At 38.6% G+C, this 72,089-nt stretch overlaps 1 protein-coding gene and 1 non-coding gene across 2 annotated transcripts; both read right to left on the bottom strand.

Annotated features, from left to right (window-relative positions):
* Positions 1 to 32,143: 32,143 nt before the first annotated feature.
* On the bottom strand, positions 32,144 to 34,370 carry LOC125369922. The gene is made up of 7 exons (XM_048373335.1): positions 34,215 to 34,370; positions 33,753 to 33,786; positions 33,535 to 33,655; positions 33,115 to 33,250; positions 32,766 to 32,872; positions 32,667 to 32,674; positions 32,144 to 32,511 (listed from the first exon to the last, which is right to left on the bottom strand). Exons 1-7 carry the CDS (start codon positions 34,368 to 34,370, stop codon positions 32,144 to 32,146), a joined length of 930 nt encoding a protein of 309 aa, XP_048229292.1.
* A 35,310-nt stretch (positions 34,371 to 69,680) lies between these two features.
* LOC112534177 lies at positions 69,681 to 69,787 on the bottom strand. The gene has a single exon (XR_003078482.1). It is a non-coding gene; the product is annotated as a small nucleolar RNA R71 (small nucleolar RNA).
* Positions 69,788 to 72,089: the final 2,302 nt, after the last annotated feature.

The raw sequence follows: 72,089 nt of genomic DNA, 5'->3' as shown, positions 1-72,089 counted from the left end.
AAGAGGTGGACACCCCTATTAGATTCCAAGTGGCACTCATGTATGAGGATTACATAGATCCTAAAGTAACTAGTATGCTTAAGAAAATGAACTTCATGCCTGAATAGGGCTGGGAAAGAATTAGCAGGTTGTTGTGCACCTGCTAGACTCCAAGTTAGAAGACTTAATGAGGTTTGGGGTATTCTGAAGAAGAAGACCAGGGCATGACTCTAAAAGACATGTTTGTCCAAGAGTACAAGCCCTACTTTAGGGAGCCCAAACCTATTTGTGCAGCTGGGACTGAGGTATTGGGATTCTAGATCTTCAAGAATCTAATTATTAACATGATGGTCAAGCTGAGTATTAAGGAAGTCTGAAAGAAGGTCACCACCAAGATAGAAGAGCTGAAGCTAGAAGAGCCTGCCACTCAGTCGAAAAAGATAAGCCAAGAGGAACTAGCTGTAATCATTGAAAATAATATCATTGATGTATTCTAGACGATGTAATAACGTCCGACATTTATGAGGATGATGTTTCTTTTCTTTTTAAGATTAATGATATGAATGATTTTGCTTACTTGTATGATGTTTTTCTTGATGGTAGTGTGCATTTTCATAATCATGACATGTGCATGTTTGACATCAATTTCATACAAATTAATTCATTTAATTTAGGCATAGATGTAATAGAAAAATGAAAAGCAGTATATGTTTGGTCCTATGACGACTTGCCAGGTCTAGACAGGAAAATAACAGAGCACCATATTCCAACTCATTCGCATATCAAGCCGATCAAGCAGCAGATGAAAAGACCGAGGCCAAAATGGGTAGAGAAGATACGAGAAGAGGTAGCTAAGCAGGTTAAGGCTAATTTCCTCGATGTGGTTGATTACCCCAAATGGTTGGCCAGCATTGTTCCAGTCCCGAAGAAGGATGGTAAGGTTCTAATGTGTGTAGATTACCGGGACTTGAACAAGGCATGCCCAAAGGATGATTTTCCTCTGCACCATATAGATGTAATGGTCGACAGTCTTGCTTCGAATGCGATGTACTCCTTCACAGATGGGTTCTTCGGGTACAACCAAACCATGATGGCAGTAGTTGACAAGCTGAAGACTTCATTCATCACCGAGCTAGGGACATACTACTATAAGGTTATGCCTTTCGGACTAAAGAACGCTAAGGCAACTTATCAGAGAGCAGCCACTACCTTGTTTCACAACATGATGCACAAGAAGGTGGAGGTGTATGTTGATGATATGATGGTTAAGTCTGAAATAAGGGAAGGGCACTTTCAAGCTCTTAATAAGTTCTTAGGACGAGTGGAAAGGTATAACTTGAGACTCAGCCCGAAGAAAAGTGTGTTCAAAGTTACATCAGGGAAGCTATTAGGGCATATAGTGAGTCAGCGAGGTATTGAGATCAATCAAGACAAGGTTAAAGCCATTCAAGAGATGCTGGCGCCGAAGACGGAGAAAGAAGTTAGAGGTTTCCTAGGACGTTTGTAATACATCAGCAGGTTCATTTCGAAGCTCACGATGGTCTGTGATCCAATCTTTAAACTTTTAAGGAAACATCAGCCCGCTATATGGGATAAACACTGTCAGAAGGCCTTCGACAGAATCAAGGAATATCTGATGAAGCCACCGATACTTAAGCCGCCGAAGGATGACAAACGCGAATCCTATACTTAGCCTTGGAGGAGGAAGCTATAGGAGCAATGGTAGCATGTGCGGACCTAACTGCGTGGAGTATGCGGTCTGTTATCTTAGTAAGAAGTTGCTGCCTTACAAGTCGAAGTATAACCTTGTAGAAAATACATGCCTAGCCATGATATGGGCTATAAGAAAGTTGAGGCACTACTTTCAGTGTTATAAGGTGCAAGAAATTTCAAAAATAGACCCTCTAAAGTACTTATTTGAGACTCCATCTCTTATAGGAAAGCTGGCTAGATGGTTGGTGCTCTTAACAGAGTTCGACATAAAATACATCACTAGAAAGGTAGTCAAGGGTAGGGCTAGAGCTGAGTTCTAGCCCAGAACGCGATTGATGGGTGCTACTCGTGTTAGCTACAATCTAAGGCAGTGTACCTATCGATGCAGTCTAGCACTAATGGCGAGTATCAAGGTCGTATTCCTCGGGAAAGCGAAAGCCCAGAGTTACTCCTTTGTTCTTTGTTATATTAACCTAAAATGGATGATGAATTAATTCTAAACTAACTATTAACTACAAGCTAAGTCCTAAGGGAGATGCAGGAGTAATTGATAAGTGAAATAATCAAGACAAGAAGACAAACCCAAAAGGAATCTAAACTAGTTGGCAATCAAACAAAAGATAAAGGATCGGTGAGTCTAATTATGCTACCCGTGGATGAATTCTTAACCGAATTCGGTTTCTCTCTCTCGATAACCGAATTCCTAAACCTAATAACCTAAAGTTGGAATCTCTTCCTAACGATTGATTCTTAAATTAGCATTAAGCTTTAATCCGCCTCTATTAAGCTTTGTTAATTCTTAATCCGGCTAGTTAATTATCCTTATCTCTAAGCGATTATTAACCAGTTCTTGTTATTCAAAATTTCAATTGCCAAACGGATTTTTCAATCTCATAAAGCAATCTAAACATCACAATTCACAACGTCTCATGAATAATGCATAATCTTATTCATACTGAAAACAAGAAGAATACAAAACCAACTCGAACAATCCAACAATATAATATCAAGCCAACATAGTAAAGAAATTCCAATGGATTAAATCAATCTAGCTAATCATGTTCATTCTCAAAATAAACAAGAATTCAATTACAACAATAAGTAAAAAGGTAGAGAAAACCCGATTACTCCCTTAGATGAGAGTAAACAGCCCCAAATCCTTTTTGCTCCAATTGAATCGATTCTTGTTCCTCTTGCTCGATTTGAAAATCAATCAACGAACCTTGCCCAATCTTCGATCCTTCAAGGAAATCTGATTGAAACCTTGATCCAAGTCTCCTTTTCCCTTGGTTTCAGCTCAGAAAACCCTTAGAGAAAGAAAAATTAGGGTTTGGGACGTTCTAACCCTAGCCTCCTCTTGCTCTCTTCTTTTCGTTCTTTTAATTAATACCCCCTGTCGCCTCCAACACGGCCGTGTCCCTGGCCGTGTTCTCAATACGGGATGGTGTTCCTGGCCGTGTTACTCTCTGTGGTCATGCTCCCTGAAATCTACTTCTTCTTTTGATGTCCAACACGTCCGTGTTTGTCCCCGTTTTGGTAACACGGCCCATGTTTGTGACCGTGTTGAGAACACGGCCAGTGTTGAAATCAACACGGCCGTGTTCAGCTTCCTCATGCTCGTACTTAGCTCGTTTCGGCAGCTTTGACGTCCAATTATGCTCCAATTCTTTCCTTTTTCATCCTTTGACCTCTTTTGGACCTAATGCACACAAACATATGTATAAGGTGAGTGTTGAGACCAATTCACATCCAAATGTCCATAAAATCAATCTTAAAAATCCCATTTAGATGTGTGTATTTTACGCACATCAAATAACCCCACACTTAGCTCATTGCTTGTCCTCAAGCAATCAAAAGTAAAATAAGGAAAATAAACCACTAAGGAACAATACTTAAACTGACAAACAAGCTAGAGAATTCCTGCACATATCCTTAACAAGCACAAGTCAAACAAAAAGAAACGAAGCAATCAATTCAAGTATCACAACCAAGATGCCAATAATTCACAAAATACTGTCTCAAGGAAATTATTCAGAACCATCTCCTCACCAGATTCACTCTAAATCACTCAAAGTGTTTAAAGGGTAGTGTTTAATCGCTCAATGCATCAACTACTGCCTTACTTACTATATGCTTGCTCTTAAATCCTACTCCTACCACTTATGGAGAGTCAACAACCATGTCAAGAGGTCTTTATAAGGGTTGTAATAGGGATTAGGTAAGGGTAGGTAAATTTGGTCAGAGTTGAACCTATGGTGTTCTGCAATGAAATACATGACATGCACACAAGTCATAATGATCACAAGGGGTAAATAATGGATAGTAGTCCAAGGTGGGAAATAGGAATCAAGTCAAAATGTTTAGCTCACTTACTTTCTTTCTTTTCATCACCTTTCCCTCTTATTCTTTTTTTTTTTCATAAGGGAAGAACATTCACATAATAGAGTGAATTTCTTTTTGGATTGAAGTAAGCTGCTACAAGATTCTAAAGCTATTCCCAAGACAAAAGTTTCCAATAAAAACAACTCATGTGCAAAATCATAACCCAAAGCAGAATAAAACTAAGTGGTAATAGAATATGATAAAAAAAATGGTGAAAGAAAGGGTTATCTACATAATCAATAAACGAATGAAGGCTATTTGGCTAGAATGAAAAACCTAAGTGCCTCTATCATACCAAAGTGTTAAACTCTCCTTGTGGCCCTCATAAGCATTACCGAGCAAGTTCTAAAAGTAAAAACAGTAATTGGCACTCTCAACAAGAAATAAATAAAAGCATATAACGTGTATGCTTACAATTTAGGCTCAATTTCTCACAAGTGTGCTTTTTGAGTAGGTTCCAAATAAAAATCATCAAAACAAAATTAAATAGACCAAAGCAACTCAGTGCAAAACTCAAACTAATTATCTTACATTCTTCCGCAAGACTCAACACTATCGGTTTTACCCGATCACATGGACATAAATAGGATTTCAAAAGCAAGTCAACAGTAAGAGCATCGAAACAAAGTGAAATTTTTTCAAAATTTTACAAAAAATTGCAAAAAGAATAAACAAATAACTAAGATGGGATAAATATCACCCACCCCACACTTGAAGGACACACTGTCCTCAGTGTACAAAATATATGAAATGAAAAAGGAAAAAGAAACTAATCATACGATTATGGCTCCAGGAGTGAAAAGAGGTGCATCGCAGTATATCGTGGTTGGTGCATGGTGGAGGAGTGGGCCGCTCTCCGAGGATCGGAAGTAGTGTCACATGCGAGCCGGTGGATCGGCCAGGAGCGTCAATAGGAGGCTCGTTAGGCTGCTGTGTTGAAGGGTGCTCAGTTGGAGAGGGAGGGCCAACTGGATCATCCGCTAGAGGGATGTCAAAATGGCTCTGCTCTGGAACCCGGCTCTGTGGACAGGCAGGTGCAAAGTCTGTAGCAAAAATATCATCGAACATGTCATTGGCCATAGAGGCCTCTAACCTACCTCCCTACTCAATCAGGGCTTGAAGCATAGCCCTCTACCTCTCAAACTGAGCCATCATCGGCTCTGAAACTCAGCGACCGTAAAGGTCCCTGTTGAAAAGCCTCTTGTCGAATGAAATGCTGCTGCTGCTCCTCTGCCAACCTCTGCACTCTAAGCTACAGCTCTCTAAACTCAATTGGGGAGACTCCTAAAACAGCTGAAGAAGACCCAAAAGGAGCTGAAGTAGACGGTATGGAGGAAGACTCTGGAATATCAGAAGAAGGTGGGACATCCTGTACCATGGGCTCGTGAGGCGGTCGCTCCTCTCGAAAGTCGCCAAGAGAGCATTCCTCAGTCTATACTCTGGTCCTAGCGGACCCTGCCTACGAGTCACCATCCCCATACTAACCATCTGGGGAAGTCCCAATGTTTCCATCACCCCCAGCTCTGTCAAATGTGGTATCGCTTCATCCAAAACTCCTAAGCTCCTAGCCAGTCGAGTAATGTAAGTCCCAAAACAGAAAAATACCTTCTTTGAGTTGTTGCGGAAGGCATGATCCGTCTGGCCAATAAGTACCCCATGTCGATGATCGGTGCTGTGCATCTTGTAAAGTATAAACAGTCCGGGTAACTACACCACCACTATCTCCCTTGCCGTTGATGGTCCTAGCCAATGCATGCAAGTACCGCAGTCCCTCGTGCAAGTTAGACGCTTCACCGTAACCCTCAGTGTCATCGGAAATCTCGGCCCACATGCGGATATGACACACCGGGCGTGTGTATACAACGACTATAAACCTCTCCGGTGCATCCTCCTCGGTCCACAAGCCTAAGTGTACCCCAAACTGTTGTACACTCATCATGAAAGTCTGCCTTGCTAGTCAGGCCCGATCGCATCCGGTTGTTGGAAGTCCATGGCAGCTGCGGAAAGAAAGTACGGCAAACTCCACAATCAACTCCCTATATGTTGGTTCAACAATGTCAAAGAAATGTTGAAATGGGGTGTCTCGAGATATCGGTGATCGCACTGCAAGTCCGACGGTCTCCGTCTTGGCCGATCTATCCTACGCCCCTTTCCCAAATCTTTGTGCCTCATCGATTGATATCTACCGCTCAAAGGTGGGCTGCCCTTGGAAAAGTAGGAATCGATGGCGCTGCGGTGGTCTAATTTGGCTGAACTAGTCGCTGATGATCGAGAGGAAGAGGAACCATCGGTCCGCCTCCTCTTGTAAACTCCCGATCCTCGTCCGGTGGACATGGTACCTGAAAGGAAACTTTTAGTACTAAGGATCAACAAAATTCGGCGATAACGGCATAAAATGGATAAACCAAATGATTTAACTCGATAAAATTAAACTGCTCAATGTCCTACAAAGAAAATTTAATCCACAACACTGCCAACCGATGCTAACCAATTAAATTTGCAATTCATCCATATGGAGTTTACTTCGCCATAATCCATCACAAGGAAAACCAACATGCTAATGTAAAACAGACACAAACAGAGTTGACTATCTATGACAGAGCCTATTGTTTAGCGACCGACAATAATAATAAAGAGAAAAATAAGGAATTAATCACAATCATAAATAATGGTAGAAAAGAAAAACGGAAAATATGAGCAAGTTAAGTATATAAACTATATTAAAGAAAATAAAAGAAAATTAAGCACAAACATGAATGTAAATGCATACACCAAATAATAAAATAAGGAAATAAAAAAAAAATAAAAAAAATTGAAACACAAAATTTCAACACAAAGAAAATATAAATTCGAACTAATATCAAAACAAAATAATGAAAATGAAGTTGGAGGTACTTACTTGACAAATGCAATATCCAAAGCCTTGAAATGAGAAATAAGATGTGAGAGAGTAAGAGATGGGGAGAGCAAAATTTTTTTGAATGAAGTGGTATATATAGGCAAGTGTCGGAACACGCGTGTTAAGCAGGGCCGTGTTCATGAGCACGGTATGGATATCCGGCCGTGTTAAGCGAATAAAAATGTACGACTTACCACTTCTCGAACACGTGTTATGGACACGGTCTTTGACAGGAGCGTGTTGTGGACACGGCAGGCATAAATGCCCGTGTTAGCTTCCCCGTGAACGTGTTCAGCTTAGTTTGATTTTTTTTCAATCAGAACACGGGCCGTGTTCACGAACACGGTATTGAACACGCTCGTGTTGATCTCCAGATAATGCAAAAGTTGCGATTCTCAGCACTTTCTCACTCTTTCTCACCTGCAAAACCAATAAATCCTCAACTCATACAGTCAACATAAATAAAACTTAACAAAAACCAACTATAAAACCTAATAAACTAAGTTCACAATGCAAGGGTAAAGTATTCAAATTGAAAAATAGAATTTGGGGTGCCTCCCAAAAGCGCTTCTTGATGGGTGCTACTCGTGTTAGCTACAATCTAAGGCAGTGTACCTATCGATGCAGTTTAGCACTAATGGCGAGTATCAAGGTCGTATTCCTCGGGAAAGCGAAAGCCCAGAGTTACTCCTTTGTTCTTTGTTATATTAACCTAAAATGGATGATGAATAAATTCTAAACTAACTATTAACTACGAGCTAAGTCCTAAGGGAGATACAGGAGTAATTGATAAGTGAAATAATCAAGACAAGAAGACAAACCCAAAGGGAATCTAAACTAGTTGGCAATCAAACAAAAGATAAAGGATCGGTGAATCTAATTATGCTACCCGTGGATGAATTCTTAACCGAATTCGGTTTCTCTCTCTCGATAACCGAATTCCTAAACCTAATAACCTAAAGTTGGAATCTCTTCCTAACGATTGATTCTTAGATTAGCATTAAGCTTTAATCCGCCTCTATTAAGCTTTGTTAATTCTTAATCCGGCTAGTTAATTATCCTTATCTCTAAGCGATTATTAACCAGTTCTTGTTATTCAAAATTCCAATTGCCAAACGGATTTCTCAATCTCATAAAGCAATCTAAACATCACAATTCACAACGTCTCATGAATAATGCATAATCTTATTAATACTGAAAACAAGAAGAATACAAAACCAACTCGAACAATCCAACAATATAATATCAAGCCAACATAGTAAAGAAATCCCAATGGATTAAATCAGTCTAGCTAAACATGCTCATGTTTAAAACAATCTAGGAAATCAATTACAATGAAAGAATAATGAAAATAAAACATGTACACCCTTTTCTCTCGGAATTGGATGAGCGACTTCAAATCTGGATCTACACTTTGATTAATCTCCTAAAGCGCATCTTGAATTGCTCCCACTGTTTTTCACTCGGAACCTTGCGATTCAGGGATTCTTACTCACTGCAACTCTCTCTTGCACTCAATCGTGCAAAATTGAACCCTTGAGGGCTCTATGTCACTTCTTCCCTCTCCCCTTTCTAAGAAAAATTCATTTTTCTTATATATTTAACTCGTACGGCCGGAAGTCCGGGCCGTCTGTGGATCTCACCAAGTAGGGTTTCACCACGGCCGTGTTTATACCCGTGTTGGCGACCACGGGCCGTGTTGCTCCCCGTGTTATCCACCACGGGCCGTGCTGAAGGCCGTGGTGGCTACGGAAACCGTGCCCAAAGTGCCAATTTCAAGAATCAAAGCCAATGGTTGAGCACGGCCAGAGTCCAGGCCGTGCTCAATGTATGCATTGCGGGCTCTTGTCCGATCTTGGTGAATTCTCGTCCGTTTCTTCACGTATTGATCTATAATTGCTTAAACACCGATGATGGTCCTATAAATGTTCCTGAAATGCAAAAGAACATAAAACACAGGTGATCTGGGAATAAAAGCACAATAATTGCTAAGAACATACGCAATAATATGCAAAAAGAATATGTGTAAAACTATGCTCATCAGCGATCGAAGGGGATGGCCCTTGGGATATGGACTTTTCTAATGAGAATCTAGGGGCAATTGAAATCCAAGAACGAAAGAAATATTTCAATAGAGTCGTGAACACAAGAGGGGCATGATTAGGGGTAGTTTTGATCATGCTAAAAGGGGAGATGCTAGCAATGGCCAAGAGATTAGACTTTAAAGTGACCTATAACATGGCGGAGTATGAAGCATGTTTATTTGGATTAAAAATGACTGTGGTAGCAAGGGCTAAGCATTTGATGGTCTATGGAGACTCTATACTGGTAATCCAACAAGCCCTTTAAGAATGGTAGGTAAAAGAAGAGAGATTGAAACCATACGTCAACTATCTCAAGACATTAATGTGGAACTTCTCTAACTGTTCCTTTGTACACTTGCCTCAGAATGAGAATAAGATGGCAAATGCGCTAGCTACTCTGTCGTCTCTGTGGGTCAAACCCTCTTAGCTATCAATGAAGCCTTTAGTGATTATGAAATCAGGTGCGCCTTGTTATCAAAGAGATCGGATAATTAAGTTTAGATTGGACCAGAAGAGAAGCTATGGTTCTACGATCTGAAGAAGTTCATAGAAAGCAGGGAGTATCTAAAAGAAGCGACAACCAAAGAAAGGTACGCGCTGCAAATTCAAGCTAGGAACTACATCAGCCACGAGGTAGTCCTGTATAAAAGAATGGTGTCTGGTGTACAACTCTGATGTGTGACTAATTTAGAAGCTTAGGTAGTGATGGAGGAAATACATAAAGGAGTATGCGGGCCTCATGTGAGCAGCATTGTGTTAACTAGAGAGATCGTGCGGCAAGGTTATTACTGGTTAATGATGGAGAAGGATTGCATAGCGCTAGTGAGGAAATGTTGAAAGTGCCAGCTATATAGTGACTTGAGTCACGTCCCTCCAAACGAGCTGCACAACTTGACGTCTCCTTGGCCTTTTGCAGCTTGGGGGATTGGCATCATTGAAGAAATAAAGTCTCCTTCGAATGGTCACAAGTTCATAGTCATAGCGATCGACTACTTCTCTAAATGGGTCAAAGCTGAGTCATTCACCATCGTGGGGGCAAGGCAGACGTCCAGATTTATCAAAAAAAACATAATCTATAGATACGGGGTCCTGCATCACATCGTAATAGATAACGGGGTACAATTCATGAGTGAGACAGCAGACCTGCTAGCATAGTACAAGATCAAGCATCACATGTCTTCTCTGTATAGACCCCAAGCGAACGAAGTGGTAGAAGCAGCCAACAAGAATCTAAAGAAAATACTTTCGAAGATGGTGTGGAGTCACAAGGACTACTCATTTCGATTACCCTTTGCGCTTTGGAGATATGGAACAACTAACGGAACATCAATTGGGAAAACGCCATACTCTATGGTTTACGGGACTAAAGTGGTTTTGCCAATTGAGCTAGAGTTAAAATCTTTGAGAGTTGTATTGGAGGCTGAAATACTGGAATACCAATGGGTTGAGCAAAGATATCATCAATTAGTTTTGGTTGACGAGAAAAGGATTAAAGCCCTATACCATATGCAGTTGTATCAGAAAAGGATAGCCAGGCATTCAACAAGAAGGTAAAGCTAGGAAAGATTAGAGGTGGTAATCTAGTATTGAAGCATACAAGGCCTACTTTATTCGACCCAAGAGGAAAGTTTAGGCTGAACTGGGAAGGCCCGTACTTGGTCAAGAAGATTCTGTCTAGAGGTGCTGCTAAGATCTCAATCTTGGAAGGGAATGAGTTCACCGAGCCAATTAACATAGATTATCTCAAGAAATACCATTTATAAAAAATAAAAAGTAATAGAAGAAATAGCTTGCTGATAAAAAAACTCAAAAAGGCTGGTTAGGCAAAATTCAAGGTAGAAAAGAAAAAATAATCAACTAGAGAATCTGAAAAGACTGGCTGATGACAGGAGTTGTATTGTGAGAAATCAAAATATACCCCTCTAGGCTTTTACTAAATGAATAAAATTGTTTAGAATTGTTATCAAACATATTCATGTCTGTTTACCAATTTATGCACTAATTGAAAGAGAAACAAAACTAAAAGTTCTAAGCAAAATAAATGAGATCTGAAAAGAAGCATAATTTTCATTTTTCTTTGCATTTGCATTTGCATCCTTAGATAGAACAACTAGTTCTAGAGTCCTCTTGAATTTGGTAAGGCTAGAGAAGGTCCATATCTGAAGCTTCTCTAACAACCAAATACGCAAAAAGTGGAAAATAAAGAGAAACAAAAGAAGAAAAGAAAAAGAAGAAAAAAAAGAAAGGCTAAGTTGAAAACTCGAAAGAGCAGCTTAGACAAAAAGTATCTACTAAGTTGAAAACCTGAGAGGGCGGCTTAGGCAAAAGTTAAGACAAGAGTCTACTAAGTTGAAAATCCGAAAGAGCAGCTTAGGAAAAAGTTAAGGCAAAATCAAAAAATAAAAGAAAAGAGATTTAGCTGTGTGGTCTCCCAATGCGATTTCTAGACCATTTTGGCAGTTTCTTGGGTCCTTGATTTTCAGCACACATAGCTCAAGCTTTAAAAGTATACACAAAGGTCTCAGGTTTTACATGTAATCAAAAAAAGAAAAGTACAAAGGAAAATAAGAAGCCGGAGTTCCCTCTCGAGCTATCCATCTCATCATAGCATCCATCCTCTAGGTCTGCAAGGCCGATAGCTGAAGGGCCAGTGTATCGATTCGCCGCTGCTGAGCATCAAGTTGAAGCTGTCAGTCGTCTAGCTGCCCTTGTAGTCCCTCGTGGTCCCTCTAATGAAAACCCCAAAAGGAGAATTAGTTAGCACATTTCATGCATACATGCATACATTTTGCATCTCATAACTTATAATTTATTTTAGTTCATACCCGCTAATCCTTGCTGAGGACGAAGAATTATCTCCTTGCAGCCCCGACCAGTTGATGTACGTGCTTGAACTGATCCCTCTAAAATTGTATCTATATATAGTCACTAACCTTTTCATAAAAACCAAGAGGTGAAAACACGGAACCAAAGAATAAGCTTATGTGGGTGCAATTGCTCAGAATGAACTTTAGAGGAAAATACTGATTCATAGCGAGTCAGTGCTCAATCATACAAAGTGGGCTCTAGTATAAAATCATCGGATCAGGAGGGAATGAGATTGATGCTGGCTAAACACGACTAGCAATCTACAGGCAACTGAACCTATCGAATGTAATCTAGCTATGGCAAGTATCAATGTCCTATCCCATGGAAACTGAGAAGCTACTGCTACTATACTATTCCTATTATCTAACCGATCAAAAGGTTGTGAAGATCATTAACTAAAACTGATTGAGAATGCAAATGAAAACTAAATTTTAACAAAGAGAATGAAAGTTTGAAAAAGACAATGAGATGAGTTAACCGAATTGGGGATCACTTTAGCTAGCTGGCTTAAAAATAATAAATTATGAATTGATTGATTAAGAATTACGATATGTGGATAATTTCTTAAATGAACTGGCCTCTCTCTCGACTTAACCAATTCCTTATCCTAAAGATCTAAAGTTGGAATCTCTTCCTAACAATGGATTTTAGAATAGCATTAATCTCTAAATTACCGCTAATAGCATTAATGTCTAGTTTTTTTTCCAATAAGTTATTACACTTATCTCTAAGATGCAAATCACTTAATCACAAAAGCAGTTGTCTAAACTCAATTGAATTTCTCAATTATAAAGGAGTTCTCAAATTGATTCAACAATGAAGAAGAAACAATTGATTTTATTATACTTGAATGAAAACTACAATCTTAAATAATTCAATCAATTAAGCATGAAACAAGCCTAGCATAGCTAAAGATTACCCCAAATGGGTCTAATAAGATTAGTTACATATGTTCATGATTAAACTAATATAAGAATCAAATACAAAGTAAACAAGAATGAAAAACAACATGAACACCCTTTTCTCAAATGGTGGAAATGTTATCCCCTCTTGAATTACTCTAAATCCAACCTCTGCAGCTCAAGATCTCCTTCTTCTTTCCTTTGAATCTTCAATCCAATCCTCAAAACAACTATCTGGATGATGTTGAAGTGGAATTCATCTTTGTTTTTCTCTTCTTGATCGTTTGGAAGGTTGCTCTCAAAGTCTATCTTGACTACCCCGAAATTATCTCTCTCTAGGATCCCTTCGAGTCCTGTTCTCTTTCTTTCTCTTTTCTTTTAAATTAGGTTTTGGGATCCAATACGGCTTGGATTTGGGCTGTGCTGGATCCATGCCATGTTGATCTAAAATTATACATCTGGCCTTCTTCTACACGACTTGGATTTGGGCCGTGCTGCTGAGCACGAGCATGCTCCTAGGCCGTATCACTCTCGGAAACCATGTTGCAAATCGCTTCTTCTCGCCATGGGTAAGGAATTTTAGCACGCCCTTTGACCCTAACCACACTCCTCAGTATGAGCGTGTTGGCAAGGCGTGTTGAACAGTCTAATGCGCGCGATTCATCCGTTTCTTCCTGATTTTGGTCTGATTTCTCTCTAACTTTGATGATGTTCCTAGAAAAACACCTGAGACACAAAGAAAACTAAAATAGGGTGATTCTAATAGAAAAACATATAATTTACCCTAAAAATAACTCAAAATCAAGCATTCAAACATGTGTAATATAAAGGATACCAAATCACCCAACATTTAAGCTTTTGCTTAGTTTAGATTATAAATATGCAATCAACCCTCCTTAAAATTCATGCATTGGATTACAAGTATGCAACATTCAATCTATCCCAAACTAAAACTCAACCAAAAGCTAAACTAGCAATCTAAACAAGAGTTAATTATCATGTTAGTATATGAAGAAATTAAATAATATATTCAACATTAAATATTCAAGAAACCATATGTCTCATAAGGGATCACTCTATGCATCGTGTTTAAAGGTAAGCATCAATCCCTCAAAGCAATTATATTCAACTTACTTACCATAGGCTTGCTCATAAATCCCATTTCCGCTACTGCAAACAATTAAATATCACAATCAAGTCTTCATAAGGGTTGTAATGGGGCTTAGGTTTAGGTATGAAAATTTGGAAGTGAGATGTAAATAATTCTAGACTTCTGCAATGCCTTACCCACAATTTCAGCTAAAAAAGGACTAAATGCCAAACAAAAATAATTAAATTTACTATAGTTCTCAATTCTCTAAAACAAGATGCTTAAAAAGTGAAAAATGAATGAATACTCAATAAACAACTATTTTTTTTGAAGAAGAAACAATATAATAGAATTATTTTGGATTGAAGGAAGCATTTAAACCAAATTTTTAAAGGACTTAGTGAATTCAAAGTACAAATAAAACTGGTATTTTATCCAACAACTTAATAAACACATTGCAAAAATTTCAGAAATAGGGTAGGGATCAACAAATGAAAGGCTTAACAAAGTGTGATGATAAAGCAAAATGGTAAACAATGAAGAAAGTAAATAAGCTCAAATTTGGCTAATTAATGGAAAACATTCACATGTTGGCTTTTGGTTGCATTAGTGAATCCTAATTGCCCTTACCATTTCATAACATTTGATTGTTCATGTGACCTTAACAAGCATTACCGAGCAAGTTCTAGAAATAAGAAGAATACAACGCACACTCAAACAAGAATAAAAGGAGCATTTATGATGTATGCTCAATTAGGTTCAAAAACTCACAATTTAAGTGTGTACATTTGCATAAGGTGTCCAAATACCATCAATCAAATCATCCTTTAATCAATTTATACATAAAATACAACAACTAATCAAATTCAAATTAACTAACTTAAGGAATGGTCAAGTAACATTGGTTTAATCCAACCATTATGATAAACTAAAAATTGCTCAATAATATTTCAGAAGTAATAAACAATAAGGAGGAAAAATCACATGCTCATAATCATAACTATCAATCTTTCTAAGATAAAGAAAAAGCTAATAAACATCCTAAGTATCATAAAAATATACATCATCAATAATACAATAAACAACAATCGGAAAATATAAGAAAATGAAAAGCCAAAACTATGGTATATCCACCCCATACTTGAAGGTCACACTGTGAATAGTGTGTAAAGGAGTTAGGAAGCAACATAATAAGTATAAAAAGGAAAAGAGACAAATCTGAAGAAATACTGCCCTAATCATCATGTTGAGTTGGTAGCGGTGGTGGAGGTGGTGGTTCCTCGGCTGTGGTGGTTGTATTGGAGGAGGTGCATCATCGGTTGCTAGAGGTGGAAAATACTTGCTAAAGTCAGTAAAGTCAAAATCATCCATCCTATTTGATGTGCATTATTTTATACATGTTTATATGCCTAATTAGTTACATTTTTGTGCAAAGTTATCTTGTTTTATGCCAGAATCACTTGTGTTTTGGCTCCTTTCATGTTTCAGGTCATTATCGATGGACATTATCAATAATCAAGGGAAATACGCGCAATTATGGACCAGAACCCATAAAAATTAAGCAAGGACTAGCATTCTAAGGTTGAGCACGGCTGGACTCTGGCCGTGCCGAACCATCAACACTTGACCCTTAAGAGTGCCATTTTGGCACGATTTCTGAAGCCACCACGGCCTCTACCACAGCACTGTTGAGGGCACAATCGTGGTTAAGCAAGTTTTCCTATATCAATCGAGCTTTATCATCCTGAGAAGGGTGATTTCAAGGTCAATGGACATAGGCTCAAAGTGTTTCAAGGAAACTCGTTAGAGATTGAGTAGCGGGCTAACATGATTCTGTATCTGCAAGGATGATCCATGTCGAGTCTAGCTAAATGATTCAAGAACCAAAAAGAAGCACCATTGGGAGGCATTCCTATTTTAGCTTTATATTTTTAAGTTTAGTTTTATGTTATTAGTTGTTTGCATGCTTGATGGTTTTTAAAACACTTACTTAGTAACTAAACATAGTTGTATTAACCAAGGGTTTGAGTAACTTAAGTTGGATTTTTGGTAATTGGTGAAGACGAACTTCCCTATTTAATACATTTTACTTGAATTATAGCCTAAATGTGCGCGTATATGTGTTGAACGCAGGTAGGGAGTTTGGCGACTCGAGATGGCAAAGAAAAGCTTCGACTTCACCCATCCACCACGGTTTCCGTGGTCATCACGGGTTGGATCCCCAGCACGGCTGGAGTCATACCCGTGATGAATATACATATGAAGAGATTGGGAAATTAAGCCGTCCACCGTAGTTTTTGAGGCCACCATAGGCTGCAACACCAAGCCGTGCTGGTCACCACACCCATGCCCCCGCCCGTGGTGGATATGTACGTAGAGCACAAAATAAAATCAACCTTCCACCACAACTTCCGAAGGCACCACAGGCAGCAACACCAGGCTATGCTGACCAGCACGGCCATGCCCTCGCCCGTGGTGAATTGGCATGTGGATGAAGCTTTAGGGTTCAGCACGAGCCGAATCCAGCACGGCCTAGCCCTCGCCCGTGCTGACCCCCGTTACTATATAAGCATGCCATTTCAAAAAATTTCCAACTTTTCCCCCTCTAAGCTCTAAGGTGTTGTTTCTCCTTTTTCTTGATTTTTCTTATCTGTCACGGCAATTTCAAGTAAGTCTTTTCGCCTTTTGCTTTTATTTGGTTAAATTTAATTTTTCTTTTATGTAATTTTTATTATTTAGGACATTTTGATATGCTCTAGTAGTTGTCAATATTTATTGCTTTGGTTGGGTTATTGTTTTGTTTTTTTTACACTACTTCAGTTTGATTTGGATTAGATTTAGTTTAGATTAGTTGCTATGTTTGTGTGATTTTGAATAATGAAATGTTAAGTGTGGGGTTCGGCAACAACAAAGTTTATTTATGGCATTTTATTTTGAAAAATTAATAGCATAAATTTTCTTTATTTGGTGCCCAATAATGTGGGCTGGAATGCCATTGTGAATTGGTTTTCTATAGGACATTGAGGCTTTAGTCTTAGCTTTAAGTCTAAAGTTTTTTATTAGTTAAATTATAGCCGTTATACTGTTAAATTTTTAATATATTTTATGTTAACTTGATTTCTTGTTTGAATACTAATGATTAACTGTATTAGGCAATATGAGGGACCGCGATCAATCTCGTCGAAAGCAACCGCAACGCCTCACTACCAGCAAGCGCCAGCGTGGCGAAGGAATCTCTTCCTCCACTTCACCTTCATCAGCACCAGCACCAACACTAATACCCCCACCACAACAGTAACTAGTCCGAGCACGAAGAACACCAGCTGCAAATCCACTTGCACCTATTCAACATCCCTTATGGACATTTCAGAATGCTGATAACGAGAGCCGCTTCCAAGTCGTGAGATGGAAGTAAGTAATGGCTGGACGTTGCATCGACTTTGTATCCCTGGTAAGAGTAGGATTGGCTCAGGATGTGCGTGTATTGTTCGACACTTTGCCTTACTCACGGTTCTTCAACATCATTGAGCCAACCTACCACGAGCGCACAATTGAATTCCTCAGCACCTTCTTCCTGCAACAACAGATCACAAACTGGCATCAGCTTGATGCAGTTTACTTCAGACTTGGAGGAAGGGAGTTTTCAATGTCAGTTCCACAACTCAGCATGCATTTGGTTTATAGATTGAGCAGGAGACCTCAGGCGAGGAGTATCAGGGATGCATCTACATCAATCCAATCTCGTACGACACCATGTGGGATTCATTAGTACTCAGGCCAGAATTATACTACCCTAGCAGGTCTAAGGCGTCTAGCCTTCTGGATCATCTCTGCTATCCATACATTGTTAGCTTATATGATTACAGGTATGGGAAATAGTTTTGGAGCAGTCACGCAGACCGATGTATTCATCCTCTAGGCTATAGGGGAGATAGTTTTAGAGCGGTCACATAGACTGATGTATTCATACTCTGGGCTATGCAACATTATAAGAAGGTTGACATGGGATATCTATTGGCTCATCAAGTCTATTCATTCATAGTCGACGCCCAGAAGAAGATGCACTACTGTTTTGGCCCATATGCAACTAGGTTGGCCAAGAGACTGGATGTATTGGACGACTGTCTGTCCGAGCTTTCTCAGATTGGTGATATGACACCGTTAGGGATTAGACAAATGATCAACATGCAGATGATCATGGCCACTCGACACCCACATGGCATTGAGTACAGGCTTGTCAGTGTAATAGTAAGGGAGGCTAGAGAGGCAGCAGCTCGAGGAGCCCAAGACCCTAAGGCTGAGATTCTAGATGTTAGAATTCCTAACCCAGCCAAAGTATTTATGCCTACATCTGGAGCATCCTCTTCTTATTCTGCAGGGACATCGAGTGCTTAGATTAGTGCTTTGGCTGATCGACTAGATCGAGTTTGTGATTTACAGCAGCAACACTATACTGAGTTTGTGCAGCATAGAAAGGAGTTTGGGCAGTATCAAGAGGAGACTAGGGCACAGTCTCAGGGTTTAAACGATATGCTCCAGCAGCTTATGCATGGGCTGTATAGGCAGGTCACTAAACAGACCTAATGGCGCAGCAGATACAAAAGATGGCAGAGATCGGAGCATAAAATCAGCGATTCATTGATGATATGGAGTTCGATTTAGCAGGTTGCTTCACGGACCCTGTGCCACCACCACCGCCCCCTCCTTCAGTGCCTTCCCCTACTCCTCACCCTCAAGCCAATCCAGCCAGTGAGGATGCGCCTTCGGCAGACTACCAATAGTGACAAAAATTTATGCTCTATTTATTTTTCCTTTTACTTTTGCATTTTCTTTCTTTATTTTTATTTTTATTTTATTTTACTTTATTTTTGTTTCTTTTTGCATTTTCATTTTATTTTATTTCATTTTGCTTTCATGTTATGTTGTTTTAGTGGAACACTTTGCTTTGCCTTCTTGATATATACATTTAATATGATCTTCACTTTTCTGATGTGCTAGTTATGTACTATACCTGATTTTATTTTTCTAACACTGTGGGCAGTGTTATACTCAAGTGTGGCGTAGGTATCTGTGGTTCTATCCCTTGATTGTTTAGGCAATAATAATGGACTATTCTTAGGATGTTAGGACCTAGGTTTTTCATGACATTTAAGCTTAGTTTATTCTTTCGTAATTAATGACTTAATTTACACACTAGTAATTGATTGTCCCTCTCGATTTTTGTTCTTAGAAAGCAATTTCATTGTATTCAATATGTCAATTTGGCCAGGTTAAACTGGTGTTACTTGAGTTCCTTGCAAATTTACAACCTTTGACTTTGAACTTTGATTATGCCAATCTCTTATACAATTTATGTGATGATTCAATTGATAAGTTTGGGAACCAATTGCAAATTTTAGCCACTTCACATGTGAGTTTTTGAACCAAAATTTGAGCATCCATTGCATATTATGCTCATAATTTTTCTTGCTTGAGTGTGCGCTGTACTTAATTGTGTTTCTAGAACTTGCTCTGTAATGCTTGTTGAGGTTATATGAATTTTTGAATACTATTAGATGATTTGGGCAACTTAGGAATTCACCATATCTGGCCAAAAGCCTACCTTTTATTTCCATTAGTCAGCCAGTTTTGAGCCTTAACCTTTTCTTCATGATTTACACCTATACATTACACATACACCATTCTATACATTTATCTTTCATTTCACCCTGTATACTGAATAATTATGTGTTATGCTTCTTCTTTTATGGAATCATAGTGCCTAATTTTGTCATAAATTCACTCAGTCATTTTACTCATTCTTTGATGCTCCCTTCAATCCAAATTGGATAATTATTCTCATTGTTTATGTCATTAATCATGCAGCCCCTATGTAAGTGATGTGTGCTACTTGTGTTAGCTACAATCTAAGGCAGTGTACCTATCGATGCAGTCTAGCACTAATGGCGAGTATCAAGGTCGTATTCCTCGGGAAAGCGAAAGCCCAGAGTTACTCCTTTGTTCTTTGTTATATTAACCTAAAATGGATGATGAATAAATTCTAAACTAACTATTAACTACGAGCTAAGTTCCGAGGGAGATGCAGGAGTAATTGATAAGTGAAATAATCAAGACAAGAAGATAAACCCAAAGAGAATCTAAATTAGTTGGCAATCAAACAAAAGATAAAGGATCGGTGAGTCTAATTATGCTACCAGTGGACGAATTCTTAACCGAATTCGGTTTCTCTCTCGAGATAACCGAATTCCTAAACCTAATAACCTAAAGTTGGAATCTCTTCCTAACGATTGATTCTTAAATTAGCATTAAGCTTTAATCCACCTCTATTAAGCTTTGTTAATTCTTAATCCGGCTAGTTAATTATCCTTATCTCTAAGCGATTATTAACCAGTTCTTGTTATTCAAAATTCCAATTGCCAAACGGATTTCTCAATCTCATAAAGCAATCTAAACATCACAATTCACAACGTCTCATGAATAATGCATAATCTTATTAATACTGAAAACAAGAAGAATACAAAACCAACTCAAACAATCCAACAATATAATATCAAGCCAACATAGTAAAGAAATCCCAATGGATTAAATCAATCTAGCTAAACATGTTCATATTTAAAACAATCTAGGAAATCAATTACAATGAAAGAATAATGAAAATAAAACATGTACACCCTTTTCTCTCGAATTGGATGAACAGCTCCAAATCTGGATCTACACTTTGATTAATCTCCCAAACTGCCTCTTGAATTGCTCCACTAATGTTTTGCACTCGGAATCTTACGATTCCGGGATTCTTACTCACTGCAACTCTCTCTCGCACTCAGTATTGTGCAGAAACCGAACCAGCCACTAGGGCTCAATGTCACTCTTTTCTTTCCCCTCCTTCTTAAGAAAAACTCATTTTTTCTTATATATTTAACTCAGCACGGCCGTGTTCAAGGCCGTGCTAGTCAGCACGGCCGAAGTCCAGGCCGTGCTGAAACTGTGGATCACACCAAGTAAGGTTTCACTACGGCCGTGTTCCTCCCCGTGTTGGCCACCACGGGCCGTGTTGCTCCCCGTGTTGGCCACCACGGGCCGTGCTAAAGACCGTGGTGGCTACGGAAACCGTGCCCAAAGTACCAATTTCAAGAATCAAAGCCAATGGTTGAGCACGGCCAGAGTCCAGGCCGTGCTCAATGTATGCATTGCGGGCTCTTGTCCGATCTTGATCAATTCTCGTCCGTTTCCGCACGTATTGATCTATAATTGCTTAAACAACGATGATGGTCCTATAAATGTTCCTGAAATGCAAAAGAACATAAAACACGGGTGATCTGGGAATAAAAGCACAATAATTGCTAAGAACATACGCAATAATATGCAAGCAAATATGTGTAAAACTATGCTTATCAAATTACCCCACACTTAAGCTATTGCTTGTCCTCAAGCAATTAATAACTCAACCCATAAAACTACTGTTAGCAATTCATTTCAGTTTATGCCCCTAGTCCACAACAGAGAGTATTCAACACATCTCAAAGGATACTCAATCATAAATCAAATTACAAATCATTAACAAAGAATGGAAATAATATTAATGCATGAGTAACTTAAATGATAACTCAACACCAACATCATGAACCAATGCCTCACAGGGATCACTCAAGTCGCTCAAAGTGTATATTAGGTAAATAACAAATCCCTCAAAGCAAATGCACAAGCCCCGCTCACCATAAGCTTGCTCATAAATCATATCTTCGCTACTGTGAATAAGTAAATACCAAAATCAAAGGGTCTTTACCAAGGTTGAAATGGGGCTAAGGTAAAGGTACGGAGATTTGGATAGAAGTGTGAAAGTGCTGGAATTCGTGCGATAAACAATAGTATATGCTCAAAGGATTAAATGCCTAAGATCACAAAAAGAATCATTCACTAAAATCCCTACTTCATAGAATAACGCTCGCAAATGCTCTAAATCCAATAAAAAGATAAATAATTAAAGAGATTTGTTTATTATATATTCTTTTTTTTTCTTCTTCTTCTTTTTTTCTCCTTTTTTTTTTTTTTATAATAATGAACTAGCAGCTTATTAGCGACCGCTGCATACAACTCGAATAAACATAAAGAATAACAAATACAAATTGGATCAAAGGGAGCATTTAAAATATCAAAAAGATTTAGTGAATTTACCAACATAGCAACTAGCATTTTAATCCCACATATAGTCGAACATATCACAAAAAGAAATTCCAGCATAAGGGTAAAGGAAAGATAAATGTAAAGAATGGTATAATTGAAGTGTATAGGTGTAGATTATGAAGAAAAGGTTAAGGCTCAAAAATTGGCTAACTAATGGAAACATAAGGTGGTAGGCTTTTGGTCAAATGTGGGGAATCCTAAATCGCCCAAATCATCTCATGGTATTCACAATATTCATGTAACTTCAACATGCATTACAAAGCAAGTTCTAGGAGCAAAGTTAAGTACAATGCACACTCAAACAAGAAATATAAAGAGCATAAGCATAATGAATGCTCAACTGGCTTAAAATCTCACTTTCAGGTGTGGTATTAGGTGCAGTTGGTTCGAAACATCATTAATTGAATCATTATTTAAGAAACACATGCATATGATATTATCAACGTTCTAAGTTAAGATTCGACAATTCGAAAAACAATTAAATAACACCGGTTTAACCCGTGAAGTTAATGTGTAAAACACCATAAATTGTTTTCCAAGGACAATGAACAACAAAGAAAAGTAACTACAATTCTATAAATCAAGTCATCAATCAGCTCAAAATTAGCATACTCAAGTGCATAAAAACACAATGTCCTAACATCTCCTAAAAATACACAACACCTAGCCATAGCAATTAAAAATCCATATGAGAGATTAGGGTTTACCCATAAGCACCCCACACTTAAAGAACACACTGTCCTCAGTGTAAAATGTTATGGATACCCCGCATGGAATGCTCAACTAAGAGAACAAAAGCAATACAATCCAAGTGCATGACATGTATGAAAAATAAAGTAAATAAATACGGAAAAATAAAAGATCTAGGGGATCGCCTACGATCATCCATCGAGGCTGATGTTGTGGAAATTCAGTGCCTCCTCGGTAGAATCTGAAAATAATAAAATAAAGAAATAAAATCAAAACTGAAAATATGAAAACTAAAACTAATAAAATGTTTTAAAACAAAAAGGTTAAAAAAAAAATTAGAAATTAAAGATAAAAATTGGGGTGCCTCCCAAAAGCGCTTCTTTTTTATGTGATGAGTCTTCTTAGCTGGACTCATGGTGAAAGGCAAATGGGCGTGATCGACGACCATCCATCCTTCTTCCAAGCAAATGGCTTCAAGTATCCGCTTAGAGGGATAATCGTCAATGTCCTCTTCCGACTATCAAGCAAGGCCGCCGATTATGATGGGCAAGACTAGCTCCTCGTATAATTGCATGTAGTCATGATTCTCTAGGGGCTCTTCCAATTTGAAAGTCAAGTTTCACCAATTGGAAGGATTGTGATTGGGCAATTTCTTCAGAACGTCAATGGTTTCCTCTAGTCCTTGTCTTGGTTCACTTGCTAGAATAAACTCGAGCTCCTCCAAGACTTCTTCATTGGATAACTCATGCTCATCTTCCATCATCGAACGGACTTGTGGAAAATCCACCAAAAATTCCTCTAGCGCAACTCGGCATCATCAACTGTACATTCCAGTTGGTAGTCTTTCAGAGGGATTATGTTTGCCTCTTCCTTTTATGGTTCCATCTCCATGTTCAAGAAATCGTCCTGCACATAAGCATCATCGTCAAACATAATAGATAAACCAGAAAAATTCTCACCTGAGCATAAAGTGACGGCGCTCAAATGTTCCTCGGATTCGGTGGCGTTTGATAGAGTTCTCGATTGCTCTTCAGCTAGTAACTTGAAGATTAAGCCTACTTGATGCTCTATGTTATTAATCGAGGCTTGTTGATCTTCAAGTATCCTCTCTATTTGTTGGAATCTATCATCAAGACTTGTAATGAACCTCATCATCAGCTCCTCTGACACTAACTCTTCATCTTGAGTTGAAGGTGCAAGAGTAAATTTCTTGATGTAGTTCTTCGAGATTCGGTGGTTCTGGGCCATCTAAGCTCCATCCATAGGGTGAATGAGTACTCCACTCTTGATTATAGGTGCTTCCATACGAGTCACTTGGCCAATTGCCCGTATAATTCATCTGTTCACAGTTATAAGAATAAGGAGTAAAATCAGTGCACAATGGACAATCATTACTCAAATGTAAACCACAACAAAATTCATAAAAGACTTGAGATGAAAGGATAGGAGAAGAGAGTTGATCGGTAGCCCTGCAAAACGATTCCACTCGAGCTTCTAAAGATGCACGGGCATCCCAATTTTTAGCACTCTCTTGGTTCCTATTCTCATTTTCCAATGCGTCATACAAAGATTTTGAGTTTAGCATTGAACCTCCTTATCATTCACTATCTGAATTATAAACTTAAGCTAAATAAATATGTACAAATAAAATAAAATAGATAAACAAATAAAAATAAAAATCATAAAATAATAAGAAAGAAAAAGAAAATGGCTAAATTAACAAATAGCAAATTTCACTCTAGTTTTCAAACAGATCCCCGGCAACGGCGCCAAAAACTTGATGTGTGCTACTTGTGTTAGCTACAATCTAAGGTAGTGTACCTATCGATGCAGTCTAGCACTAATGGCGAGTATCAAGGTAATTTTTCTTGCTTGAGTGTGCGCTGTACTTAATTGTGTTTCTAGAACTTGCTCTGTAATGCTTGTTGAGGTTATATGAATTTTTGAATACTATTAGATGATTTGGGCAACTTAGGAATTCACCATATCTGGCCAAAAGCCTACCTTTTATTTCCATTAGTCAGCCAGTTTTGAGCCTTAACCTTTTCTTCATGATTTACACCTATACATTACACATACACCATTCTATACATTTATCTTTCATTTCACCCTCAGATATCTTGAATAATTATGTGTTATGCTTCTTCTTTTATGGAATCATAGTGCCTAATTTTGTCATAAATTCACTCAGTCATTTTACTCATTCTTTGATGCTCCCTTCAATCCAAATTGGATAATTATTCTCATTGTTTATGTCATTAATCATGCAGCCCCTATGTAAGTGATGTGTGCTACTTGTGTTAGCTACAATCTAAGGCAGTGTACCTATCGATGCAGTCTAGCACTAATGGCGAGTATCAAGGTCGTATTCCTCGGGAAAGCGAAAGCCCAGAGTTACTCCTTTGTTCTTTGTTATATTAACCTAAAATGGATGATGAATAAATTCTAAACTAACTATTAACTACGAGCTAAGTTCCGAGGGAGATGCAGGAGTAATTGATAAGTGAAATAATCAAGACAAGAAGATAAACCCAAAGAGAATCTAAATTAGTTGGCAATCAAACAAAAGATAAAGGATCGGTGAGTCTAATTATGCTACCGGTGGGCAGATTCTTAGCGAATTCGGTTTCTCTCTCGAGATAACCGAATTCCTAAACCTAATAACCTAAAGTTGGAATCTCTTCCTAACGATTGATTCTTAAATTAGCATTAAGCTTTAATCCACCTCTATTAAGCTTTGTTAATTCTTAATCCGGCTAGTTAATTATCCTTATCTCTAAGCGATTATTAACTGAGTTCTTGTTATTCAAAATTCCAATTGCCAAACGGATTTCTCAATCTCATAAAGCAATCTAAACATCACAATTCACAACGTCTCATGAATAATGCATAATCTTATTAATCACGAAAACAAGAAGAATACAAAACCAACTCAAACAATCCAACAATATAATATCAAGCCAACATAGTAAAGAAATCCCAATGGATTAAATCAATCTAGCTAAACATGTTCATATTTAAAACAATCTAGGAAATCAATTACAATGAAAGAATAATGAAAATAAAACATGTACACCCTTTTCTCTCGAATTGGATGAACAGCTCCAAATCCGGATCTACACTTTGATTAATCTCCCAAACGCCTCTTGAATTGCTCCACTAATGTTTTGCACTCGGAATCTTACGATTCGGATTCTTACTCGACTCTCACTTTCGGTGTTGTGCGAAACCGAACCGACCACTAGGGCTCAATGTCACTCTTTTCTTTCCCCTCCTTCTTAAGAAAAACTCATTTTTTCTTATATATTTAACTCGACGGCCGTGTTCAAGGCCGTGCTAGTCAGCTACCAAGTCCAGGCCGTCGAAACCGTGGATCACACTGGTAAGGTTTCACCACGGCCGTGTTCCTCCCCGTGTTGGCCACCACGGGCCGTGTTGCTCCCCGTGTTGGCCACCACGGGCCGTGCTGAAGACCGTGGTGGCTACGGAAACCGTGCCCAAAGTGCCAATTTCAAGAATCAAAGCCATTGGTTGAGCACGGCCAGAGTCCAGGCCGTGCTCAATGTATGCATTGCGGGCTCTTGTCCGATCTTGATGAATTCTCATCCGTTTCCGCACGTATTGATCTATAATTGCTTAAACAACGATGATGGTCCTATAAATGTTCCTGAAATGCAAAAGAACATAAAACACGGGTGATCTGGGAATAAAAGCACAATAATTGCTAAGAACATACACAATAATATGCAAGCAAATATGTGTAAAACTATGCTTATCAGTAAGCTACTGTGTCATATATATATGTTAAAAAAAAAACAAAAAGAAGAAAAAGAAAAAGAAAAAAATTTTCTAACTTATTTCTTAGCTCTTAGCTCTTTTGAATTTAATTCTTATGAGCATCCTTTACTTCAAATAAGGCTTAGTGAGTATTTTTATTATTTTGGCATTCAGCTCTTGAAGCATTCATTCTAAATAATTGCATGATTTTTCACTATACTTTACACTTCTATCCAAATATTCTTACCTTTATCTTAGCCACATTTCAACCCTTGAAAAGACCCTTTGATTTTGGTATTCATTTATTCGCAGTAGCAAAGATGAGATTAATGAGCAAGCTTATGGTAAACAGGTTGTGTGCATCTACATTGAGGGAATCTTCTTGTTTACCAGTAAACACTGTGAGTGATTTGAGAGATTTCTATGAGGCAATGGTTCCTAGTCTTTAATGCTGAATTGTTATATAAGTTGTACTTCGAGATGGTATTATTATAGTTTTTCTTTGAAGGTGTATAATTTGTTAGTTATTTGAGTTTCATTCTTAATATGTTGAATAAGGTTGCGTTGTGAACTTTAGCATGGATTTTGAGGGTGATTGTTACTTGTATATATATTGAGTTATTGATTGCTTGAGGACAAGCAAAAGCTTAAGTGTAGGGTGATTTGATATGCATTATTTTATACATGTTTATATGCCCAATTAGTTACATTTTTGTGCATAGTTATCTTGTTTTATGCTAGAATCAACTGTGTCTTGGTTCCTTTCATGTTTCAGGTCATTATCGATGGACATTATCAGTAATAAAGGGAAATACGTGCAATTACAGACCAGAATCCATCAAAATTGAGCAAGGACTAGTATTCCAAGGTTGAGCACAGCCTGGACTTTGGCCGTGCTGAACCATCAACACTTGACCCTTAAGAGTGCCATTTTGGCACGGTTTTCAAAGCCACCACGACCTTCATCATGGCCCGTGGTTGCTCAGCACCGGCGATGGCACATCTAGGAAGAAGCTTTAAGTTGCGGGACGCGGAGGTCCAGCACGGCCTGGACTCCGCCTGTGTTGATCAGCACGGGCTTGACCGCGACTGTATTGAGATATTTATATAGGCAAATGCGATTTATTGAGTTAGGGTTCGATTTTTTGACTTGATTTTACATATACATGCATAAGCCATCTTTTCCCAGACTTCAATATTCGACTGTAGGAGACTATTTCATCTATTGTAGGAAGGATTACATTGGTTTTAACATCCAATTGAAGATCAAGAGGGGATTTGGAGGCATTCAAGAGGCAATTTAGTTCATAATTCGGAATTAGGAATTTAAGGGTTTTTATCCAACTTGAAGAAGAAGGGTGTACATGCTTTTAATTTACTTTTCTGAATTTGTTCCTTACTTTGTGTTGCTTATTAGTAAGAGTAACTAAATTGTGAAACCCATTGGGGTTCCTATGTTGTTGGATTGTTCTTAATGTCTATGAGACTTTGATTATCAATGCTTGTCTTTTCTTGCTTTCATTATTAATGAGAAATCACATTATTCATGAGACGTTGTGAGTTGTGGTGTTTAGATTGCTTTATGTAATTGAGAAATTCATTTAGTAATTGGAAATTTGAATAGCAAGAACTGGTTAATGATCACTTAAAGATAAGGGTAATTGACTAGCGGGAATAAGAATTAACAAAGGTTAATAGAGGCGGATTAAAGCTTAATGCTAATTTAATAATCAATCGTTAGGAAGAAATTCCAACTTTAGGTTCTTAGGTTTAGGAATTCAGTTATCTCAAGAGGGAAACCGAATTCAGTTAAGAATTCATCCACCGGTAATTGCAACTGGTAATCAATATAATCTCTATCTTCACTAAGATCCAACTAGCTTAGGTCCCATTGGGTTTGCTTTTTCCTTTGATTGTTTCACGAAATCCTTTCAGTCTGTCTGACACTCAGTTAGTCATTTGCTTACATTTAATCATAGAATAGCAACTTCATTGATTTTGTTAGGGTGAGATATCATAAGATGCTGTAGTAGTTCTAGGATCACCCTTACCCGAGAATATGACCTTGATACTCACCGTTAATGCTAGTCTGCATCCATAGTGTGAGCTCTCTATAAGTGGGCTCCACAATGCTGAAGAAGGCCTCAAAAGGTGGAGTCTGAAGTAACTCTCGAACCTCAGCAGCTAAGCCAACTGTCTCCAATGCCTGCCAGTCTATACATCTCTAGTAACCTAACTGTTTGTACCGCAGCTGCTGGAAATGAGCCTCATAAGTGGGGCTTTGAAACTGTAAAAGTCTGTGTCATACGGAAGCTGGAGCTCTAGGGACAGGTAGGGCAGGTGCTCGAGGTGCAGGTGGTGCAGGCTGTTTAGGCGGGTTTGAATGCTTTCTCTTAGAGATACCCATCTTTCGGGGTCTCTCCCGGCGATCCGCCATAGTAGCTGCATGGAAATTAATCAAAACTCTTACTAAAGCAGTAATTCTAGCACCAAATAGACAATCATTACAATAACAGCAGCACTTTAACACCATATGATAAAGCATAATATCATAACAGCAAAACATTTGCATTATGCATTCTCAGCACACTTGCATTAGTCAATTTTCAATTCAACAACATAATGACTAATTCACCAAATCGGCTCACAATCCAGCAAGTTCAAACATACTAAACGGCGGCAATAGGGCAATTTAAAGGTAAAAAAGAAGAAATAAAGAATATGAACAATAGTAACGAATAAAGCAGAATAAAGCAATAATAGCAAATCAAAATTAAAAGAAAAGCAAGAAATTCAATGAAACAACGAATAAGATTCAACAAAAGTGACAAATTTTAACGAAATAAAAAAATTAACAAGGAGATTGATGAAAATAAGAAAAAATACTAAAAATTACAGAAATAACTAAAGTAATTAAAGAAAAGAGTAAAATCACATACCAAAATCGAGTATTGAACAAGGTTAAAGGAAGAAACTTACTTAATTTACCGGAAAACACTTGAAAATGGAAGGAAAAGAGGGAGAGGATATCAGCCTAAAAGAGTGAAAATTTTGAACCTGTGATATGACATGGCTTATATAGATGCTGACGTCAACACATCTGTGTTCCAGGTCGTGCTGAATAACACGGTTTGGTTCTAGGCTGTGCTAATCAGCACGCCTAGTCCTACAGTACGTGTAAGTCTCGAAAATATGCTGAATTCTTGTTTATTTCTTTCGGACACAGTGTGGGTGCCCTCAACACGGGCGTGTTACATGACATGGACGTGTGCATAGTCCGTGTCACTCTTGAAAAACATGCTGAAATCCAATTTTTCTCTCAACATGGTTTGGTTGCCTACAACACGCCCGTGTTGATAAGCACGGGTATGCTCACGGAGCGTGCTGAACTACCGAGATCGTGCTGAAACCCAAAATTCATTTTCAGCATTTTTTCACATGCAATTTCCTGCAATTTTCAATAATCAAACATCTAAGTTACCTTCCACATATCTCAAAACACTCAAATGGCATATAAAACTCAAAAGTTAAATGAAAATGAAGACTAAATTTAAGAAAATGTTCCAAAACCAATGATCAAAATTTCAAGAACATAAAATAAAAGTTGGGGTGCCTCTTGAAAGCGCTTCTTTTTTCCTGAGTTATTTAGCTGGACTCGTTGACCAATCCCTTCATGTGCGGGTTTAACTTGCGCTGCGGTTTAACTGTCAGGTTATGGATGTCGTTGATGGTTGCTATCTATGCAGCTACAATCTAAAGCAGTGTACCTATCGATGCAGTCTAGCACTAATGGCGAGAATTAAGGTCGTATTCCTCGGGAAAGTGAAAGCCCAGAGTTACTCCTTTGTTCTTTATTATATTAACCTAAAATGAATGATGAATAATTTCTAAACTAACTAATAGCTACAAGCTATGTTCCAAGGGAGATGCAGGAGTAATTGATAAATAAAATAACCAAGACAGGAAAGCAAACCCAAAGGGAACCTAAACTAGTTGGCAATCAAACAAAACATAAAGGATTGGTGAGTCTAATTATACTACCCTTGGATGAATTCTTAACCGAATTCGGTTTCTCTCTCGAGATAACCAAATTCCTAAATCTAATAACCTAAAGTTGGAATCTCTTTCTAACAATTGATTCTTAAATTAGCATTAAGCTTTAATCCGCCTCTATTAAGCTTTGTTAATTCTTAATCCGGCTAGTTAATTATCCTTATCTCTAAGCAATTATTAACCAGTTCTTGCTATTCAAAATTCCAAGTGCCAAATGGACTTCTCAATCACACAAAGAAATCTAAACACACAATTCACAACATCTCATGAATAATGCATTATCTTATTAATACTGAAAGCAAGAAGAATACAAAACTAACCCAAACAATCCAACAATATAATATCAAGCCAACATAGTAAAGAAATCCCAATGGATTTAATCAATCTAGCTAATCATGTTCATTATCAAAATCCACAAGAATTCAATTACAACAATGAGTAAAGGTAGAGAAACCTGATTACACTCTTGGATGAGAGTAAACAACCCTAATTCCTCTTGCTCGAATTGAATCGATTCTTGTTCCTCTTGCTCGATTTGAAAACCAATCAACGAACCTCTTCCAATCTGCAATCTTTGAAGGGAATCCGATTGAAACCTTAATCCAAGTCTCCTTTTCCCTTGGTTCCAGCTCAGAAAACCCTTTGGGACGTTCTTCCCCGCTATTTTTTTCTTTCCTCTCTTCTTTCTTTTAATTAATTCCCCCTGTCGCTGCCAACATGGCCGTGTTTATGCCCGTGTTACTCTCTGTGGCCGTGCTCCCTAAAAACTTCTTTTTCTTTGATGTTTGATGCACCCAACACGGCCGTGTTGGTGCCCGTGTTGGGAACACAGCCAGTGTTGAAACCAACACGGTCATGTTCAGCTTCCTCATGTGCATTGTTTCGGCAGCTTTGACATCCAATTATGCTCCAATTCTTCCCTTTATCATTCTTTGACTTCTTTTGAACCTAATGCACACAAACAGACGCATAGGGTGAGTGTTGGGACCAATTCACATTCAAATGTCCATAAAATCAATATTAAAAAACCCATTTAGATGTGTGTATTTTACGCACATCAGTCGTCCATAAGAATCTTGAGTGAGCAATAAGTATGGCTAATCCCTGGAATGTCAGCATTCTTCCAAGCAAATGCCTTTTGGTGCTTCCTTAAAAAGGGCAATGTCATCTCCCTCACCTCGGATGTCAAGTCTGCTGCTGAAATGTCAGGCAAACTGTTGCCTTTGTCTCAATATGCATAATTGATATGCTTTGGGAGCTGTTTCAACTCAAGAACTTGTGGTTCCTTAATTGATGGTCTCAACTTCTGCACACCTACCTTGTCAAACTTATTATCCTCTTCGCTTGGCTTATTTGCTAACAAAAATTCAAGTTGCTCCAACATTTTCTCATTTGATAGCTCATTCTCATCTTCCATTAGCAACGTAACTTGTAGAGGGTCTTCAACCAACATTTCCTACAACTGTGTCTTAATACCATTGTCAAGTACATTAATAGAATACAAAACATCATCATGATCTAAAGACTATTTCATAGAATTATTCAAGTCAAAGGTGACAGTCTCATCCCCTACCCTAAGTTCAAGCTTTCCATCATAAACATCTATAATTGCCCTAGATGTTGCAAGGAAAGGTCGACCTAGAATGAAAGCTACACTATTTTCACCATCCATGTCTAAGATCACAAAGTCAACAGGAAATATGAATTTATCCACCTTAACTAGCACATTCTCTACAATACCCCTAGGATGCTTGACTGACCTATCAACTAGTTGTATACTCATCCTAGTAGTAGGTTTTGTCTCTCCCAGCCCCAACTTAGCAAATAGGTTGTACGATATTACATTAATGCTAGCTCCTAAATAAGCTAAAGCATCACTAATAGTTAAATCACCTATAACACAAGGGATAGTAAAACTCCCTGGATCATGTTTCTTTTCCGGTAGCTTGTTCTAAAAAATCGTTGAACATTCCTTGTTTAGTGCCACGAATGCCAAGTCCTCAAACTTCCTTTTATTGCTAAGGATTTGCTTTAAGAACTTTGCATACCTAGGCATCTGCAAAATAACTTCAACATAAGGTAAGTTTATGTGTAGTTGTTTAAATACATCAAGAAATTTACCAAACTGCTGCTTGACTTGTGCCTACTTCAACCTAGCAGGGTACGAAATTTTGGGATGGTATTCCCTTAGTGGAATCTTCTTTGCCTCTTCCTTCTTTGCCTTGTTATCTTCAACCTTTTTGCTTGAATCTACCTGTGCATCAACATCATTATTAGAAATAAGAGAAGAACCAAAAATATACTTACCTGACCACAAAGTGATTGCATTCACATGCTCTCTCGGGTTGGACTCTTTATTGCTAGGAAAAGTCCCGGGCTGCCTCTCAGCCAACATCTTAGAAATCAAGCCTATTTGATTCTCCAAGTTCTGAATGAGGCCTGTTGATTTCTAAAGGCTGCGTCTATCAGCTGGAATCTGGTCTCTGAAATGGATACAAACTTCATCATCAGCTCCTCTAAGTTAGGCTCTTTCTCTTGAGTCTGAGGAGACTGAGGTGGGAGAATAGATTGTGGCAGTTGCTGATGTAGTCGCCGAAACCCTAGTGGCCCCTTGTTGTTGTTGTTCCTCCATCTGAAGTTTGGATGATTTCTCCATTATGAATTATAGGTGTTGCTGTACGGGTTATTCTGCTGCTTAGGCTGACTCCTCATATAGTCCACCTATTCATGGTTAGATGAAGAAGAGGAAGCAAACATACCTCCCGATATACAGTTACTACTGAAATGGGGGCCAACACAAAACTCACAACTTGCTTGAGCTGCTTGGACAGGCATTTGGAGTTTATCAATTTTCTTGGATAATAACTCCACTTGAGCCGCCAAGGCTACAGTGGCATCCAACTGGTGTGCACTCACTTGACGTCCCGTCCTGCTCCTAGTAGTTTGCCATTGGAATTGTTTGTGGCCATTTCCTCTATCAAGCTTTGGGCTTGCTCTGGTGTCTTACTGCTTAAAGAACCACCTGAGCTGCTACCATCTGCTTAGTAGCCAAACTCAAACCATTAAAAGAAGTTTGTACCTGTAACTAGATTGGTATTCCATGGTGTGGGCAGCATCACAGTAGGTCTATGTACCTCTCTCGGTGTCGTACATCAAATCATCATCAAACTGCACAAAAGAAGATATGTCATTTCTAAGTTTAACAGTTTTAGAGAGAGGAAAGTACTTAAACATAATTTTTCTGCCAAAGAATCCCAAGTGGTGATAGTGTTTGGAGGTAGCGACTATAGCCACTGCTTTGCTCTATCCCTCAAAGAAAATGGAAACAAGCGGAGACGAATTGCATCGTCTGTTGTCCTATTAATCTTGAAGGTATCACAAATCTCCGAGAAACTTGCTATATGCACGTTAGGATCCTTATCTGGCAAGCCTCCAAATTGAACCATTTGCTGCACCATCTAAATCATATTAGGCTTTATTTTAAAATTATTGGCGACGATAGCCGGTCTCATAATGCATGTTTGTGTCCTCTCTAGTGATGGCCTTGTAAAATCATATATCATCCGGTTATTCTCATTGTTGTCGTTAGCGTCTACCATCTCTACTGTAGTGTCTTCCAGTTCACTCTTGTCTATGGCTTTTTCAACCTGAATCTCTTCCTCCTCTACGTTTAACCGCTTCCTCAACTGCCTGAGGGATCGCTCTAGTTCTGGTAGAGGGTCTACTAGATCAGGATTGGATCTCTTGGTCATACACTACTTGAGACAAAGAATAACTAACAACACAAATGAATAAAAGAATAAAATCAAACAAAAACAAATAAAGAGCAAAGAATAAATGGCTAAATTAACAAGAACACACATTTCATAGTATTTCTCAAAACAATTCCCCGGCAATAACACTAAAAACTTGATGCTGGCTAAACATGACTAGCAATCTACAGGCAAGTGCACCTATCTAATATAATCTAGCTATGGCAAGTATCAATGTCGTATTCTATGGGAACTAAGAAGCTACTGCTACTATGCTTTTCCTATTATCTAACCGATCAAAAGGTGGTGAAGATCATTAACTAAAAATGATTGAGAATGCAAATGAAAACTAAATTTTAACAAAGAGAATGAAAGTTTGCAAAAGACAATAAGATGAATTAACCCAATTGGGGATCCCTTTAGCTAGCCGGCCTAAAAATAATAAATTATGAATTGATTGATTAAGAATTGTGATATTTGGATAATTTCTTAAATGAATTGGCCTCTCTATCGAGTTAACAAATTCCTAATCCTAAAGATCTAAAGTTGGAATCTCTTCCTAACAATTGATTTTAGAATAGCATTAATCTCTAAATTAATGCTAATAAGAATGTTTAGTTCTTATTCAAATAAGTTATTACACTTATCTCTAAGATGCAAATCACTTAATCATACAAGCAGTTGTCCAAACTCAATTGAATTTCTCAATTACAAAGGAGTTCTCAAATTGATTTAATAATGAAGAAGAAACAATAGATTTTATTATACTTGAATGAAAACTACAATCTTAAATCAACAATTCAATCAATTAAGCATGAAATAAGCCTAGCATAGCTAAAGATCACCACCAAATGGGTCTAATAAGATTAGTTACACATGTTCATGATTAAACTAATACGAGAATTAAATACAAAGTAAACAAGAATGGAAAAGGACATGAATACCCTTTTCTCAAATGGTGGAAATATTATCCCCTCTTGAATAACTCTGAATCCAATCTCTATAGCTCAAGATCTCCTTCTTATTTCCTTTGAATCTTAAATCCAATCCTCAAAAATAGCCATTTGGATGATGTTGAAGTGGAATTTGTCTCTGTTTCTCTCTTCTTGATCTTCTGGAAGGTTGCTCTCAAAGTCTGTCTTAACTACCCCGAAATTCTCTCTCTCCAGGGTCCCTTCAAATCCTTTTCTCTTTCTTTTTCTTTTCTTTTAAATTAGGTTTCCGGATCCAAAACGGCTTGGATTTGGGCTATGGTAACATGCCGTGTTGATCTAAATCTAGCCTTCTTCAGCACGGCTTAAATTTTAGTCGTGCTGCTGAGCATGCTCCTAGGCCGTGTCACTCTCGGAAACCGTTTTGCAAATCGCTTCTTCTCACTATAGGTAAGGAATTTCAGCACGCCCTCTGACCCTAACTATGTTTCCTCAGCATGGGCGTGTTGGCAGGGCATGTTGAACAGTCTAATGCGCCCGATTCGTCAGTTCTTCCCGATTTTAGTCCGATTTCTCTCTAACTTTGATGATGTACCTAGAAAACTACCTGAGACACAAAGGAAACTAAAACAGGGTAATTCTAATACAAAAACACATATTATACCCTAAAAATAACTCAAAATCAAGCATATAAACACGTGTAATATCAAGGATACCAAAGACAATCCTTGGAACCATGTTAGACACGGTCGTAAGAGGTGCCTCGGAAGTCACGCTGATAGATGAGCTTATAACATGAGAAGGCCTGGACCGTCGGGAGGACTGCCTTTCAGTCGGCTCATGAGCAACAGGAGCCTGGAGGACAACCTGCAAATAAATGAATAAAAGAGCAATACACAACAAAAAGATAGAGAACTTTAAGTGAATCTAAGAAAGTACCTGGATAATGGCATCATTGCTAAGAGGTAGAGTCCCCAGCAATTAAGGGATGAACGAGGTGTAATTCGTCAACCGCGATCGGATGGTAAAGTCTTCAAGCTCGTCATACCCATTCAGGCACTTCGCTAGCTGCTCTCCAACAAGATCTACCGTCTAGAACATGGCAAGTGGAGGAGATAAAGGGACTCGATGCCTGTTGGGACCTCGCTCCCAGCCGTAGATCCTCTCGCCAAGATACCAAGCTCGACAGGCAGACCCTACTAGTAGTATCCTCCTCTGCTTGAGGTCAGCCACGGACAACATATAAAGCTCCCATTAGCTACGCCTCTCCTAGCTAATCACTCTGAATCTGCGAGCCAGAAAAGGTAAGCAATAATGTAAATAAAGCATGATATAACTAATAAATTATATTTACTATGTCCAGGTAATGTTGTTGATCCACATGCTGTGCACATGGACCTATGACCACTCTAGCGCAACAATCCTTCTTGAGCCTAGCAACTCAGGTGGGGAAAAGCCCACCACAAGGCCAATCTCCAGGGCCCAAACTTGCAAAACAAAGTGTCAGCATGCACATTATCTGTATAGAAGAAAGGAACTAAAGAAAAGAAGTCAGAGCAACTTATGTGGATCGCATGAAAAAAGTTGCAAATCCTCTAACTACTGCGGATAGTGACATCCATTTGATGATAAAGATATTCGAGAGCCATAGACCCCTAGTAATAAGAAGAGACCTGCTCGAGGTCCCGCAGAGGAGCTAGATAATGAAAGTTTAGCGAGTTCCTCGAGTCGCTGAACAAGGTCGTACCAAAGATATGCACTAGAGAAAAGCTCGGGCCATCTAGTTAACTTCCCGGGCATTCTGAGGAATGAAGCTCTCGTGGATGCAATAGTAAGTAATGCATCTCGTGTTCTTGAGCGTTGATAAAAACTTAAGTAAGTCGATGATGAAGTGCTCCCAAGCATCAGAATGTTGATGGTGAATCACATCATCAAAGGGCACAAGCGTGCTAGAGAAATCAATGCTAGTGATAGCAGAAAATGAAAAGAAAAAAAGAGTTAGCTCACCGACTGTAATGGGAAGGTGTGTGTCGTATCCATCCACCTCTCAAGCAAAGCATAGACTGAGGTATGATCGATCTCCTAGTAATCAAGGGAAGTGTGGCTACAAACCGATGAAAGCTGGTGTCCCCAATCCTAGCCTGAACTGAGCTAGGCAACTCATCAGACTACTCACGAGCACTGTAGAACTTTTTAGAAAACTGGATGACACCACATCACCCTAGAAGGTAAAGAACAAGTATTTAAACATCAAACGCATGCAAAAAGACTTCAAAAAGGTAAGTATACATCTATACGGTGTTGGGTTTCATAATAAACACTAAAACACCTTTGTTTAGCCTGTGTATAGCTAATTTGTACTGTGTAGAGCCGAATCAGCACTACACAGTGCCAATTGGCACTGCGTACTGCCGATTGGCTATACATACAATTGATCGGCTCTATAGGCTAGGCTTCTAAAATTTTCTTTAATTTAATGCAAATTTTCATGTATTTTGAGTAAATAACATGCATATTAAGTTTCTAAGTTGTAGAAAATAAAGTTTAAGCCAAGAAATTACCTCTCTGACGGCGGGATGTGTGCTCAATTTAGCTAGAAGAGGAATTTCTTCTCCTTTCACAAGCCCAAGGTCATTTTAGCAGAAAATTGGGGTGGTAAACTCCCAATTTGGTGCGACTCGGACACGTCCAATGAATCTTAAAGATGAACTTGCCATTTAGAGACTGATTTTATAGAAATCAGTTAAGAATTGAGTAAGAAATCAAAGAAAGAGCAAAAGGAGCTTTAGAGAGAAAAGTGAAGAAAATGGGTGAGGTAAAGGAAGAATATGGATAAGCCCATTTATATGTCCTAAGGAAGGGGCGAAAATGTCATTTTGGTCCTCGACCTGTCAAAATAAAGTTTTAGTCTAAAAAGTTGGTGTAAGTCTGCATAAGACATTTACAAGCCCGATTGGCACCTTGAGGGGAAATTTTTTGAGAAAATTACAAGTTTGGTCCCTGACCTAGTAAAATTACATTTTAGTCCCTGGATAGTCCAAATGCCAGTATAGCTTTCGAAAAGCATAAAAACAAATCAAATTACACATCGAGGTGGAAAAATTCCAACCTAAATACCTGAAAGTGGAAAATTACCAAATTGACCAGAAGCGGCAAGTTGTTCCCTAGAATGGAAAATAGCGAGAGGGAAGTTTCTGCAATCACTAATTCAAAGGGTGTAGCTGACAATTCCATTGGCTTGGATCCCAATTCGAGCGGACGTAGTTCCCAAAAGCAGGCAAAACCCTCAATCTAAATAGGCAAAGTCCTCAAATCCAAGCAAGCGAAGTCCTCAAATCCCTAGTAGAGCAAAGTTCTAAATCTAAGCAGGCAATGTTCTCAACTCAAACGGGCGTGGCCCCAAATTGAGTTAATAATCGAAGTTCAAGCTTACGAGGCGTGGCTTTTTCGAATCTAGATATTGAGGAAAAAATGGAAAACCCTATATGATGAAAGTTACTGTCTTCTTGGATCTCGAAAGGTGTAGGACAGACGAATCCGAGGCTAGGGTCGAGGTGAATTACATTTTTGAAATTAATTTGGACCTAATTGTCAAAAAATAAATAAATTTTGAGGGTCAAAAGGACTAAATCGTAACTTTTTATAACTTCCTCTATCAAGAGCCAATTGGCTCTACATTGAACCGATTGGGATTTTGACACTCCGACGTTATTTTTTATGATGATTTCACGTCCAAATATAGATTCTAGAAGGTTTAACGATAATCATCGTTTTATCGATAATTATTTAAATTTTAAAAATTCAAACCCAGACTGGATTTCTACTCCGTTTTCGATTCAACTGCATCCTCATCGCTTGAAACTCGCAGATTCAACATTCACGGTGACAACCTGAGGGTTCCTTCAACCATATATCCACATTCATCATAAAATTGGTTCTTTCATTCCTTCTTTTATCTTTTATATTATTTTTTCTTAGAAACATGATTAAGGTTTTGATATATGATAAGTATGATTAGACTAGGTCTTTTTATGAATATGCATGTTAATAGGGTTTTGATTCTGCTAATAAGAACTTAGGGTTTTAAAATCTAATATTTTGCCGATTAGGGTGTTTAGATCTAATTAGGAACATGTTATAGGATCAATATTTAGATTTATTTATCATTATGATTAAGTAATTAAACCTATTAGACATGATTCTTTTATTTTGATTTGCCTTTTGTTAGTTTATAATATTTAGGGTCTTTAGTGATTTAGGATTTTGATTGTTTAATCGATTTCTATCTCTTTTATTTTAATGCATTTTATCCTGTTTTCTCTAATTCTAATCAATTTCTAATGCATATGCATGTGATATTCGGCTTTAAGGATGCAAAATTGTACTAACGATTGAAGGAAACCAGCCTAGAAACCCTAGAGTTGATCGACTCAATATAGAGCTAATTGGCTATATGTTGAGTCGATCGACTCTTCACATAGAGTCGATCGGCTGTTCAAGCCAGACTCCAAATTTTATATTTTGTTAGAGATTTTTGATTTACTTTCAGCCTTTGTATAGTTTTTAGGTCTTTTCTTTTCGCAATCGTAGTTGTAGGCCGGGTTGTAATAATTAGGTATTACTTTCTACTTTATTTTATTTATTTTTACTTATTGTATATTAATTAAATATATGATTATGTGATTGGTTAATTAAAATTGGCTACATAGACTTAGGGTTAAAAATTGATCTAACATGAATCTGGTAGTCTAATAGGCTAATGTGCGTAAAATACACACATCTAAATGGGATTTTTAAGATCGATTTTATGGATATTTGGATGTGAATTGGTATTAACACTCACCCTATGCGTATGTTTATGTGCATTAGGTCCAAAAGAAGTCAAAGAATGAAAAAGGAAAGAATTGGATGTCAAAGCTGCCGAAACGAGCTAAGTACGAGCATGAGGAAGCTGAACATGGCCGTGTTGGTCTCAACACTAGCCATGTTCTCAACACGGTCACAAACACATGCCGTGTTACCAACATGGGAACCAACACGGCCGTGTTGGGCATCAAAGAAGAAGTAGATCTTATGGAGCACGGCCATAGAGAGTAACACGGCCAGAACACCAAACAGAACCTAACACGGCCAGGGACATGGCCGTGTTGGAGGCGACAGGGGGTATTAATTAAAAGAACGAAGAGAGGAAAAAAAGGAGGAGGCTAGGGTTAGAACATCCCAAACCCTAATTTTTCTTTCCTTAAGGGTTTTCTGAGCTGAAACCAAGGGAAAAGGAGACTTGGATCAAGGTTTCAATCGGATTCCCTTGAAGGATCGAAGATTGGGCATGGTTCATTGATTGATTTTCAAATCGAGCAAGAGGAACAAGAATCGATCCAAAATTGGGCACGAGGAATTGGAGCTGTTCACTCTCATCCGAGGGTGTATTCGGGTTCCTCTACCTTTGCTCATTTTTTTGTAATTGAATTCTTGTATATTTTGAGAATGAACATGATTAGCTAGATTGATTAAATCCATCGGGATTTCTTTACTATGTTGGCTTGATATTATATTGTTGGATTGTTTGAGTTGGTTTTGTATTCTTCTTGTTTTCAGTATTAATAAGATAATGCATTATTCATGAGACGTTGTGAATTGTGATGTTTAGATTGCTTTATGAGATTGAGAAATCCGTTTGGCAATTAGAATTTTGAATAGCAAGAACTGGTTAATAATCGCTTAGAGATAAGGATAATTAACTAGCTGGATTAAGAATTAATAAAGCTTAATAGAGGCGGATTAAAGCTTAATGCTAATTTAAGAATCAATCGTTAGGAAGAGATTCCAACTTTAGGTTATTAGGTTTAGGAATTCGGTTATCTCGAGAGAGAAACCGAATTCGGTTAGGAATTCATCAACGGGTAGCATAATTAGACTCACTGATCCTTTATCTTTTGTTTGATTGCCAACTAGTTTAGATTCCCTTTGGGTTTGTCTTCTTGTCTTGATTATTTCGTTTATCAATTACTCTTGCATCTCCCTTAGGACTTAGCTTGTAGCTATTAGTTAGTTTAGAAATTATTTATCGCTAATTTTAGGTTAATATAACAAAGAACAAAGGAGTAACTCTGGGCTTTCACTTTCTCGAGGAATACGACCTTGATACTCGCCATTAGTGCTAGACTGCATCGATAGGTACACTGCCTTAGATTGTAGCTACCACGAGTAGCATACATCAAGTTTTAGGCGTCGTTGCCGGGGACTGTTTGAAAACTAGAGTGAAATTTTCTATTTGTTAATTTAGCCTTTTTTTAATTTTTATTTATATTTATTTTTGTTTTGTTTGTATATATTTATTTTGTTTAAGTTTATGATTCAGATAGTGAATGATAAGGAGGTTCAATGCTAAACTCAAACTCTTTGTATGACGTATTGGAAAATGGGATTAGGAACCAAGAGAGTGCTAAAAATTGGGATACCCGTGCATCTTTAGAAGCTCAAGTGGAATCATTTTGCAGGGCTACCGATCAACTCTCCACTCCTATCCTTTCATCTCAAGTTTTTTATGAATTTTGTTGTGGTTTACATTTGAGTAATGATTTTCCATTGTATAGTGATGTTGCTCATTGTTCTTAGAAATATGAACAGGTGAATTATACGGGCAATTGGCCAAATGACTCGTATGAAAGCACCTATAATCAAGAGTAGAGCACTCATTCACCCTATGGATGGAGCTTAGATGGCCCAGAACCACCAGAATCTCAGCAACCACATCAGTAGCCTAATCTTGCACCTTCAACTCAAGATGAAGAGTTAGTGTCGGAGGAGCTGATGATGAGGTTCATTACAAGTCTTGATGATAGATTCCAATAAACAGAGAGGATACTTGAAGATCAACAAGCCTCGATTAACAACATAGAGCATCAAGTAGGCTTAATCTTGAGTTACTAGTCAAGAGCAATGGGGAACTCCATCAAACGCCATCAATCCGAGGAACATTTCGAGCGTCACTTTGCGTTCGGTGAGAATTTTCTGGTTTATCTATTATGTTTGACGATGATGCTTATGTGCGGTGATTTCTTGAACATGGAGATGGAACTCGAAAGGAAGAGGCGAACATGATTCCTTTGAAAGACTACCAACAGGGAGCGTCTGGTCGATGATCTTTGAGTTGCGAGTTAGAGGAATTTTGGTGGATTTTCCACAAGTCCCTTCCCTCTCCTGACTAGCGAACATGATTTCCACAAGACTACCGAAGCAGGGACATTGAGCGGTTTAATTTTATCGAGTTAAATCATTTGGTTTATCCATTTTATGCCGTTATGCTGTGAATTTTGTTGATCCTTAGTACTAAAAGTTTCCTTTTCAGGTACCATGTCCACCGGACGAGGATCAAGAGTTTACAAGAGGAGGCGGACTGATGGTTCCTCTTCCTCTCGATCATCGTGCCGACTAGTTCAGGCCAAATTAGACCACCACAGCACCATCGATTCCTACTTTTCCAAGGGCGGCCCACCTTTGAGCGTGAGATATCAATCGATGAGGCACAAAGATTTAGGAAAGGGGTGTAGGATAGGCGGCCATGGACGGACTTGCTTGCGGTCATGCGATATCTTGAGCGCCCCGTTTAACATTTATTTGACATTATTGAACCAACATATAGGGAGTTGACTGTGGAGTTTGCCAGTACTTTCTTTCTGCAAAGCCGCGGGACTTCCAACAACCGGATGCGATCAGTTTGATCGCGAAGGCAGACTTTCACGATGAGTGTACATCAGTTTGGGGTACACTTAGGCTTGTGGACTGAGGAGGATGCAGCTGGAGAGGTTTATAGTCGCTGTATACACACGCCTGGTGTGTCATATCCGTAGATGTGGGCTGAGATTTCTGATGACACTGAGGGTTACAGTGCCAGCCAGTCCAAGGCGTCTAACTTACCTGAGGGACTGTGGTACTTGCATGCCTTGCTGGCTAGGACCATCACTGGCAGGGGAGATAGTGGTAGTGTAGTTACCCAGCCGGACCTGTTTATACTTTACAGCATGCACCAGCACCAGTCTGTCGACATGGGGTACTTATTGGCTAGACAGATCAGTGCCTTCTGCAACAACTCAAAGAAGGTATTTTTCTGTTTTAGGACTTATATTACTCGACTGGCTAGGAGCTTAGGAGTTTTGGAGGAAGCGATACCACATTTGACAGAGCTGGGGGTGATGGAAACGTTGGGACTTCCCCAGATGGTTAGTATGGGGATGGTGACTCGTAGGCAGGGTCCGCTAGGACCAGAGTATAGATTGAGGAATGCTCTCTTGGCAGCACTCAGAGAGGAGCGACCTGCCCCACGAGCCCATGGTACACAGGATGTCCCACCTTCTTCTAATATTCCAGAGTCTTCCTCCAGACCGTCTACTTCAGCTCCTTCTAGGTCTTCTTCAGCTGTTTTAGGAGTCTCCCCAATTAAGTTTAGAGAGCAGCAGCTTAGAGTGCAGAGGTTGGCAGAGGAGCAGCAGCAGCATTTCATTCGACAAGAGGCTTTTCAATGTGACCTTTACGGCGTCAGTCGAGTTTCGAGCCGATGATGGCCTCGGTTTGAGGCGAGGCTATGCTTCAAGCCCCCGATTGAGCAGGGAGGTAGGTTAGAGGCCTCTATGGCCAATGACATGTTTGATGATATTTTTACTACAGACTTTGCACCTGCCTGTCCACAGAGCCGGGTTCCAGAGCAGAGCCATTTTGACATCCCTCTAGCGGATGATCTAGTTGGCCCTCCCTCTCCGACTGAGCACCTTTCAACACAGCAGCCTGACGAGCCTCCTATTGGCCGCCTCCTGGCGATCCACCACCCCGATATGACACTACTTCCGATCCTCGGAGAGCGTACCACTCCTCCACCACATCAGACCGGCGACATTATACTGTTGATGCACCTCTTTTCACTCCGGAGCCATAATCAGGGCAGTATTAGTTTCTTTTTCCTTTTTCATTTCATATATTTTGTACACTGAGGACAGTGTCTCCTTCAAGTGTGGGGTAGGTGATATTTATCCCATCTTAGTTATTTGTTTATTCTTTGTGCAATTTTTTTGTAAAATTTTGAAAATTTTTCACTTTGTTTCGATGCTCTTACTGTTGACTTGATTTTGAAATCCTGTTTATGTCCATGTGATCGGGTAAAACCGATAGTGTTGAGTTTTGCGGAAGAATGTAAGATAATTAGTTTGGGTTTTGCACTAAGTTGCTTTGGTTTATTTAATTCTGTTTTGATGATTTTTGTTTGGAACCTACTCAAAAGCACACTTGTGAGAAATTAAGCCTAAATTGTAAGCATACACTTTATATGCTTGTATTTATTTCTTGTTGAGAGTGTCGATTACTGTCTTTACCTTTAGAACTTGCTCGGTAATGCTTATGAGGGCCACAAGGAGAGTTTAACACTTTGGTATGATAGAGGCACTTAGGTTTTCATTCTAGCCAAATAGCCTTCATTCGTTTATTGATTCTGTAGATAACCCTTTCTTTCACCATTTTTTATCATATTCCATTACCACTTAGTTTTATTCTGCTTTGGGTTATGATTTTGCACATGAGTTGTTTTTATTGGGAATTTTTATCTTGGGAATAGCTTTGGAATCTTGTAGCAGCTTTTTCAATCCAAAAAGAAATTCACTCTATTATGTGAATGTTCTTCCCTTATGAAAAAAAGAAAAAAAAAGAAAAAAGAAAAATATATAAAAAGAAGAATAAGAGGGAAAGGTGATGAAAAGAAAGAAAGTAAGTGAGCTAAACATTTTGACTTGATTCCTATTTCCCACCTTGGACTACTATCCATTGTTTACCCATTATGATTATTGTGACTTGTGTGCAGGTCATGTATTTCATTGCAGAACACCATAGGTTCAACTCTGACCAAATTTACCTACCCTTACCTAATCCCCATTACAACCTTTATAAAGACCTCTTGACATGGTTGTTGACTCTCCATAAGTGGTAGGAGTAGGATTTAAGAGCAAGCATATAGTAAGTAAGGCAGTAGTTGATGCATTGAGCGATTAAACACTACCACTTTAAACACTTTGAGTGATTTAGAGTGAATTTGGTGAGGAGTTGGTTCTAAATAATTTTGTTGAGATAGTATTTTGTGATCAATAGCATCTTGGTTGTGATACTTGAATTGATTGCTTCATTTTTGTCTGTTTGACTTACACTTGTTAAGGATATGTGCAGGAGCTCTCTAGTTTGTCTGTCAATTTAAGTGTTGTTTCTTAGTGGTTTATTTTCCTTATTTTACTTTTGATTGCTTGAGGACAAGCAATGAGCTAAGTGTGGGGTTATTTGATGTGCGTAAAATACACATATCTAAATGGGGTTTTTAAGATCGATTTTATGGATATTTGGATGTGAATTGGTATCAATACTCACCCTATGCGTATGTTTGTGTGCATTAGGTCCAAAAGAAGTCAAAGAATGAAAAAGGAAAGAATTGGAGCATAATTAGATGTCAAAGCTGCCGAAACGAGCTAAGTACGAGCATGAGGAAGCTGAACATGGCCGTGTTAGTCTCAACACTGGCCGTGTTCTCAACACGGTCACAAACACATGCTGTGTTACCAACACGGGAACCAACACGGCCGTGTTGGACATCAAAGAAGAAGTAGATCTGATGGAGCACGGCCACAGAGAGTAACACGGCCAGGAACACCAGCCCGTGTCCTTAACATGGCCAGGGACATGGCCGTGTTGGAGGCGACAGGGGGTATTAATTAAAAGAACGAAGAGAGGAACAAGAATCGATCCAAAATTGGGCACGAGGAATTGGAGCTGTTCACTCTTATCCGAGGGTGTATTCGGGTTCCTCTACCTTTGCTCATTTTTTGTAATTGAATTCTTGTATATTTTGAGAATGAACATGATTAGCTAGATTGATTAAATCCATCGGGATTTCTTTACTATGTTGGATTGTTTGAGTTGGTTTTGTATTCTTCTTGTTTTCAGTATTAATAAGATAATGCATTATTCATGAGACGTTGTGAATTGTGATGTTTAGATTGCTTTATGAGATTGAGAAATCCGTTAGGCAATTGGAATTTTGAATAGCAAGAACTGGTTAATAATCGCTTAGAGATAAGGATAATTAACTAGCTGGATTAAGACTTAATAAAACTTAATAGAGGCGGATTAAAGCTTAATGCTAATTTAAGAATCAATCGTTAGGAAGAGATTCCAACTTTAGGTTATTAGGTTTAGGAATTCGGTTATCTCGAGAGAGAAACAGAATTCGGTTAGGAATTCGTCCACGGGTAGCATAATTAGACTCACCAATCCTTTATCTTTTGTTTGATTGCCAACTAGTTTAGATTCCCTTTGGGTTTGTCTTCTTGTCTTGATTATTTCGTTTATCAATTACTCTTGCATCTCCCTTAGGACTTAGCTTGTAGCTATTAGTTAGTTTAGAAATTATTTATTGCTAATTTTAGGTTAATATAACAAAGAACAAAGGAGTAACTCTGGGCTTTCACTTTCTCGAGGAATACGACCTTGATACTCGCCATTAGTGCTAGACTGCATCGATAGGTACACTGTCTTAGATTGTAGCTAACACGAGTAGCATACATCACTAATCAACTTTAACTGGGCCTAAAACCCTAAAATCCAAGTAAACTAGTGGGCTTTGGCATGTTTGGTTAGGGCTTGTACTTAGTTAGGGTTAAGATCACAATGAACGGGCCTTCTCATAATAAGTAGTCCATTAGGCTTAAAGGCTGGAATTCAAGAGCATAATTGGTAATTGGGCTAGATTAGGTGGGCCCTATACGTAATTGGCTAGTATACTACGCTAATTGTTCTAATCTGGGCTGGGATAATTAAAATCGAATAGACTTACATGTATTATGTGTGATGTTTTGCCATGTCTGTGTATGAATTGCTTGCATTTAGAGGGAATAATTTGTTAAAAAATAAAATTAAAGACTAATATACACAAATAAGGAAGTTGACTTCCAGATCCATCTCTGGACTCTATGGCGTAAGGTTCCTTATGGAATATGAGAAACGCCACTGATTAGTAAGAGTGTCCCAGTGATTACCCGGGTGGTGACTCCCATCTCCTCACTAGTCTCAATGACTAGTTAGCATGTTCTCAATTAGGTTGAAAAGCCTTACAGTGCCGTAGTCGCTAAATACTCTTGGGTGCGTGCCCGAAATCGCCGCCAACACTCAAATGTCTGACTAAGAGAGAAGCACAAATTGTAATGGAAGAAATGCATAAAGGAATGTGTGGGCCTCACATGAATGGCATAATGTTAACTAGAAAACTCATGCTTTAAGGCTATTATTTGTTGACGGTGGAAAAAGATTGCAAAGCCTTGTTAAGGAAATGTTGTAAGTGCTAATTATAAAGTGATCTGAGTCATTTGCCTCTCACTGAACTTCACAATCTGACATCTTTGTGGCTTTCGTAGCCTAGGAAATTGATATAATCGAGGAAATAAAGCCTTCCTCGAATAGGCATATATTTATAGTCGTGGCGATTGACTACTCTAAATGGGTTGAGGATGAGTCATTCACTACCATTAGGGCAAAATAGATGGCCGGGTTTATAAAAAGGAACCTGATCTGTAGGTATGGGGTCCCGCATCATGTTGTGATAGACAATGGGGTTCAATTCATGGGTGAAATGGTGGATCTCTTAGAACAGTACAAGATTGAGCATCACAGGCCTTTCCCATACAGGCCTCAAGCAAATGGTGCAGTTAAAGCAGCCAACAAGAACATAAAGAAGATTCTCTCGAAGATGGTGTGGAATCATAAGGATTATTCATTTTGTCTACCTTTCAAACTTTAGGGATACTGAACTACTGAGTGAATATCAAAGAGGCAAACACAATACTCCATGGTTTATAGGGCTGAAGCGGTTCTACCAATTGAGCTAGAATTGAAGTTTCTGAGAGTTGTGCTAGAAGCTAACATACTAGAGTATCAGTAGGTTGATCAGAGGTACCAACAACTAGCTTTGATTGATGAAAAGAGGATGAAGGCTCTGTGTCACATGTAGTTATACCAGACGAGGGTAGCTAGAGCTTTCAACAAGAAAGTAAAACTGGGGAAGATTAGAGTTGAAAATTTGGTATTGAAACACACAAGGTCTACGGTGTTTGATCCTAGAGGAAAGTTCAGGCCCAATTGGGAGGGCTCATATCCTATAAAGAAAATCCTGCCTAAGGGTGCTATTAAGATTCCAAGCCTAGAAGAGAATGAATTCTTTGAGTAAAACAACCTAGATTGTCTCAAGAAATACTATGTATAGAAAAAGAGAAAGAAAATAACAAAAAATAGCCTGCTAATCAATAAACTTGAAAAGGCTGATCATGCAAAAGTTAAGGCAATAAAGAGAGAATATGTTCAGCTTGAAAATCTAAAAGGACTGGCTGATAATATGAGTTGTATCATGAGAAATAGAAATGTACCTAGTTGGCTCTTTACTAAATGAATAAAATTGTCTAGAGTTTTTATTAAAACGTGCATATGAATGTTTATTACTTTATTCACTACAAAAAGAAAACACAAATCTAAGTCTTAAGCAAAAGTATGAGATCTAATGATATAAGCCTTCACATTTTCTCCTCTTTGCACTTGCATTTCTAGATTCAGTAGCTAGCTCTGGAGTCCTCTTAAACCTTACATCCAGGTGCAGTAGTGGTATGAAGCTAAACCCAAGCCTTGAAGTTGTCATCTGTGGTTAGGTCGCCTTCAGCATCAATATTGCGCTCTATGGTATAGCGAGGCCATAACATCTCAATTTTATCCAAGAAGTCCTGTCTCAATGGGAAGCCTTCGAAGTCAGGAGGGTATTCTAGGATTAGTTGCTTCTTCCCATATTAGCCATAAAGCCTAGACGGTGTATAGAAGGTAGATGCTCGTAGCCCAAGCAAGGCAATGCAGCAGCCATATACCAGGAGTGTGACGTGTCAAATCCTCCACTAAGGGTAGGTCCAACAGATGAGTGTATCTGGATGCCTTTCATCCAAAAAATTCAGTTCCCACGACCTCAAGGCATAATAATAGAGCAAACTTGCAACATGCTTTGGCTCATACTTCTAATGTCTCTTGGGATGGTCAGTATCTAGAGCTTTTCATGCAGGCAAATCTGTAAAAAAAGAAAAAAATAGAAAAAGAAAAAATAATAAATAAAGGAAGAGTCTGCTAAGTTGAAAACCCAAAAGGGTAGTGTGGGCGGTAGTTTCGAGCGCGCAACTAAGTGTCTTTAGTGTCTATGCCATTGTAAGGCTTTTCAACCTAATCGGGAACACGCTTAATAATCACTAAGACTAGCACGGAGATAGGAGTCACCCCCGGATAATCACCAAGACACTTTTACTAAAGAGTGGTGTTTCTCAAATTCCATAAGGAAGCTTACGCCATAAATCTATAGATGGATCCAAAAGCTAACTTTCTTATTTATATATATTAGTCTTTAATTTTATTATTTAATAAATTATTCCCTATAAACACAAGCAGTTCATACACATGAATACCAAATAACACACATAATTTACTGAGGTCTAGCCCATTTTATTCAAGCCCAGCCCACATTAGAGTTGTTAATCTAACTTAGTAATTAATTATGTATATAGCCAACTTAGTCTAGCCCTAATTATAAGTTATGCTTTTGATTTCCAATCTTTAGCCCCAATGGACTACTTATTATGATGAAGCTTGTTTTGGGTGAACCTGTTTCTAGTTTAGCCCAATCCTAACTAAAACATACCAAGGCCCGCTAAGTCCACTTCAATTTAAGCCTAATTAATGTTTGATTAGCCTACTAGACTATAGTTTTCATGTTAGGTCCAATTTTAGCCCTAAGTCTATATGTCTAGTTTTTAATTAGGCAGTCATGTTATAATTATTTATTATACATCAAGCCATGAAATAAACAAAAATAAAGAGCATAATATAAACCTAATTATTACAATCCGGCCTACAACTAAAATTGCAAAGAAAAAGCCCTAAAATCTAATACAGTACACAAAATCGATGAAAATACATCAGAACTCATAAAAAGCCAAAAATTAGGACAAAAAGTGTAGAGCCGATAGGCATTAAACATAGAGTTGATTGGCTCTGCATTGAGCCGATCAACTTTAGGGTATCTAGGCTAACTTTTTTGACTTTCAATGTATTCCTCACGTCCCCAAAGCCAGTTTTAACATACATAGAAGGTGAAAAACAATTAGAATGTGAAAGAAATAAAATAAAAATAAAATAGAAACAACAGAAATCAATCGATTGAATAAAAAATCCTAAAAACTAATACTAACCCCTAGAAACTAAAAAAACACAGTAAACAAAGATAACAGATTAATCATATAATCCTAATAAACATATTTAATTACAAAATCATAATGAAATTATAAATCTAATCATATGATGCTATGCATGTGTTTAATCAGATTCAAAACCCTAATATTGGCAAAATTATCAAATTCAAAACTTTAATGTTCTTATTATCATATTTCAAAACCCGATAAATTAATAACATGCAGATTTATAAGAGACCTTAATCTAACCATATTAATCATAAAAATAAGACAATAAAAGTAACCCTAATCATGTTTCTAAGGAAAACATAAAAAATATAAAAAAAATAAGGAAAGCAGTTTATGATAATGTTAATAATGATGGATGCATGTTGGGAAACCCTCAAGTTGTCACTGTAGTTGATGGTTCTGCAAGTCTCATATGATGAAGATGTAGTTGAATCGAATACTAGTTGGGAATCCAATGTTGGATGTGTTGAAGAAGCTTCTGTTGACTTAAAAAAAAAGATTCTGAACGTAGTTCTTTCTTTAGTGGCCATCTTTCTCAGTCTCCTAAACCCTCTGCCTAGTATTGAACGATAGTTTCTTCAATCAATATTAGCTTTTGTTCTCTCTTCCATCTCTTGATTTCCTTTTTTTAAAACCTTAGGCATCTTTTATTTATAGGGGTAGGATTTCCAAGAAAACCCTAGAGAGGGGATAACTTTTATTACTTTTTTCAAAAAGGATGATAAATATCCAAATCTAATTCTTTAAAATTTAAACAATTACCATTAAAATAATCCATGCTTATCATTAAAACCTATCTAGAATCTGTATCTGAATGTAAAATCATCACAAGAAACGACGTCAAAGTGAAAAACTCTAATTCTGTATAGAGCCAATCGCCACTACATAGAGTCGATTGGCTCTACACAAAGGAAGTTTGACAAAAATTTGCAATTAGGTCCCTGAATTTTTGAAATCCATCGTTTTAATCGTCAAACTTTGTTTTTCTTAACAAAGGTAATTTCAGCTGGATTAACCTCAGCCTTAACCTTGAATTCGCCCATCCTTCATCTCTCGAGACCCGAGAAGGCAGTAACTTTCATCACAAGATGTTCTGTAATTCCCTTAAGTATCTAGATCTGGCAGCTGCCCCTAGTTTGTCGAAATTTATAAGCATGCAATGAATTTAAGTAAATTGAGACAAATCATAAATATCAAGGATACGACAAAAGGATATCTCTATGAGCTGTAAAAGCTTCAACTTGTAAGCTCGAACCTTGATCATTGATGTGATGTGGGGACCATGCCCGCTTGGATTTTCGAGGACTTCGCCTGCTTAGATTGAGGACCTCGCTTGCTATTTGCAAACCACGACCGTTGATTTAGGAGCCACACCCTTTGAATTAGGAACCACGCCTACTGAATTAGGAACTATGCCCATTTGATTTGGGAACCACTCCTGATGATGTGATGATTGCAGAGACTTCCATCTAGCTATTTTCCATTTCAAGAGACAATTCACCACTTCGGGTCGATTTGGTAATTTTTCACTTTCTAGTACTTTGGTTAGAATTTTTGCCTCGGGGTGCGGTCTGATTCATTTTGATGCTCTCTAAAAGCTATACTGGTGTTTGACCTATTCAAGGACTAAAAAATAATTTTAATAGGTCAGGGACCAAACTTGTAATTTCCAAGAAACTTTCACTAGCCTTCTATGTTTCTTGTGAGCACTTGCATCAACTAGCCTTCGGGTCGTTTTGGTATTGTGTTTGCCAACTAGCCTTCTATGTTTCTTGTGAGCACTTGCATCAACTTTTTGGACTAAGACGTGATTTTGACAGGTCAGGGACCTAAATAATATTCTTGCCCCCCACTAGGACATATATGTATATATGTAAATATATATTATATCCACACTTCACTCGACATATCTATTTTCCTTCACTTTTCTCTCAAAACCTTACTCTTTCTGTGATTTCTTCTTCATTTCTCCATCAAATTTCACGAAATCAGTCCCGAAATGGCAAGCTCTTCTTTAAGATTTGTTGGACGTACCCCAATCGCACCGAATTAGGAGTTTTCTGCTCCAATTTCTCACCAAAATGACCTTGGACTTGTGAAGGGAGCAGAAGTCCCCCTTTTAGCAAAATTGAACGCCCACCATGCATTTCTAGCTGTAAGATAGGTGATTTCTTGGCTTAAACTTTGTTTTAATATACATGTTATTTATCCAGAACGTCTGAAAATTGCAAAAAATTATTAAAAATCCATGTGCCCAAGCCTGTATAGTCGATCTGCTATGTGTAGTGCCAATCGGCTGTGCGCATAGTTGATTAGCTCTATGCAGAGCTGATCGGCTCTGCACAGTCTAGATCTACCATGAAAAGTGATGCATGCTACTTGTGTTAGCTACAATCTAAGGCAGTGTACCTATCGATGCAGTCTAGCACTAATGGCGAGTATCAAGGTCGTATTCCTCGGGAAAGTGAAAGCCTAGAGTTACTCCTTTGTTCTTTGTTATATTAACCTAAAATGAGTGATGAATACTTTCTAAACTAACTAATAGCTACAATCTAAATTCTAAGGGAGATGCAAGAGTAATTGATAACTAAAATAACTAAGGCAAGAGAGCAAAACCCAAAGGGAACCTAAACTAGTTGGCAATCAAACAAAAGATAAAGGATTGTTGAATCTAATTATGCTACCCGTGGACGAATTCTTAACCGAATCCGGTTTCTCTCTCGAGATAACCGAATTCCTAAATCTAATAACCTAAAGTTGGAATCTCTTCCTAACGATTGATTCTTAAATTAGCATTAAGCTTTAATTCGCCTCTATTAAGCTTTGTTAATTCTTAATCCGGCTAGTTAATTATCCTTATCTCTAAGCAATTATTAACCAGTTCTTGCTATTCAAAATTCCAAATGCCAAATGGACTTCTCAATCACACAAAGCAATCTAAACACACAATTCACAACATCTCATGAATAATGATTATCTTATTAATACTGAAAGCAAGAAGAATACAAAACAAATCCAAACAATCCAACAATATAATACTAAACCAACATAGTAAAAAAATCCCAATGGATTTAATCAATCTAGCTAATCATGTTTATTATCAAAATACACAAGAATTCAATTACAAGAATGAGCAAAGGTAGAGAAAACCCGATTACACCCTTGGATGAGAGTAAACAGCCCCAATTCCTCTTGCTCAATCTTGAATCGATCCTTGTTCCTCTTACTCGAGTTGAAAACCAATCGACGAACCTTGCCCAATCTTCAATCTTCGAAGGAAATCCGATTGAAACCTTGATCCAAGTCTCCTTTTCTCTTGGTTTCAACTCAGAAAACCCTTAAAGAGAGAAATATTAGGGTTTGGGATGTTCTAACCCTAGCCTCCTCTTTTTTTCCTCTCTTCGTTCTTTTAATTAATTCCCCTTGTCGCCGCCAACACGGCCGTGTTCTGTGCCGTGTTGGGGACACAGGCTGGTGTTCCTAGCCGTGTTACTCTTTGTGGCTATGCTCCCTAAAAGCTTTTTTTTTTCATGTTTGACGCATCCAACACGGCCGTGTTGGTGGCCGTGTTGGTAACACGGCCAGTGTTGAATACAACACGGCAGTGTTAACCTTCTGCATGGGCATACTTAGCTCATTTCGGTAGCTTTGATGTCCAATTATGCTCCAATTCTTTCCTTTATCATCCTTTGACTCCTTTTGGACCTAATGCACACAAACAGATGCATAAGGTGAGTGTTGGTACCAATTCATATCCAAATATCCATAAAATCGATCTTAAAAACCCCATTTAGATGTGTGTATTTTACGCACATCAAATAACCCCACACTTAGCTCATTGCTTGTCCTCAAGCAATCAAAAGTAAAATAAGGAAAATAAACCACTAAGAAACAATACTTAAACTGATAGACAAGCTAGAGAGCTCCTGCACATATCCTTAACAAGCGTAAGTCAAACAAAAAGAAACGAAGTAATCAATTCAAGTTTCACAACCAAGATGCCAATAATTCATAAAATACTGTCTCAATGAAATTATTCAGAACCAACTCCTCACCAGATTCACTCTAGATCACTCAAAGTGTTTAAAGGGTAGTGTTTAATTGCTCAATGCATCAACTACTGCCTTACTTACTATATGCTTGCTCTTAAATCCTACTCCTACCACTTATGGAGAGTCAACAACCATGTCAAGAGGTCTTTATAAGGGTTGTAATGGGGATCAGGTAGGGGTAGGTAAATTTGGTAAGAGTTGAACCTATGATGTTCTGCAATGAAATACATGACATGCACACAAGTCACAATGATCACAAGGGGTAAACAATGGATAGTAGTCTAAGGTGGGAAATAGGAATCAAGTCAAAATGTTTGGCTCACTTACTTTCTTTCTTTTCATCACCTTTCCCTCTTATTCTTCTTTTTATATATTTTTCTTCTTTCTTTTTATTTTCTTTTTTTTCATAAGGGAAGAACATTCACATAATAGAGTGAATTTCTTTTTGGATTGAAGTAAGCTGCTACAAGATTCCAAAGCTATTCCCAAGACAAATTCCCAATAAAAATAACTCATGTGCAAAATCATAACCCAAAGCAGAATAAAACTAAGTGGTAATGGAATATGATAAAAAAAAATGGTGAAAGAAGGGGTTATCTACAGAATCAATAAACGAATGAAGGCTATTTGGCTAGAATGAAAAACCTAAGTGCCTTTATCATACCAAAGTGTTAAACTCTCCTTGTGGCCCTCATAAGCATTACCGAGCAAGTTCTAAAAGTAAAGATAGTAATTGGCACTCTCAACAAGAAATAAATACAAGCATATAACGTGTATGCTTACAATTTAGGCTCAATTTCTCACAAGTGTGCTTTTGAGTAGGTTCCAAACAAAAATCATCAAAACAGAATTAAATAAACCAAAGCAACTTAGTGCAAAACTCAAACTAATTATCTTACACTCTTCTGCAAAACTCAACACTATCGGTTTTACCCGATCACATGGACATAAACAGGGTTTCAAAATCAAGTCAACAGTAAGAGCATCGAAACAAAGTGAAAAATTTTCAAAATTTTACAAAAAATTGCACAAAGAATAAACAAATAACTAAGATGGGATAAATATCACCCACCCCACACTTGAAGGGAACACTGTCCTCAGTGTACAAAATATATGAAATGAGAAAGGAAAAAGAAACTAATCATACGATTATGGCTCCGGGAGTGAAAAGAGGTGCATCGGTATATCGGTCTGCATGGTGGAGGAGTGGCTGCAAATAATAAAATAAGGAATTAAAATCGAAACTAAAATAAAAATTAAATAAAATATGAAAACTAAAACTAATAAAATGTTTCAAAAGGAAAGGGTAAAAAAAATAAAATTAAAAAAATTAAAAATGAAAAAGAAATAAAATAAAATTTGGGGTGCCTCCCAAAAGCGCTTCTTTTTGATGTGATGAGTCTTCTTAGCTGGACTCATGGTGAAAAGCAATTGGGCGTGATCGACGACCATCCATCCTTCTTCCAAGCAAATGGCTTCAAGTATCCGCTTAGAGGGATAATCGTCAATGTCCTCTTCCCGACTTTCAAGCAAGCTGCCAGTATGATGGGCAAGACTCACTCCTCATATAATTGCATGTAGTCATGATGCTCTAGGGGCTCTTCCAATTTGAAAGCTGAAGTTTCACCAATTGGAAGGATTGAAGCAATTTCTTGAACGTCAATGGTTTCCTCTAGTCCTTGTCTTGGTTCACTTGCTAGAAGAAACTCGAGCTCCTCCAAGACTTCTTCATTGGATAACTCATGCTCATCTTCCATCATCGAACGGACTTGTGGAAAATCCACAAAAAATTCCTCTAACTGCAACTCAGCATTATCAACTGTGTATTCCTGTTGGTAGTCTTTCAGAGGGATCATGTTTGCCTCTTCCTTTTCTGGTTCTATCTCCATGTTCAAAGAGTCGTCCTGCATATAAGCATCATTGTCAAACATAATAGATAAACCAGAAAAATTCTCACCTGAGCATAAGTAGCGAGCTCAAATGTTCCTCGGATTCAGTAGCGTTTGATGGAGTTCCCAATTTCTCTTCAGCTAGTAACTTGAAGATTAAGCCTACTTGATGCTCTATGTTGTTAATCGAGGCTTGTTGATCTTCAAGTATCCTCTTTGTTTGTTGTAATTTATCATCAAGACTTGTAATGAACCTCATCATCAGCTCCTCCGACACTAACTCTTCATCTTGAGTTGAAGGTGCAAGATTAAATTTCTTCTTTGATGTGGTTCTTTGAGATTCAGTGGTTCTGGGCCATCTAAGCTCCATCCATAGGGTGAATAAGTGCTCCACTCTTGATTATAGGTGCTTCCATACGAGTCATTTGGCCAATTGCCTGTATAATTCACCTATTCACAGTTATAAGAATAAGGAGTAAAATCACTACACACTGGACAATCATTACTCAAATGTAAACCACAACAAAATCCATAAAAAACTTGAGATGAAAGGATAGGAGTGGAGAGTTGATCGGTAGCCCTGCAAAACGATTCCACTCGAGCTTCTAAAGATGCACGGGTATCCCAATTTTTGGCACTCTCTTAGTTCCTAATCCCATTTTCCAATGCGTCATACAAAGAGTTTGAATTTAGCATTGAACCTCCTTATCATTCATTATCTGAATCATAAACTTAAACTAAATAAATATGTATAAATAAAATAAAATAAATAAACAAATAAAAAATAAAAATCATAAAGTAATAAGAAATAAAAAAAATGGCTAAATTAACAAATAGCAAATTTCACTCTAGTTTTCATATAATTCCTCGGCAACAGCGCAAAAAACTTGATGTGTGCTACTTGTGTTAGCTACAATCTAAGGCAATGTACCTATCGATGCAGTCTAGCACTAATGGCGAGTATCAAGGTCATATTCCTCGGGAAAGTGAAAGCCCAGAGTTACTCCTTTGTTCTTTGTTATATTAACCTAAAATGAGTGATGAATACTTTCTAAACTAACTAATAGCTACAATCTAAATTCTAAGGGAGATGCAAGAGTAATTGATAACTAAAATAACTAAGGCAAGAGAGCAAACCTAAAGGGAACCTAAACTAGTTGGCAATCAAACAAAAGATAAAGGATTGTTGAATCTAATTATGCTACCCGTGGACGAATTCTTAACCGAATCCGGTTTCTCTCTCTCGATAACCGAATTCCTAAATCTAATAACCTAAAGTTGGAATCTCTTCTTAACGATTGATTCTTAAATTAGCATTAAGCTTTAATCCGCCTCTATTAAGCTTTGTTAATTCTTAATCCGGCTAGTTAATTATCCTGATCTCTAAGCGATTATTAACCAGTTCTTGCTATTCAAAATTCCAAATGCCAAATGGACTTCTCAATCACACAAAGCAATCTAAACACACAATTCACAACGTCTCATGAATAATGATTATCTTATTAATACTGAAAGCAAGAAGAATACAAAACAAATCCAAACAATCCAACAATATAATACTAAACCAACATAGTAAAGAAATCCCAATGGATTTAATCAATCTAGCTAATCATGTTTATTATCAAAATACACAAGAACTCAATTACAACAATGAGCAAAGGTAGAGAAAACCCGATACACCCTTGGATGAGAGTAAACAGCCCCAATTCCTCTTGCTCAATCTTGAATCGATCCTTGTTCCTATTACTCGATTTGAAAACCAATCGACGAACCTTGCCCAATCTTCAATCTTCGAAGGAAATCCGATTGAAACCTTGATCCAAGTCTCCTTTTCTCTTGGTTTCAGCTCAGAAAACCTTTAGAGAGAGAAATATTAGGTTTGGGACGTTCTAATCCTAGCCTCCTCTTTTTTTCCTCTCTTTATTCTTTTAATTAATTCCCCTTATCGCCGCCAACATGGCCGTGTTCTGTGCCATGTTGGGGACACGGGCTGGTGTTCCTAGCCGTGTTACTCTCTGTGGCCGTGCTCCCTAAAAGCTTTCTTTTTCATGTTTGGCGCATCCAACACGGCCAGTGTTGAATACAACACGGCCGTGTTAACCTTCTGCATGGGCATACTTAGCTCATTTCGGTAGCTTTGACGTCCAATTATGCTCCAATTCTTTCCTTTATCATCCTTTGACTCCTTTTGGACCTAATGCACATAAACAGACGCATAACGTGAGTGTTGGTACCAATTCATATCCAAATATCTATAAAATCGATCTTAAAAATCCCATTTAGATGTGTGTATTTTACGCACATCACAAAGGCTGAATAAGGGTCTCAGGGGCTTTTTTTTGTAAAAAACAACAACTAATAGACATATACTTACTTGTTCAGGGTCTTTTTGTATGTACATGATGTTTAATACTTGTCCATTTGACTTCTTAGGGTGATGTTCTGTCGATCTAGTTTTTGAAAAATTTAATAGTGCTCGCGAGTGGTTCGACGAGTTCCCTAGCTCGGTCTAGGCTAGGATTGTAGATATCGGCTTCTGTCGATTCGTAGCCACACTTTCATCTATCACCGGGAGGTTGATCACACTTCTATTTATACCCTGCTCGAGAGGTGGATGGACACTACTCACACCTTCCACACTCCAGTCGGTGAGTTGAAACTTTCTCCTCTTTCCTTTTTCGCTATCACAAGCATCATTTCTCTGGCACACCTGTGCTATTGATGATGTGATCCACGATCAGCGCCCCGACATTCGGGAGTGCTTCATCACTAATCTGCTCTGGTTCTTGTTGACATTCAAGAACTTATGATGTATTGCTTATTATAGCATCCCCCTCCATTATTGGAGCTTTGTTCCTTGGAATGCTTAGGAGGTTGATCAGATGGCCCAAGCCTTCTTGGTGTACAACTTTGGTACGACATTGTTTAGTGACTCAGGGAACTCACTGAACTTCCACTATTTGGCCCCGCTACGGGATTTGGACTAGGTCTCTACCTATAATTGGGGATCTATAACTCTCGCATACTTGTATCATTAGATGGATGTTATAGTCTGAGGCAGCAAGAGGATCAGCAGTTCTTAGCATGCGGTCCATGTAAGTTATGCTCTGACTTCTATTTTTATTTTCTTTTATAAATACATTGAGTATTGATTCTTCTTTTGCAGGTTTGGGCCCTAGAGAACGGACTTTTAGTGCACTCACAGCCCATCTGCACCTGGCGGGCTTTCCTTCGCTTGAATCACTAGGGCTCCATCAGGACCGTCACCTTGGAGTGGGCTCGGGTTTACATACACCACATATGGATCAATAGCTTAACCTGGGACCAGGTAAAAATACAATTTATTAGTCATATTTGTGCTTTATTTACATAGTTACTTACCTTTACTGCTTTTTAGATTCAAGGTGATTAGTTAAACTGCCAGTGGGACCCCTACATGCTATCCGCGGCTGACCTCGAGCAGAGGAGGATTCTGCTGACTGGACCTGTCTGCCAATCGTGGTACTTAGGAGAGAGGATATATGGCTGGAAGTGAGGCCTCAGCAAGCACCGAGTTGCATTATCTCCTCATCTCTCTATGTTTTGGACGATAAACCTTGCTACCGAGGAATTATTAGAGTGCTTGACGGGGTATGATGAGCCCAAGGATCTTATCATTCGATCTCGGTAGACAGACTACACTTCTTTGATGCCTAAGGCAATGACACCGTAGCTCGGGTATTTTTTGGATTTACTTCGAATTCCCCTTTCTATTGTGTCCCGCTTTCCTAATTATTTTATTTACAGTTCCTCCACTATGCTCTTGCTGCTCGTTAGCCAAGTAAGAGGCGATCCGCCCGATGTTTCCAGCCTTCCCATATTACAGGCTCCTCCGCTAGTGCTGCGTCTGAGGCATCTCCTACAACCACATCTGATGTGGTTCCAGGGAGTGTTTCATTCCCTCTAGATCCGTTGGTCTCGTATTGGAGACTATACGGTGTGATGGAGCATTGGCTTACCATGAAGCAATGCCTCCCTTCGGAGTTCATTCTGAGTGCTTGCACTCATGTAAGTTACTATTCTCTTTGTGTTTTCACATCTTCTTTTCCTAAAAGGTTAGTGACATATTATGCAAATAACCATGCAGGTTCAAAGAGACAAGTTGGAGCACGTACATCGACTGGTCAGTACTGCGAGGAGGCAATTCTTTATCCTCGGTGAGGACTAGCAGATAAGAAAATGATTTATGCAATATAACATGTATGCATGTATGAATGAATGAAATACACTAACTAATCTCCTTTCAGGTTTTCATCAGAGAGACCATGAGGGGCTTGCAGGGGCAAGTGGACGACCGGCAGCATCAGATCAATGCCCAGCAATGCCGGATTGATACTTTGACACTTTAGCTATCAATCTTGTAGACCTAGGGGATGGACACCGACTCGAATGATAAGATGGAGGGTTCAGAAGAGAACTCCGGCTTCTGGTCTTCTTTTGATTATTTTTATTATTGCTTGTAGAATTTTTGACTTTCAAAACTCTGGTAAGGTCTTGACTTTTTAAAGATATAAAATCATGATTTTCGCTTTTGAATTACTTTTATTTTGCTCATTTCCCTTTATTATCATTCGTATGAGCTTGTGTGCATTGAAAACCAAATGAGCACTCGAAAAATGGCTGAAACTAGCTAAAAATTACATCAGGAGGCCATACAACCGATTCGGCTTTGTGCATGGCTGATTGGCTGTGCATAGTTTCAATCGGCTCTACAGTTGCAGAGTCTAAATTAGACACTGATTTGAGGCTTATATATATCCATTAGCCCTTTCACTTTTTCACATGCAATTTCACACTTAAAACGCAAAAAAAAAAATGTCTCAAAAGAGTGCCAAAAGTCTGCAAAGTTTCCTCAAAACCCTAACATATGATGATTGGATTAAACTTAGGAAATTCCATCTCTCATTATTCAAGGCCATGCAACACATCAAACTTGATTATGGGTTTCTCCACTCTACTATCAACTTTTGTTGCCTAAGGGACCACCTCTTTAGATTCAATGGACAAGAATTGTGCCCCATGATTGAAGATTTTCTGCTATTCTTGGTATTCCCATGGATTCTATGCATCTTATTGCCTGTCAAAAGTCAATTAGCCTTTTCTTGGAAAACAGGTGGAATTGTTCGACATGCTCCCAACTGAGGTACTTTTCCATTTTGTTAGTGAGTACATTACCCTTACTTCATTGATTTCTTGCTGTGAGAAGAAGGAAAATGGCACGCCTTCTTGGAATCAGATGTTGGGCTTTTATCTTTATGCCCAATTTCTGCTAATTTCTCCCCAAGGAAAGGGAGATATCATAATTACTAGCATTATTGACCAGGTGGAGCATGAAGTAGATTGAATTCTAGTCATCTTGGCTAAAACCATCATTAAGTTAGACATGTATAAAACCCGTCAATAGTTTGGTGGCAGTCTCGTTCTCCTACAGATATATAGCCAAATCGCTTTCTTTTTTACTATTTTCATTTTTGCCTTAAATTTTGCCTAACACGCCCTTTTAGATTTTCAACTTAGCAGGCTTTTGTCTAAACTTTACTTAAGCTGTCCTTTTGGGTTTTCGACTTAGCAAACTTTATTTTTGCCTAAGCCACCCTTTCGGATTCTCAACTTAGCTTCCTTTTTCCTTTTTCTTTTTTTCTTTTTATTTTTCTATTTTTGCATATTTGGCTGTGGGAGAGGCTTCAGATACTGACCATCCCAAGGAATATCGACAAGTACGAGATGAAGCACCTGCAAACTCAATCTATTGTTACCCTATATGGGGTTATGATGCCTGGATTTCTTAGATGAAAAGCGTTCTGGACACACTTATTCACTGGACTTGGTCTTGGTGGAGAATCAAGCATGTCACACTCATGGTGTATAGTGATTGCGTACCCTTGCCTAAACTACAAGCATCCACTTTTTACACACCTTCGAGACTGTCAATGTGGGAAAAAGCAATGGATCTTGGAATTTCCACCTGAATATGAAGGCTTCCCACTCAGACAGGATTTCTTGGATAAGATCGAGAGACTATTGCCCCGTCGAGACATAAAGCGAAACCTTGACTTTGAGGGTGATTTGACCACCGATGACAACTTCAAGGCTTGGGTTCAACTCTAGATCTTCGCTTCTCCTGGCTTTGCCCGATTCAAGAGAACTCGAGAATAGCTGCTCTATCTAGGGATGCAGATGCGAAGAGGATAAGAATATAGAAAATATGCTTCCTTTTAAATCTTATTTATTTTGCTTAGAACTTTTAGCTTTTTTGTTTCTTTCAGTTAATGTGTAGAATGGTAAACAGAAATATATATGTTTGATAATAATTCGAAACAATTTAATTCATTTAGTAAAAGCGTAAATGAGTACATTTTAATTTCTCAAGATATAACTCATGTTATCAGCAGTCTTTTCAAATTTTCTAGCTAATTATTTTCTTTTTTTTGCCTTGAATTTTGCCTGACCAGCCTTTTCAGGCTTTCCGATCAGCAGGCTATTTTTTATATTATTTTATTTCTTACACATAGTATTTCTTGAGATGATCTATGTTGATTAGTTCAATGAACTCATTCCCTTCTAGGTCTGAGATCTTAGCAGCACCTTTAGGCAGAATTGTCTTTACCAAGTACGAGCCTTCCCAGTTCGACCTGAACTTCCTTCAGCACGGCCCGTGGTGGCCAACACGGGGAGCAACACGGCCGTGGTGAAACCCGCGGCACGGACTTGGTAGTCTTGAGTTAAATATATAAGAAAAATGAACTTTTCTTAGAGAAGAAGAGGGGGAAGGAGTGACATAGAGCCCTGGCGGCTGGTTCGGTTTCTGCACAGTATTGAGTGCGAGAGAGAGAGTTGCAGGGAGGAAGAATCCCGTAATCGCAAGGTTCCGAGTGCAAAATAGTAGTGGAGCAATTCAAGAGGCAATTTGGGAGATTAATCAAAGTGTAGATCCAGATTTGGAGTTGTTCATCCGATTCGAGAGAAAAGGGTGTATATGTTTCATTTTCATTATTCTTCTATTGTAATTGATTTCCTAGATTGTTTTAAACATGAACATGTTTAGCTAGATTGATTAAATCCATTGGGATTTCTTTACTATGTTGGCTTAATATTATATTGTTAGATTGTTTGAGTTGGTTTTGTATTCTTCTTGCTTTCAGTATTAATAAAATAATGCATTATTCATGAGATGTTGTGAATTATGGTGTCTAGATTGCTTTGTCTGATTGAGAAGTCCATTTGGCAATTGGAATTTTGAATAGCAAGAACTGGTTAATAATCACTTAGAGATAAGGATAATTAACTAGCCGGATTAAGAATTAACAAATCTTAATAGAGGCGGATTAAAGCTTAATGCTAATTTAAGAATCAATCGTTAGGAAGAGATTCCAACTTTAGGTTATTAGGTTTAGAAATTTGGTTGTCTCGAGAGAGAAATCGAATTTAGTTAAGAATTCGTCCACGGGTAGCATAATTGGATTCATCAATCCTTTATCTTTTGTTTGATCACCAACTAGTTTAGGTTCACTTTGGGTTTGCTTTCTTGTCTTGGTTATTTCATATATCCATCCATTCACTCTTGCATCTCCCTTAGAACTTAACTTGTAGCTATTAGTTAGTTTAGAAATTATTCATCACTCATTTTAGGTTAATATAACAAAGAACAAAGGAGTAACTCTGGGCTTTCACTTTCTCGAGGAATACGACCTTGATACTCGCCATTAGTGCTAGACTGCATCGATAGGTACACTGCCTTAGATTGTAGCTAACACTATTTAGCCTATCAGCTTGCCATCTTTTGGTGGCTTGAGTACTGGCGGCTTCATCAGATATTCTTTGATTCTGTCAAAGGCCTTCTTATAATGTTCATCCTACACAATAGGCTGATGCTTCCTCAAAAGCTTAATGATAGGACTACAAACCATTGTGAGCTGGAAATGAACCTGCTGATATGTTGCAAGCGTTATGGAAAACCTCTGACTTCTTTCTCCGTCTTTGGCGTTGGTATCTCTTGAATAGCGTTAACCTTGTTTGAGTCGATCTCTATGCTGACTCACTATATGCCCTAACAGCTTCCCTAATGTACTTCGAATACACTCTTCTTCGGCTTGAGTCTCAGATTATAACTTTCTACTCATCCTAAGAACTTATCAAGAGCCTGGATGTGCCCTTCCCTTATTTTAGACTTAACCATTATGTCATCAACGTACACCTCTACCTCCTTGTGCATCATGTCGTGAAGCAAAGTGCCGCTCTCTGATAAGTTGGCCTTGCATTTTTTAGTCCAAAAGGCATAACCTTGTAGCAGTATGTTCCCAACTCAGTGATAAACGACGTCTTCAGCTTGTCCACCACTACCATCATATTTGATTGTACTCGGAGAATCCATCCATAAAAGAGTACATTGCATTCCAGGCGGCACTGTTAACTATTACATCTATATAAGGAAGAGGGAAGTCATCCTTAGGGCATGCCTTATTCAAGTCCTTGTAATCTACGCACATTTGGACCTTACCATCCTTCTTCGAGACTAAGATAATGTTTGCCAACCATTCGGGATAGTCAACCACATCAAGAAAATTGGCCTTAACCTACTTAGTAGCCTCTTCTCATATTTTCTTTGCCCATTCTAGCCTTAGTCTTCTCATCTTCTATTTGACCGGCTTAATGTGCGGATGACTTGGGTTATGGTGCTCAGCTATTACTCATGGACAAACACATATTTTAGAGTCTTATCCTTTGGTTTTCCCTCGTCTTCCTCTTTAGAATAACCCAATCCTCGCTGAGTCTTCTAACCTTTGGAGTCTGGCAGCTCCGCGATACCTTATTGATTCCTTCTTAGCCCCATTCCAGGCATGAAGTTCATTTTCTTGAACATGCTAGCTACTTTAGGACCTATATAATCCTCATACATTATAACTACTTAGAATCCAATAGAGGCATCCATTTCTTTGACAGCTTCTTGGATAGTTGAAACAACCTTACCACCTTCGGAGTTGATAGTGATGATCTTGCCTTCATGAGGGAATTTTACCTTTTGATGTATTGTGGAAGGGACTCCTCCTAGGACATGGAACTATGGTCTTCCCAATAACAATGCAAAAGTTACTGGGATGTCCAGGATGGTGAATTCCACCTAAGATTCAATAGGACCCATCTTCACCAGTGCTGAAAGTGTTCCTTCCACATCTCTTTTTATCTCATCATAAGCCCTTATGACCATATCTGATGGTTTCAGGTCTTTCGCACTCATCCCCAGCTTAGGGAGTATGCAAGAAGGACACATATTGATGGTTGACTTATCATCAACCATCACACATGGGGTTCTCTTCCCCTTGATTTCTGCTGCTATGTAAAGGGCCTTATGATGGTCTCTTTCCTTAAATGGTAGGTCTTCATTTGAGAAGGTGATCATCCTGGTAGTCTTGTCAATTACTGTTTTGATAATCTCCTAAAGGGTGGTTGTTGTGCTAACACTTATACTAGATAATGCCTAGATTAGAGCCTTTATGTGGTCCGATGAATGCATCAGCAGTTCCCAAACATCAGTTGTCTTCTTCTCATTTTTCTACCATTCTAACAACGCGACATCCCCATCTTCAGGTGCTTCCTTATCCTGCTTCAAATCTTGTACCCCAGCTTCCTTACCCTTACCCGCTGGCTCAGTTTCAAAATCGCTATCTGCATAGATGTCCTTGGCCTTGGCGTCTTGAATTTCACCATTCATCCCTAGAGCTATACCAGATGTCAATAGCCATGACCGAATTTTTTCCCTTCTTTCTAAATTTCTAGGAGACAAGGCTCACAAGCGGCTTGATCATTGTCTGATCCCCAACCACTTGGCACAATATCCTCAATTCAAATTTCAGCCGAAGGAGACGTCAAACATCAGACCTTGAAGTCAAGTTTGCCCGAGGATTGACCTAACAGGTCTTCACACTCATACCGAGGAAGTTGCTTAACCTCCATTCTCTAAAGTCGATTAAGTCCTGACTCTTATGCCTGAGATGGTTGCACTAGTTGATCACATGCCCGAAACTCCAGTGATACTCATAATATTAAACATTATGAAGTTTAGGATTGTCCTTTGGCCATTAGGGCTTAAGCTTCCTGCTCCATTTTAAGTGATGGAATACTATGGATAGTGGTGCCCCAACTCGGTGAAGGTTTTTTGTGGGCTATCTGGTTTGGCTTCTGACTCAGCTTAAGGTATGTATATGAAAGAGTTCATGATCTCCTCTTCGCTGAAATCAGGGTTGATCATGGACACTTGGTTTGGGGTTGGTATGTTATTGTAGTTTGGTAAGGGGTTTCTTCTAGTGCTGGGTTGGTCAGGGTCAGTGAGCTTTTCGACATCGATAAGGTCCTAGGTTTCATGTTTTAGCTGGATGTAGTTGTTAATGTGGTGGTAAGGTGCTTGGTGGATTTTACAATAGGTGTTCGGTTTATATCCGGGTGCGTTAGGGTTTGATAGGTTCTTGAAGGTAATAGGTTGGAGCATGTCATTCTGCACCAATCTCTTGAAGATCTTAGAGAGAGGTTGTTTAAAATTGGAGAACTTCCTTGGTTGTTGCACAGCATTCACATCCAGGGTCCTGCTCCCTCCAGCTTGGTAATTCACCCTTCCACCAGTTCACATAGTCTTTCTTTTATCGCTCTCGATTTCCTTGACCTGTAGCCCATCATCGTACAAGTCCATGAAGGTTTTCAGGTTCATCATCTTCAACCTTTCAACACTTTATGGAAGAGCGTTTTGGATCACCATATGAACTTAGTCCTTTTCAGAGGGCTTGTTCTTCATCACTCCCGCCTTATTCCTCCATATAGTCAAGAAATTAGAGAAGGACTCATTTGGCTTCTGCTTGGTGGACTCGAGATCCCTGATCGACACTTCCAAATGAGTATTGTAATCATATTTTTTGACAAAAGAATTGCATAAATATCGTCATTCAACTTCGATGGATTTTTCTAGAACGTGGTACTAGTTGATAGCGGGTCCTTTAAGAGACAACACAAATAGCTTGACAATTTGGATTCTGCTAAGCTGAGTAGTTCCCATGATCGTTACATACTACTTTAGGTGAACTTTCAGATCTATTGGACCTGTCATCTCGAGCATTCTGATTTCAGATCTATTTATCAGTCGTTTATTCGTGTATTTGAGTCATATTTATTCCTGTTTGATCGCACTTTGGTATGTTTCTGAGTTTTTCAGGTTTTCGGACTCCTTGATGGGAAATTGATTATGTGGATGATTTACGCATATTAGATGTTTGTCGGATTCGATTTCTTGTTGGCGCGCATTTTGAGGCTTTTTCACGGGCAGTTGCATGACATCCTTTGCCCGTTGCGCGGGCCATGGCATAGGCCGTGCATATTTTCACGGGTCGTGGCACGGGCTATGGCACTTCTGCCTATAAGTAGGCGCACGCAAAATGAGATAAGGTTCCACTTCTGATTTCTAGACTTCTCTACTCGTGCGATCTCTCACTTTTACACCTTTATTCTTGACATTTTGGGAGACCAACGTCATTTCAAAGGATTGATTTGGGAGATTCAAGCAAAGATTGAAGGTTGTAGACGATTGATTGAGACATCCGAGATCCATACTTGAGGCTGGTTTCAGAGTTGGTTTGCGACATTTCCGCTCCGATTCGAGAGAAGAGGGGTTACATGTTCCATTTCCTTTTCTGTTGTTTATTTCCTTTTGTATTTGTTTCTTTCATTATCAGTAGCTAAGGCTGCCGAACCCATTAGGGTTCACCTTTGTTGATGGATTGTGCTTAGTTATTAGATTTTTATTTGCTATTCTTGTAATCTCCTTGATGTTCGGTAATAAAATTTGATTCAGTTAATTTGAGACGTTGAACTAATTTTCTTTTAGGTTGTCTCTTGACATTGAGAAATGCTTGTTATAACTGGAATTTGAATAATAAGAACTGGTAGTTAACATTTAGAGCTAAAGTTAATTTACTCGCCGGATTAAGAATTAACAACTTTTAATGCTAATCTGTAATAATCTAATAGGAAGAGATTCCATGAGGTTAGTGTAGGTTTAGGAACTCAGTGATCTCGAGAGAGGAACTGAGTTCAATTCAGGATTTAGGCACAGGTAAGCAAAATTGGTAATTTGTAAAATCAAACTTAGAATTCCATCACTTAGGTCCCCTTTGGGTTTGTTACTCTTGTTGCGGTTGTCTTTCAATTGTTAGTTGCTGTTCATTTATTTATTTGCATTCATAGTCATTAGTTAATTAAATTAGACTTCTCACACCTTATTTCAGCCTAGATAACATAGCGAATAGTAGTAACGTTAGGTTCACCCGATCTCCAGGGATACGACCTTGATACTCATTAGTGCTAGGCTGCATCGATAGGTTCACTGCCTTAGGTGTAGGTTGCATCAGTAGCCCATCAAGTTTTTGGCGCCGTTGCTGGGGAGCTGTAACGGTGAACTAGAGGGAATTGTTTTTGTGTTACTTTAGTCATTATTTATTTATTTATTTATTCTTTATTCATAATTTTATTATTTTTATTGATTGGTGGCTGTTTAGTTGTCAGTTTCAGGTAGTTTATGACCAGGAGCTCTAACCCTGATCCCATAGAACCCTTATCTGACCAAGAGCGCTCTCTCGGATTATTGAGATGACGTTTGCAGGCAGTTGAGGAGGAGGTCGGAGTTACAGTTCAGTTTCAAAGAGCTAACGTGATGGAGAACCACAACCCCCAGGCCGATGACGATTAGAGGACGATGTACGAGTTTGCTCGACCATCTTTAGATGGGACGAAAACTAGTATAGTCAGACCTACTGTAGCGGCCAACAATTTTGAGATAAAAGCCAATGTTATCCAGATGATCCAGCAGAGCGTGCAGTTTGGAGGATTGCCCAGCGAGGATCCCACTGCTCATATCTCCAACTTTTTGGAGATTTTTGACACATTCAAGATAAATGGAACAACCGATGACGCCATTCGGCTGAGATAGTTTCCATTTTCCTTGAGGGACAGAGCAAAGAGATGGTTGCAATCTCTTCCACAGCAGACGATTACTACCTGAAAGGTGTTGGCTGAAAATTTTTTATATAAGTATTTTCCTCCTGCTAAAACTGCTAAACTTAAAAATGACATATTTTCTTTTGTGTAGTTTGATGATGAAAGCATGTACGATGCATGAGAGAGGTTTAAGGACCTGTTGAGATGCTACCTACATCACGGATTGCCAGTGTGGATGCAGGTTCAGACCTTCTACAGCGGGTTAAACCTTACAACGAGGTAGATGGTGGATGCTGCAGCAGGTGGGGCGCTAAACAGTAAGACGCCCGAGCAGGCTCAAAACTTGATAGAAGAAATGGCCATGAACAATTATCAGTGGAAATCCTCTAAGAGACGATTAGGAAGACACAGAGTGGTCAACCAAGTGGATTCTACAGCAGCCTTGACAGCTCAGGTGGAGCTTCTAGCCAAGAAGATTAACCAACTCCAGATGTCGGTTCATGCAGCGAACGTTGGCTGCGAGTTTTATGATGGCTTGCACTACAGTGCGAACTGTACTGCAGGAGGTATGTTTGCTTCATCTTTCTTTACTTTTCCATCTATTTCTACTGTGTCTTCTGATGTTGAGTAGGTTGATTATATAGGGAATGCCCCAAGGCAGCAGAACGACCCTTACAGCAACATATACAACCCTGGGTGGCGCAATCATCCCAACTTCAGTTGGAGGAACAATAATGCCCAGGGTCCACCTGGTTTTCAAAGACTTCATCAGCCCACAAAGAATACCACCGGGCTGCACAAGCTCCTCATCCACCAGAAAAGAAATCAAATTTAGAGGAGCTTATGATGAAGTGTATGACGATTACGGAGATGAGGTTCTAGCAAACTGATAGTGCACTTAGGAATCAGCAGGTCTCGATTCAGAACTTGGAGACTCAGATTGGCAAAATCTCTAAGATGTTGTCTGAGAGGAAACAAGTAGCGCTCCCTAGCACCACTGAGTCTAACCCGAGGGAGCATGTGAACACCATCACTTCGTGTTCAGGTAAGTTAGTTTCAGCTCCTTATAAGCCTGTTTTTGTTGACTCTACTATTAATGTGCAGGTTGAGGCAAGCAGTAAGGTTAAGGAATATGAGGGACAAAAGGTGAAACCGATCCCAGTCAGGGAATATCAACCTAAGATTCCTTATCCTGCTAGACTCAAAAAGTAGAAGCGCAAGAGCAGTTCAGTAAGTTTTTGGATATTTTTAGACAACTGCATATTAACTTGCCTTTTATTGACGCATTGAACCAAATGCCGAAGTATGCCAAGTTCTTAAAGGACATACTTAGTAGAAAAAGGAAGTTGGAGGAGGTAGCCTATGTTAAGCTTAACGAAGAGTGCTCAGCAGTGTTTCAGAGCAAGTTGCTAGAGAAACGTCATGATCCAGGGAGTTTCACTATTCCTTGCCCTTTGGGTAACTTGTGTGTTGATGATGCATTAGCTGATTTAGGGGCTAGCATAAATGTCATGCCCACTAGTTTGTTCAATAAGCTAGGATTGGGGGAGGCAAAACCCACTAGGATGTGCATTCAATTAGCTGACCGTTCTGTTAAGCTTCCTAGGGGGATTGTAGAGAATGTGCTAGTCAAGGTAGATAAGTTCATATTTCCTGTGCACTTTGTGGTTATCGATATGGATAATGAGCATGGTGTACCGTTGATTTTGGGGAGACCTTTCCTTACCACGGCTAGAGCTAAAATAGACGTATTTGAGGGAAAGTTAGAACTTAATGTAGGGGATGATTGTGTTACTTTTAGTTTACCCCCATTTGATAGTTCTCCCACTGACCATGTTCATGCCATTTGCAGTATTGATAGAATTGGTCTTGCATGTGATAAGCAACCACAAGATGTACAAATGGTTGATGCTATACATGTTTCTTTCCCTGTTGATATGTGTTATTCATCTGAAGAAAACAACTTGTATCAATTTGAGACTTTGTGTTAGGATACACCCGAGAAGGGTAGTTACAAGTTTGTTTATGACAGGTCATGATAAGCATAGTTTTACACATATTTGCTTGCATATTATTGCGTATGTTCTTAGCAATTATTGTGCTTTTATTCCCAGATCACCCGTGTTTTATGTTCTTTTGCATTTCAGGAACATTTATAGGACCATCATCGTTGTTTAAGCAATTATAGATCAATACGTGAGGAAACGGACGAGAATTCATCAAGATCGGACAAGAGCCCGTAATGCATACATTGAGCACGGCCTGGACTCTGGCCGTGCTCAACCATTGGCTTTGATTCTTGAAATTGGCACTTTGGGCACGGTTTCCGTAGCCACCACGGCCTTCGGCACGGCCCGTGGTGGCCAACACGGGGAAAAACACGGCCCGTGGTCGCCAACACGGGGAGGAACACGGCCGTGGTGAAACCCTACTTGGTGAGATCCACAGTTTCAGCACGGCCTGGACTTCGGCCGTGCTGAGTTAAATATATAAGAAAAAAAATGAGTTTCTCTTAAGAAGAAAGGGG

This window comes from Ricinus communis, chromosome 1 (genome assembly GCF_019578655.1).
Source record: "Ricinus communis isolate WT05 ecotype wild-type chromosome 1, ASM1957865v1, whole genome shotgun sequence".
In the NCBI taxonomy this organism is placed as follows: Eukaryota; Viridiplantae; Streptophyta; class Magnoliopsida; order Malpighiales; family Euphorbiaceae; genus Ricinus; species Ricinus communis.
The sequence above is the reverse complement of the archived record's forward strand: the minus strand, read 5'-3'. Positions and strand labels throughout refer to the sequence as shown.

Bases quoted from the DNA above. Each gene is read 5' to 3' on its own strand.
- LOC125369922 (XM_048373335.1), bottom strand. From the start codon at position 34,370: ATGACCAAGAGATCCAATCCTGATCTAGTAGACCCTCTACCAGAACTA. The intron at 33,787-34,214 runs GTAGACGCTAAC...TCTTTTGTGCAG, and splicing joins AAGACACTACAGTAGAGATG to TTTGATGATGATTTGATGTA. The intron at 33,251-33,534 runs GTGAGTGCACAC...TCCAAACTTCAG, and splicing joins GGAGCAGGACGGGACGTCAA to ATGGAGGAACAACAACAACA.